The sequence below is a fragment of the Rhinolophus sinicus genome, linkage group LG06 (assembly GCF_036562045.2).
Source record: "Rhinolophus sinicus isolate RSC01 linkage group LG06, ASM3656204v1, whole genome shotgun sequence".
Taxonomy (NCBI): domain Eukaryota; kingdom Metazoa; phylum Chordata; class Mammalia; order Chiroptera; family Rhinolophidae; genus Rhinolophus; species Rhinolophus sinicus.
In genome coordinates, this window is record NC_133756.1 from 56,020,008 (window position 1) to 56,092,096 (window position 72,089).

A 72,089-nucleotide genomic window follows, 5' to 3' on the forward strand; every position below is an offset into this window, starting at 1 on the left:
CCCAGGTCATGACATAATATACAGTAGTTCTCATTTCTCCATGGATTCTGCGGTTTCAGTTATTTATGGTCAACTGCAATCTAAAATTATTAAATGGAAAATTCCAGAAATAAGCAATTTATAAGTTTTAAGCTGCGCTCCATTCTGAGTAGAGTGATAAAATCTCACGTCATTTCACTCTGTTCTGCCCAAAACATGAATCATGCCTTTGTTCAGTATAACTATGCCATCCTTATATGCTACCACTCATTAGTCACTTAGTAATCTTCTTGGTTATCAGATCGGTTATCAAATATTTTGAGGGAGAGAACATAGTTACATAACTTTTGTTACAGTATATTATTGTAATTGTCCTATTGTATTATTAGTCATTGTCAGTAATCTCTTAATGTGCCTAATTTATAAATGAAAGTTTAGCATAGGTTTGTATGTATAGGGAAAAACAGTATATACAGTGTTTGGTACTATTTGTGGTTTCAGGCATCCACTGCGGGTCTTGGAGCATATCCCTTGCAAATAAGGGGGGACGATCGTATTAGACTTCTGGAGCCCTTTAGAAAAAAGGGCTGCTTCTAGGTCATTTTACTGAACATTAAATTATGAAATGTATCTTATAATCAGAGGATAATGATATGTCAGATGTCTAGTTTTATATGAATTAAATATATGGAAGATAGGAGGTGTGAAATTAAATAAAAATTGATTCCAAGTCATGGGAGGATTTTTAGCTTTCAAAATTTTACAACCATTTTGGATAAAACTTGGATCTGTGACTCTTATTAATCCAAATGGCACTGCCTATCCTTAAATAGAATTGGTTTTGTGATTTTTTGTGAATCAGATTATCCATGTACCATCTATTATCGTTAATCTTGTCTTGAACTGAAATACTTGGACTACATGCTATTGTAATGAACTTGTGAAATTTATTGGCAACTTTCAGGCAACCCCAGAGTGAGATAAATAGGCATCGGGAAATATTTAGTGTTTCAAAAATTATACTCGTTTAATGCTTACCAACAACATTTCAAGTCTAGGACTCCAGATCCTGGTTTTCAGAATTCCCGTAATAGAGACACTAGTGACAATTGTGAGAACTACTTTGGCTGACTTGGGAGTGCGTATCAATCACCTTCCACTTCTTTCACTTCCAACAGGGGTGTGGTGAAATGCTGTTAATTTGTATTCATAGCCAGGACGTCTTCTAGAATGTTTTCTGGAGAGGAGAGGGAGCTGGAGAGGAGATGCTGTATAGTTCTGACATCACCTAGTGCTGGTCACAAACTCTTTGGGTATGAAAACATTGGGAGACTGTCTTAGAACGTTTTGGCTTGAAGTAACTGAAAATCTTGAGTCAAAAGCCTTACAGAACAAGGTAAGTTTCTTATGTTACATAACAAAAAGCCCTGTGATAGGATGGTTTCCAAGTTAGTGACATCATCAAGAACTTAGCTTCTCTCCACTCTTCTGCTTTACCATTCTTACAGCAAATCTACTGGCTTGTCCTCAGATGGTCAACTTGTGGTTATAAGATGGCAGCCACTGCCATAAGTATCGTACAAAAACACAGATCTATCAAATAAAAAAACCCAACTGTCTCTTTTTAAGAAGGAAATAATCTTTCTCAGAACCCCCCATCAGATTCCCTTCATTTGTTATTGGTCAGAATTGCATCAGGCTTAATGTATTACTAGTAAGAGGAACACAGTCATTGAGATTGGCTTAACTTCATCAGGACCCACCCTCTGGAAGCTGTGGGTAGTCCCAGCCCACCTGAAAGCACAGGGACATCACCAAGGTGGGGATACTGCATGGAACTGGGGTTCAGTTAGGAAGGAAAGTGAGCACCTGGCCCATCCGGGGAGGCAACCTAACCATGCCCATGTCAGGAATCTAGCCACATATGTGCAGCTGGTTTGAAGACCCTGGTAGGATGGAAGGAGATAGACAAGTCAATAAACTCAGGGAAGACTATTTTTTTCTCAGGGATGTTGCCATCTGGTCCTCTTTCTCCACAAAGGTGAGAGGAGCTCTGTTCTAGGAAACTGGATGGAAAACAGACAAAGACAAAACTAGTGGGTGTCCTTTCAGTATATGCTTGTAAAATTTGACATGTTTATCTGTGTAAGTATCTAAAAGTACAGGTCTAAAACGGAGTTAAAAATGTGGAGGGGGTAGAATTCTCAATGTCAAGCACTCAGGCCCTCTCTAGTTGCACTGTAGGCTTTCCCGGGAATCGTCTTCTAGATACTCTGACTCATTAGACAACTATGTGTGACAGCACTCATACCAATTCTTAATCGGGGAATGTGGTCCTTGCACCTATGAGGAGGCCAAGAGCTTTCACATCGTCATGAACTGTCAATAGGGGGAAGGACATGTTTGTCTTTCTGGGTCATACCTAGTCCTGCTGCCACTGACAACTGGAGGACTGTTATTTCCTGAAGTCTCTAGACTTGTTGTCCCGCCCCAAGCACACACCTGTCCACTGTGTGACTCAACCACCAAAGAGCAAGCTGACAGCCACCTGGCCTCCCACCCCAGTCTGCTCTTTGAGAGTCATTCACAGTCCCCTTTTACCTATTTTTGTTCCTTCTATCACCGGAGGTAGGGCTTCTAATCCTTGTGTTGAAGTTTTAAGTGTGGGTTTTTGTAAGATTTAGGTACAGACTAGTCATTTTGCAGAATCACAGGTTACTGAGATGAACGAGTGATCTCTCTATCCAAATTGCCAGTCCTTTCATGAGAAAAAGCAACATTTTCTCAACCAAGGGGCTATTGGCTGGGCTCAAGAGGGTAGAAAGCAAATTCCACCATGAAAGGGTAAAAACTTAAACATCTTTGCTGCATCCAAAGTCACCAGTGGGGGACATTATTGTTAATTGGGGGCCTTGTTGATGTCATTTGTTAAATGAATGTGTCTACCAGTAGCAAATGGCATGTCCACTGGTAGCACATGGCCTGTTGGGTTAAAATCCTGGTTGGGACAGGCTATCCTTTCTTCAAGTTTCCTAACAGGTCCTACCCTTTTACAAAAACGTCTTCCTACTCTTTCAGGGAGGCAGTACCATATAGAAGACAGGGGGTGTGAGCTAGAGCTCTTGCATTCAAATCCTGGTTCTGCCACTTACCTGCTGTGGGATCGTAGGAAAGTTGTTTCCTGTCTCTGTGCGTGTGTCCTCATCTGCAAAATGGTACAATAAGGGTGTCTACTTCGCATGCATGTTGTGATTATTCCCTATAAAGTAATTGGTGTATTGCAAGTGCTCAATAAATGTTAGCTATTATTAGTTTTTAAAGATTTATGCCCGTTAACCCAGAAATTCTGCTTCTAGGGATTTATGCTGAGAAAGTAATCATGGGTTTAATAAAGAAACATCCCTTCAACATTTTTTATAGTAGCAAAAACTGGATGCCATCAAGTACCCAAAAATAGGAAATTGGTGGAATAAATTATAATGTATCCATGAAATGAAACACTCTTCAATAATTAAATACCAATATATCTCTAGATATGACCTGGGGTGATGTTCATGCACTATGGTTAATAAGTGATAAAAACAAAAATATAAAATAATATGCATAGTAGATATAATGTTCTTGAAAAGGATAAACATATAAGTATGCAAGGAAAAGGGTATTCCAAGATGTTAATAGTAGTTAGAATTTTAGGCAATTTTTTTTATCTGTACTTTTAACTTTTCCATAATTGCAAGTAATCCATGTAAAAATTCAAAGCATCCCAAACTGTCTTGTATTGTTCACATCTGAATTTGGCTGACTAATCCGAACCTGGGTCCCTGCTCAGAGAACTAAAGCAACACTATTCTAAGAGTGGGTCCCTGCTCAAGGTCAGCTCGCCCTTGGGTGGGCTGCTGACTCACGAGGTGTGAGGGACTCTGCCTAACAAGGGGATAGTGAATGTCAGGCAGAGAAGCTCTTCTGGGATCTAGACAGAGTAGGGAATGAGGTGGGCAGCCTGGCCAGTGAGGAGAGTAAACCAGGACTTCAGATATGGGCCAGAAACTTGGCAAGAGAGGGAAATGATGGGATAAAAGGAAAGAAGGAGGCTCTCGGTGCTGCCTTTGGGTCCTGATGGCTTATTGGTTCTTAGATCAATGTTCATCCACAGAGGTCCTTAAAATCAACCCCAATTTCTGCGAGTGATTTTGAGCGAGTCTCTGTGTCTCGCAGAAGAAAACACGGAATCTCTAGTTCTCTTAGCACTGTTTTCCCAAATGAATCATGAATTTCTTTAGGACAGCCAGCATGCCTTCTGCATCATGCTTGTGCTGCTCAAGGCGGGCCATAGGTTGTTCACGTAATGCTTTATTCATTCATTTCTTCACTCAACAAATACATTATGTGCATGTAGGGTGTACTGAGAACGCTTGTAGGCATAGGGGCTACAACAGTGAACAAAACATACGAGAAAAACATCCCTGCTCCATGGATTGGTAAAATATAATAAATAAAATATATAATATGTTAGGTTATGACAAGTGCTAATGAGAAAAATAAATCAAGAAAGGGTAGAAGGAGGGTGGGCAGAAGGAGTTGCAATTGTAAATAGCACAGTCAGGGAAGGCCTCCCAAAGAAACATTTGAGCAGAATCCTAAAGGAGTGAGGGGGCATGCTATGAAGTTATTAGGGGAAGAGCATTCCAGGCAGAGAGAACAGCAAGTGCAAATGGTGTGTTTGAGAAAAGATCAATGACACCAGTGTGACAAGAGTAGAGTGAGAAAGTACCTAAAATATGACAAAAGAGGTGCAAGAAAGGCCAGAGGTTGTCCCTGGGAGGGACATGTTGAGGTGAAGCCTTAACCTCCAACCTAATTCTGGAAAGTGAGGCCTGAGCTTCTGCTTTGGGTCCTTTCTTTGGGTAGGAGAGGAGTGAGCAAGGGAAGGGAGGGGTCAGATCCCGGAGGGCACAGAAGGACTGCTTTTACTCTGAGTCATGTGGGGAAATGCAGGAGGCTCTGGAACAGAGACATAATGTGACTTGGGTTGTAACAGGTCACCCAGGTGCTTTGTGGAAAATGGACCATACGGAGACCAGGAAGAAGGCTTTGCAACAACCCAGGAGAGAGATGATGGTAGTGAGACAAGGGTGATTGTAGCAGCGGTGGGGAGAAGAGGCAAGGCCGTATTCCTGCTGTAATTTGAAGGTGCAACACCACAGCACACATGATATCTTGGGGAGCTATGACCCCCAAAAAGGCTCTGGCTTCACTTTCCAGTTTTAGGTTGAATGGAAGTCAAAGCTACTGCTCAACGTGCCCCTCCCAGGAACAACCATTGGCCTTTCTTTTGTAACATGACTCATGTGGGTTTTAGACAATAGGGCATTTCCTTGGGCCTCTGCCTGGATGAATCTTCTTTCTTAATCGTTTCCTCCTTTGTGACTATTCACCAACAATTGTCTGAAATAATTGAAAGAACCACACTGTCCCTTTTGAGATCTCCTTATCAAGTCTTTGGCAAATTTAGATGAAATAGCAAAATTCCCCCTTTAAAATCATTCCACACATTTCCTTTGAAGATGAAAAAGTTTCCCTGTAGCCTTGGAAGTGAGTGAGACAGGGAAGAAGGGATGGGAGGGAGACAGTAGGAATGAATGCTCAGGTCCAATGACTATAAAGCTATCTTTGGTTGAAAGTTGGGAAAAATCTTGGGAGAGTGATTGAGGTATGTTTCTATGCCATTTATCACAGCTGAGGAACATCAGAAGGCACCATATGGCCTCCAAGACTTAATAGGCTTCCAAATATAACTAATAAGTTACTAGGAAGAATCTTCGTTCCTTAATAAACATCTTACTGAGGGATGAATAGCATAATTTATGTGAAATCACAAACCAGCCCTCCTCTCCCACCGTCACCCTTCACCCACTGAACATTGTTAATCAAAGGGAGACCAAACAGCTTTGAAACACACACTGTCCCCATCTTTCTGGCTATTACCAAAACATTCTGAGTTTGAATTAATAAGATGTAGAAAACTGTGCTCAAAAGCATTCCAGGAATGGGGCTGTTGCATTTCTGAGTTAACCAGAACTGGAGCTAATGTCTATGAATGTGTGTGGTTTAATTGCTCAAGATCAAGTTCAAGGAGCTATACTCGAGGCTCATAGGCTCTGTTAGAATTATCACAATTTTTTCAGGTTGGGTCATTTTGGTCTACCTCATGTTGGAGTCAGACAAAGCATCAGAGGTCTGACGGCCCAAACTCTTCTTTCCCTGTGCTCACTAGTGTTTCCTATAGTCCATTGGTTTTGGGGACAAATGAGCTAGTTTTGAAATTTAACTTCACCATTTAGTAGTTGTGTGGCCTTTAACAAGAGGCGTAATAGCATTCAACCAATTTTTACTGAGCAGCTACTGTGTCCCGGTACCATGAGCATCAATGAGTATACAGTCCTTTGAGCCTTGGTTTCCTCATAGTTAGATGGTACCAACATCCCCTTAGTAGTGGGATTAGTGAGAGGATTAAGTGAGATGTTTGCTGAGCAGCCAGCCCATGGTAAGTACACAGTAAGTGATATTCATTATTGTACTTTAAAGAAAATATTCAGATTTTAAAAGGGAGTAAGGAACACCTTCTCAACCTACCACCCCTTGAACTGGCAGATAAGAAAAGCTTTGAGAAAATAATCAAAGTTGGCCCTTTGAAATGGGTGAAGTTGACCCTTCACTCTCTTTTGAAATGGTCTCACTGGTCCCTGCTTAGCTTTCCATGATGATTAATTTTATTTGTCAACCTGACTGGGCCATGGAGTGCCAGCTTTTGGTTAAACATTATTCTGGGTGTTTCAATGAGGGTGTTTTTGGGTGAGATTAACATTTAAATTGGTAAACTGAGTAAAGCAGCTTGCCCTCCCTAGTGTGGGTGGGCCTCATCCAATTAGTTGGACCCGAAGAAGAACAAAAAAGGTTGCTTCTTCCCCAAGTAAAAGAGAATGCATTCCTGCCTGGCTGCCTTCAGAATAGGACATTGGCTTTTATGCAGTCTTCAGACCTGAACTGAAATATCAGCTTTTCCTGTGTCTTGAGACTGCCAGCCTTCAGATGTGAACTATACCAGCCACTCTCCGGGGTCTGCAGCTTGCCGACTCACCCAGCAGATCTTGGGACTTGCCAGCCTCAGCCTTATAAGCACATGAGCCATTATTTTTATAATAAATCTCTTTATATATGTAATATACAATATATATCTTTCCAATAAGATATATATATATATATATATATATATATATATATATATATATATATACCAGGGATGCCAAAAAAATGTATACACATGACTTGTGTTCATCTTTGGTTATTGGTATATATTGAGTATCACAATTTTAATAGTTTTTTCCTTTCTTAAAATGTGTATACATTTTTTTGTCTCTCTTTCTCTCTCTCTCTCTATATATATCTATATATATATACTCATATGTATACATATATATATATATACATATACATACTCCCTAGTAACATATACACATATATACACACATACATATGCACATATATGTATGTATGTATCCTATTGGTCTTTTTCTCTGGGTAAACCTAATACATTTCCAATCTCAGAGTGTTTTCTACCATTCTGCAAAATCTACCTTGTACTCCAGCTGGGCTGAATCCATAAAACTCCTTGGCCAGCCACGCTTTTCTGTGTCCTTCTGACTTTGCACAAACTTTGCCTCTGCCCCAAAGTCCTTTTCCACCCCAGTCTTCAGGGCCAACTCCTGCTCTGTCATCAAAACTCAACTTTAGTATCAATTAACTCAGAATGCGATCTTTTTGAATTGGGCCTTCTCCCATAGCACCCAATGCTTACTTCATTCCAGCACCTATAACCTGTTATGTACCATGACTGTGAATTATCTGCCTTCAACAGTAGAATCTGCGCCCCTTGATGGCAACAGTGTGTCCTGTTGTTCATAGTACCTTGTACAATGTTACATAACAGAGAGCCAGTAAACACTTGTTGCACAAATAAAAGAATAAATGACTGAGCTAGTGAATGAAAGCATCTCTTTCTCCAAATGAGAATAAAACACAGAGGTTAAAAGAAAAGTCATTCTAGAATCATTGGACCAAATCTGTGAATTCATGAGGTCGCTGGCCACTGGCTTTAAAACCTATTGAATGAGGGTTTCAAGAAAAGCAACACAAGGTTTGGATTAAAGGTAGAATAGAGGATGATCTCTTTAGAAACCAAGAAAGCATGCATCATATGGGTATATTTCCATTAGCTTTTATGGAGAACAAATCCTGATAAAACCTCCATTTCAACTAAACCTAAGGGGCAACGGTAATTTAGGTCCTCATGGCTCAGATCTTCCAGGCAGGTCTGATCTGGTGTGATGGACTGTCCCTGACTCAGGGCTGTATTGAGCTTTGGAGTTTGGTTTATAGATTTCATTCCCCCATTCAAGTTAGGTGCCTCTTTAGGATTTTTAACTTTGAAAATTACAACCATGGCCAATTTTTATGAATGAAGGAGGTTCATAAGCCCTGACAAATGAATACAAAGCAACTTCAGATCCACCATGGAAAATGAGATTTCTTTCAGATTAGATGCTTACTACTGTAGCCAGCTCACCTTTAAAAGCCCTTTTACAATTCTAGATGAAAACTCCATCCTCCCAGAGAGTCAGCTTCAGCTAGAGAGGGTGGAAGGCAAAGCCCACACAAAGTCATACGAAGGGTATCTGTCAATCAAACCTCTCGCAGGCCACTGCTCTTTGTCATGAAATTCAAAGGGAGATTTTGGCAGATCCAGGTAATGTGTGACCCCTGCGCTGATATTCGAAGGATAGCTGCAGTGGATTCTCACCTTGGAAGCACCACAAATGGCATCAGGAACAACCATTTCCTCTTAGTTCCTAGGGTAGCTCAGGGGACATGAGAAGCCAAGAAGAGAGAGAAAACAGAAGCTGCAGAATTGAAATTCAGCAGCAGGTATACTTCCTGAGGTGCTGAAACTTCTAGGATGTGGAGAAGAGAATCCAGGAATTCTGGACACATCTGGCTGAACGAAGGAAGAGCCTGGAATAGAGAGAAGACTGGTCCCAGACATCTGAGTCCCCATATCACATCTGGACTGGAAACCCAGAGAAGTTTTCTTAGAGAAGGGAAATGTCTCCTTGCCATCTGCAGGTCAGTATTGGGAGCAGCAGTAGGAGGGAGTTAGTGTGTTATGGATAGCACGTGAGTGGAGTGTAAGGCGTGGAATGGAAGGAGGTATGTCTTGCACATAATGGAGATAAAGCACCTACTTCATTTGGTTGGAAAAGTTTCAGACTGCCCGGATCTGGATGTGAGTGACAAAGCTCTCCTGGCTGCTTCCACGAGTGGGATCCTTTTTGAAGCTGGTAAAACAGTGTTGCTATCACACTGTTATAAGTGTATTAAGTTGTGTATGGCGTGGTATAGACCCCAGAAACAATGGGGTGAATTTACTACCCCAACTAACTATATTTTGCCTTTAAATGTTCTTCCAATTTATTACCATTTTCAAGATAACATTGGTTTTAAAACATGTATTTTCATCGCTTGCTTTCCAGAAAGAGGATGACAATATCTTACTATTCTAGATTTAATAAATTTCTCCATGGCCAAGCACATGTCAGTGAGATCTGCATTCCCTTTGTTTTAGCCTCTTTAGCCATATCCACCTTCAACAAATGTGTTGATTACGCGTTGCACACTGTATACTAGCTCAGTATATCCCAGCTATGGATTGCCCAACACTTTATCAGAAAAGTAAATAGCACTGTGATTAAAAAACTCCAAGTAATTGGGATAAGCAGAGCTATCACTGTGCAGGGTCCCTTCGCTCACACAGCATTGCTTATACATCTTCAGGGACACCTCTGGGGTCTGCACACCCAGCTCTGCGCCTTTGGTTTCCTGGTGGCATCAGGACACAGGTCTCCTTGCGCTGCCCAGATGCCTTACCCGTGGGAACAAGAGCATTGTCTTCTTCCCCTTCTCTCCGATCACATCAAAATCCACATCCTGCAGGACCCCATGGAAACTGGGTCTCAGCTCAGAGGCAAAGGAAACAGTTCTACACACGCTGCACGCTGAACACCCGTCTGGATCCAAAGATGAGGGGAGAACCTCCTCAACTTGCCAAGACCTCCCTCCACCCTCTCCTCAGACCGGGGGGTCAGTCCCCACCCTTAGCCTGGCTTCAGGGTGACCAGACCTTGGCCTGTACTGGGAGAAGAGTTGCTTATTTTCCTGGGTGGGTTTTGAGAAGGTCCACCCTCACCTAAGGGAACAAACAGTACCCAGAGCTACCCTTCAGTAACGCTTGGAGGTGGTGTGACGTACAAAGTCCCCAAATCTTCCCTCTTTGGCTTTGCAATGTGTTATCTTATTATTTCCAGATGTTTTTTTTCTAATAATAGTTACTTGATCTAGTGTAAGAATGAGTCTGTGAGTGAGCAAACAGTGGATACAATCCAGAAGTGAGCAGGAAAACAAAATATTTGAGATTAAATTCATTTTTCCCCTGGATGATTCTCACAGTTGGTAGGCCATCTATGATGACATACAGATTGGAAAGGAACAAATAAAACTATCCTTATTTTCAGATTTCACAATGACCGATGTATAAAAATTCCAAGGAATTCAAAACAAACAAACAAGCAAATGAAACCCCAAGCAAACAAACAACCCCCCCCCCAGAACTAATAGTTTACATAGGTCACAGGATACAAAATTACCATCCAAAAAGCAATTGTATTTATAAAACCAATGACCATGTGGAAACCCAAATTAAAAGCACAGTACCATTTACTGTTCCCCCCCCAATAAAATATGTAGACATAATTCTAACAAAACATATGCAGGATTTATCTACTAAAAACTACAAAGTGATGATGAAAGAAATTAAAGAAGATGTAAGAATTATTGGCTGTATAACAGGCAAATGTTATAAATGTATACCTATAAAGTACATGTCTCCCAGTGAAATAGCTTTTCATCTATTTTGTTTTCTATTGGTGTTCAAGGTAATATTTTATTTGAAAAGTGAGTTACATTTGCAAATGTTTGAACCTCTGATGTGGCTGATGGCAGCCTGTGCAGGCGCTTTTCTATGTAGGCCAGTGCTGTGGTCAGATGTGTGTGTGTGTGTGTGTGTGTGTGTGTGTGTGTGTGTGTGTTTTAGGCAAGGCACCCTGACAGCAGTGCAGAGAGGGGATTAGAGGAGTGAGCCTGCATCCTTCTGCATCCTGGAAAACCAAGAGGGAGGCAGCTGAAAGTGAGGCTGGAGACAAAGATTTGGCACCGGAAGCTTAATAGGAGGTGAATGATGTTTTGGGTGTGGATGCGAGAGCCCAAGGAAACGCATTACATAAGAAGAGAAGGAGGTCAAACTTGCAGTGGAGAAACGATGCCCTGCCACCCTCAACCTCTCTTCCTCCAGGTGTAAGCATTAACTTCACAGCCAGACAGAAAACTCCTTGAGGGGTCCTTGAATCCCCCGCAGAGCTTAACATAAATCTTTGCATAGAGCAACTATGCTGTAAATGCTTCTTGGTCGACTGATTTGTTTATTCCAGAAGGCAAAAGAGTGTATTACAAGAATCCCACTTAAACTAATTTATCTAAATTCCCATATTATATCCAAACTTGTTTAAATGTCTCCATCTAAACAGAGATAGCAGCTGGCAACTTAAAAAAAAATCATCATCATTATTTTTTTTTAGATTGGAAAAGGTATACACACACTAACGACTTTTAAACGGCATCTTTTCTCATGAATAAAATAAAAACACAAAACAGTGAGAGAAAGAGAGAGATAGAGAGAAGGAGGAAGGGAGGGAGGGAAGGAGGGAAGAAGAGAAGGGAAGAAGGAAGGAAGAAAGGAAGAAGGAAGGAAAAGATAAAAGAAAGAAAGGAAAGGAAAGGCAGGCATACTTCGTACTTGACCAGGCCCCTCAGCAGACAGGTCATGTAGAGGAATGGAATGGCTGCTCTTCCACACACCTTTGCTTCTTTCCCCACTGCTAATAGTTAATAACCGGACTCTGAAAGTTCCTTTTCTTCAGTCTTCCTGCCTGCTCCACTCACATCCTGACTCCTTCCAGGTTTCCAAAGCAGAGTCTGGGTGAACCTCACCCAGTCAGCTCAAGAGAGAGTCCCACTTTTCATCTTCGAAGCTACTCCCGGAGGGGGCAAAATGTGGGTGGGGCAGGATCTGGAGGATCCTTTCATGGTGAGTATGCTTGTGCTTGAGTGTATTTCTTTTCCTGGATGGGGACAGAACCACAGAATCAGAGAAATCTCCTCTGTGGGAGAGTGACTCTGTCCTTCCCCTCCTAGAAGGGATTTCCCTGCCCATTCTCACCTTGCGTGTTGTCCTTGCAGGCTGGATGCTGGCCCACGTGGCTAGGCTGGGACACCTCCTCTGTTCCATTTCTATCTGTGCAAACTCTGTTCGAGATGGATGTTCAGTAAGCCTGGGATGGAGAAAGAAGTCACAGAAGGACAGCGCTGTAGGGCCGGGAGGGAGGGATGATGCTTTGGGGTGAGTGGGCCCCTCTGGGCCAATCCCAGGCACAGGCCTCGAGTCCACTGCTTCCCTAGTGGGAAGCGAAGACACCTAAGCTTCAGGGCCCCTTGCCTGCATTTCCAAAACCCCGTGCCTAATTTCATATTTGAAATTTCATAGCTTTTTCTTAAAGAAGGCTTCCCCAAATTATGCAGGCAGCACGGCCCCCCAAACCAGAGCTAGCGCTTGCCACCATTGATTTTGAGCCTCTTTTCTCCTGCGGCCACCTGCCAGGAGTGCGCTCCACACCGGCCTGCTAGTTCCCCAAATGACTACTTCCCTGACTCACTCTGCTCTAGCCCCTGGTCTCCTTGGTCCTTGAACAGACCAAGTGGTGGTCAGGGCATTAGAACCTCTGCGCTGTCTGTTCTCCCTGCCTGGGAGGCTCAGCTCCTTTGCGTTCACTCGGTGGTACCTTCTCCTTGAGCCTTTCCTGAGCTCCCTTTCTACGGTGGAACCCACCGCCCTCTCCCCCATGCACTCAGGCCTACTCTCCCTGCCCTGCTAATGTTCCACGTCATTTGTCATCTGCTAACACACTTCATTATCTAGTTATTTATTGTTTCTTTTCTGTCCCTGCTTCACTAGAATGTAAGTTCCATGAAGGGAGGGAAATTCAAAATCTATTTGGTTGACAGATGCATTCCTAGTACCTAGGACACAGTAGGCACTTGGCTAATATTTGGCTCATGAATACATGAAATTCCAGGGCCTGAGGCAAGGACCCTGCCTGCTATAGCTGGAGGACAGTTCTGGCCAATGAGCATCTAAATGAGAGAAAGGAAAGTTGTTTCTCAGAGGCACCTTGGCTTTGCAGGCGGGGCCAGGCCACCGGACCACAGTGCAGGCACATCCTGGCCCTGCCTGTCTGCCTCAGGAGGCATCACTGGGCTCCTGGACGGTGCTTCCACCTAGGAATTCTCCCCAAATGCCAAGGCTGGGATAGGCGATGGCTGGAGCCTGCTAGGGCTGGGGACTGTGGGACTTGTCATGTGTGATGTCCAGTCCTAGAAAAGTGTAGCCAATTACTAATGAGCAGAGATGTTTACTCAGACCTGGTATTAATTTCCTGCCTTTGCACATCTGGCAGTCACCCACTGGCCTGACCCGGGAGGCAGTGATGGAGCTCCCGGGTGTGAGGACCTCATGTCATTTTAACCCCACACGGACACAGCACTGAGTATATCTGTCCTGGCGCCGGGAAGAGGGTGTGTGTGTGTCTATGAGGTACAGGGTGTGGGTGACACAAGATGTCCGTGGGGTCCTTTCCGGGGGATCCACAGCCAGCTAGTCGGGACCCCTGCAGACAATGCTGATGACATCATGACAACCCTGGGCTTTATATAGTAGGTTTAGAGTTGCCAAAACTCCTTGTCATGGCCTCTTTCATTTTATGATCAGTCAAACTTGTAGGAAAGACAGACCAGGAAAAATCATCCCGTTTTCCACAGGAAGAATGTGAGGCTGACTGGTTAAGGGAGGCACAGGGTCACAGAGCCAGCACATGTCAAGACATTCATCGCTGTGCCCAGGCCTGTGTGCTCAGGGACATGACACCCCAGCTTTAACACCTGCAGCTTCAACTATTTCCTAGAAACCTCCAGCTCCCTGAGTGCACTAACTGAGCTCACGCGGTGTCTGGATTTGAACCCTCCTGTGCTGAGGCTGGTGTGAGGGAGCGAGTCACTCATTGGGCAGGACAGTGGCACTGGTCTTGTGTGGCCCACGCACACTGGCTTGCTGTTCTACAGTCACGATTGTGGATTGCAGTGATTCCAAAAAAAAAAAAAAAGAAAAAATTCTGAAACTAAAAAAACTGGTTTCTTATTGAAAAATGGACCTCAACTGAGAGTCAGCGAAAGTCAAAAAGGCAATCATCGTGTATTTTATGATGAAGAGAAGTGTGGCTCTCAAGGACAATAGCACACACTTGCTAGGTGTCAGATTTCATGTGAAATGCTTTATGCATGTTATCTCTTTTACGCCTCCCAGCTACTCTGACTGGGTAATATCGTTACTCCTGTTTAACACATAGGGACACTGAGGCCTGGAGAGAGGAATTCGTGGCTTAAAGCCTTACAGCTGGTAAGTGGTGGAGCCCACACTCAAATTTTCAGTGTGTGTGGCAAAGCCCATGTCCCCCTCCCTGCAACCCAATCTAGCAGCCTGTGTGGACTCCTACCCGTTTCTGAATTCATCTGCAGAATGAGAAATGTCTCAAAACGTACCCTATGTCCTCTCAATTCATCCCCTCTCTGTCTCTGTCTTCCTATTCCCTCTCCCCATTCTTCCTCCTCTTATCTCAGGGCCTTCTTCTTCTGCTTTCTCTTGCTTGGGCTGTCTTGGAAACTCAAGTTGTTCTTTATTGATCATGAGAACAATCCATCATTCAACAAATAGTTTGGGGTGATTATTTTGTGCCAGGCCCTATTCTACACATTGGGGAAATGACAGTGAACAAAACAGGTGTGAATCCCTGACTTCATATGTGATCATGCTATGGGGACACAAAAACAAACAACCAACCAAATAATAAATATTCATGGTAATATCAGGCAAGATAAGGCTATGAGGAAAACTAGGTGAGGCGAGATGGAATGGGGGGTATGGGCTCTGCTATTTGAGATGTGCAGTCAGGTGAGTCCTCCCTGAAGAAAAGGCATTTGGGCAGAAACCAGAGTCCAGTGAGGAGGGAGACACGGCACCATCAGGGAAGCACATCTCCAGTGATGGGAATGAACTTGGTGCCATTGCCAGATTTAGGGGAGAAAAAAAAAAAAAAGAAGAAAAGAAAAATTGGACACTCATTAAATTTAAATTTCAGATAAACAATGAATAATTTGGAACATATACTAAAAATATATTTGTTGTTTTTGTGACATTTAAATTTGACTGGGAATCCTGTATGACATATACCTGGCAACCCTAGGCTTGTATGTTTAAGGAGCATCAAGGAGACCATGTGGCCCAAGTGGAGACAGGAAGGAGAAGATGGAGGGAGATGAGAAGGGGGCACATTTGCAGAGGGGAAGGTGGTTGACATTTCAAACCCACAGAAGCCACCTAGCTTCTCATTCTTCCAGTAGAATTTCCTCCCGGCTTTCCAAGAAAGAAATGTGTGCTAAGTGCTATAAAAGAGGAGATAGGAGAGAATATATCACCGGGCAAATTAATATAGTCTGGGTCATAAAGATGTTTGTCTACAGCACCTCTTCTCCAAAGATGGTGAAGATCTAGGAAATCCTGGCATCAACTTGACCTTGGGTCATTTTCCCAGCAGAGTAGCTGGATCCTGAGCAAACTGACTAAAGAAGTGGCATTGGGGTGTGAAGAGGGAGCCCAAGGATTAAGACAGAAGGTGCTGGGGTCTCCCCATCTTCTCTCATGATGGGTCATGGTGGGGAGGTGGGGTTGGAGATTAGCAAGGTGTTTGGGTCAGGATTGCTGATGGCTGTGACCAGCCTGTGGAATCAAGCACTTGTCATTGACCAGGGCAGGTTATTTGGGTATCTGAGCTGAGAGGAAGCCTCGGTGACTGAGCTAAGTACTAAGGTTGCAGCAGAAAACACCCTTTGAAGCTAAAATGGAAATAACCCAAGGGGCCTCATCCTGGCTGACTTTGTGATCTAGAGAAAAGCAAGGTAATCTAGAATAGTCATTTCAGGGAAATTCCACTATAACTTCACAGGTCACCACCATAAGAATTGAATGAGGTAACAAATGTAAAGTATTGTGCTTGGTACATAGGACATTAAATGTTCAATGCCTCTGCTCCATTCTATACACTCCCTTCCCAAGTCCTGGGACCTGGATGAACCTTAAGAGCCTCAAAAAAATAAAAGATAAGAAACTGTGATGTTGGATCTTTGGCACCTTGAAGCTTAGTATTACAACTGGACTTCTTCCCTTTCCTGCAAACAGTGACCCGGTGAGATGAAAGTGCCAGGCGCAGAGCAGCTCCCAATATGCATTGCTAAAGGTATAGCTTGGAAATAAATGGCCTCATTTTTAAGGTTCTTCTGTAGAGTGCTTACATTCAAATCAACAGAAAAGGAAGTAGGGCCGCCTGAGTGGGGCTACAGATAATTAGGAGCAAGCTGCTCCCCGCCCTTCCCATCGTTCAGGGACATTGCTTCATCGCCCTCTGCAATGCAGGCCACGGAAGCAGCCAGCGCCAGTGCAGCAGATGCCTTATAAGGACATTCGCCAGGCCTGCCAGGTGTGTCATCCAGAAGTCCAAGAGCAGGCGGGTGACGGCCCCAGTGAGTCAAGGCCAGCGTGGATTAGATTAAGCAGCCTCAGAAAGCCACATGGGTGGCAAGTGAGAGTTTTCTCACTTCCCTCCCCCGGATATGTTTCCATATGTTTCAGATTACTATCTCATTTACCTTTGCAATTGGGAAAACAGAGAAAAGACTTTTTTATTTTTAGAAACGGTACTCAGAAGCTATTATTTCAGTGGTGAATGAAAGTCTCTCTTTACTTTTTTGGGGGGTGGGGGCAATGAAATGAAGGAAATGTAGGTCTATGGTGAGAGCACCTTGAGAATTAATACCTGGTGGCCCCTTCAAGACAAGGCAATATCCCAAGTGATGGAGAACTGGCCGCCACCCAAGGATAGCTGCCTGGAGACTCAGGCTTCTCCTTTTGTCTCCCGACAGAGGCGAGCCAGGAGTGAGCAGGGAGCCTTAGGGGAAAGTGATCTTTTGAAATATATTACAGTGAAGGAAGGGGCAGCAGGCCTGACCAGAGGTGGCATAGAGTGGTAGTTAAGAGTTTGGGGTTTGAAATCAAACAGATCTGGGTTTGAATCTTGTCTTTGCCACTTCAGCTTGCTGAACTTGAGCAAGTTAATCTTTGTAAGTCTAGTCTGCCCCATGTGCAAAGTATTTTGTTCATTTAACAAATCCCTAGATAACACTCCAATGATTTACTCACATTAACTCCTTGAATTTTCATAACCAGCCTATGAAGTAGACTCGAGTATTATTCCTATTTTACAGGTGAGGAAAATAACTTGCCCAAGGTTACACAACTGGTCATTGGCACAACTGAAATTTGACCCTAGATACTCGGGCTCCAGGGCCTGTGCCCTAAGTGATAAGCTATGCTGCCAAGTATTTATAATTGTGCCCACTTCAGCTGATGGGGTTCTGAAGGATTAAGTGGACCAGGTCATGGAAAAGCTCTGTGGGGACAAAGCCAGGAGTGCAGTTTCCAGGCTCTTGGCCTCACGTGGAAAGGTGCTTGGATGGGTAGTAAACCGCCATCAACTGTGATCAGATGGCCATCAGCTGTGGCTATTTGGCCGTCAGCTGTAACCAGTGAGCCATTGGCCAGTAATACAACTGCTGTGGCTACGCTAGCAGCAAATGGGGGCTAACAAGAAGATGGTGGCTGAGCTAGCAAGAGCGGATTGCGGTTAGCACGGCAGATTGCTGCTAGCAAGTGAGGTGGGTTGGCAGAGAAGCAGATGGTGGATTGTGGATCTTTGTGGATCGTGTGGCTCCTGCTTCCTGTGTCTCCAACCCAGCCACCAGCGAGAATATAGTGGTATGACTCCCCTATCTATGGCTCTGTGGGTGTTCCTTTTTGGCCTCACCATGTCCTGCGTTCTTATGTGTGGAGCGGGAGCTAAGACCCCGCATAACACCCTGCATGACAAGCTTCTACCATAGTGCATTGCACACAATGAATGTGACCTATTATTATCCATTATCTGTCTGAGGGGTGGGGGATTACCCTAGAAGCAGACCTTGAGAGGAAGATTCCAGTGCAAGGGATTTAGGAAGATATTGGTGTGAGAGTGGGGGAAGCAGGCCAGGGAACGGGAAGGAGCCGAGGTTGTGTGATTTCGGATGAGGTCTCGGGGAGAGACTTGTGAGTTTGTCCCCATTGAGTCAGGGAGCTGGACTTTGTGTCCCTAAATGCTATCAGTCCCTGGCTAAGGTGTTGCCCTGAGGAAATAGAAACTCCCAGTCACTTCTGGGTTCTGCACCTATGGGCAGGGCGGGTGTAGCTGGAAGGCAGTCTTCCAAAGAGTCTCCAGTATGAGGCTGCTAGAAGAAAACCGGAAGGCAGCTCCCCCACCACTGCAGCTGGTTGCTAGGCTGAACTCATATTCCTCATCTCCCTCCTCTACCACTCTTTCTCAATTCTCCTCACTCCTGAGGTGACACAGGCTTTTATCCCTGAAGGGTCTGAACCCCTGGTTACCATGCCCTTATTAGATTGTTATAATTGTCCATCTACAGCTCACACTGGGCACCAACATATGTCCCAATGGATCTACTGAGTTCCAAGCTGATTTCCCCCATCCCCATAATGCAGTAGCAATTCGACCTCTTCCAGATGATCAGAGTCAATTACTTGGCCAAGTTGGCTGTATACATTGTCCCCATTTCTGCCACCATGGTGACTCCATTCATAGGTCTGTTGTGCTAGTACTGGGGTGGCTGAGATTGGGTTGCTTCTATAGGTCAAGTCTTCCTATTCATTTGGTTGTTGAGTCTTTGGTTCTGTAGTAGATTCTTTGGTGGGCATTTATGGATGATATAACTATCCCTACACTTTGGGTCCTCTCGGTATGCTCTTGTCCCATATCATCTCATCCCCAGTCTTCTAATCTTCCACCTTCGAGACCCCTGACCAGGCAGCAAAACCACTTGCCAGGACTCACAGGATAGTCTGACCTAAAGCCATTGCTCTCTTCACAAACTGGATGACAGGTACACTGCCCGAAGCTCTGCCCACTGGGAGGGTTTTCTCCCACCCTCTTACTCTTTTCACAGTCCCCTGAGTGGAGTAATAATGTAGCACATTCTATCTTCTGCTCACATCAACAATCTCTCTGTGAATTGAGCCTGGATTTTCTTTTTCTCGTGTGCCAACTGGTCATAGGAAACCCCTGGTCAATGGTGTGAACTTAAGAGAGAGGTCCCAATGCAACAGAATTAGATGATAGATGGGTCTGGTCAACTTGATCAATTAGCTTACTCACACCTTCTGTACCTGCTCAGGTCCAGTCCTGGATGTGCCACGATCACTGTAAGATGGATTATTGCTGGGCCTCCCTAACCTTATGACTCGGTGGGAATCACACCACTCAGTCTATGAGAGGTAGCTCTGGATGTATCAATATTTGATGGCTTCTGGCAAGATGTCTCTTCTCAGGTTCAGTAGCCTGCCAAGAGCTGCTTTTCAAAAGGTGTATAGTTCCTTGCTGCAGATAGCATGTCCTTGCTCTAAAACTTAGGGATCCACAGTGCAACTCTCCTAATGCAATTTGCTAGAGAAAACATGTGGTGCTGTTATTTGTCACTGACACCCCCAGCACATGGAGGTATGGAGTCCAGCTCTCAGCTGGACATCTAGATTTGAGAGCCATCAGCCTGCAGCTGAACACTGAAATCTTGGAAATGGATTTGCTTTTCCTTTAGGATGATCCACTTTTCCACTGGGCAAGATACACTCAGCCGCCTTCCCAGAGCCCTTATACTCGGGTTCGAATCACACTTTGGGAAAATAATTATTTGCTGTTTTGCACCAACAGTTGTGTCCTCAACTATTTTATAAATGAGCGGGCCAGAGGCCATGATATTACTTCTCTTGGAGTCCCCAAGTGCCCAGGGCTGGGCTGCATCCATGGGAGGCCCTCAGTGAAGCGAATCAGGAAATGCAGCACGCTGGGGCCCCCAAGACTCCTCCGCACAAATAGGGAAACCGAAACCCACAGAGGTTCAGCAGCACATCCAGTCACACAGCCCATTGATGGCAGAGGCAGGACTGTTGCTCAAGAAAGTGAAAAGCCGCAGAACAGTGACTGGTCAAGAGCATGGCCTTTGCCAGGCCTCCTTCACTTACCAGCCACGTGGGCTTGAGCAAATTACCACACCCCCGTTTCCTCTTCTATAAAACAGAGGTGGCTAGGGAAGCACAGCTCAGGGCCGGCGTGAGCACCAAGTGGGCAGATCCATGGAGAGTTTCTGGTACAAGGCCTGGCGTGGAATAATTGCTCACTGAACATCAGGAAGCAGAAAACATATAACTTCCAGAGAAAACCATATAAACTCAGTGAAGCATCTGGTATGAACAAGTTTTTTAAACTGACATTTTCAGTTTAACTCTACCCAGAATGCAATCCAGAGTTGAGGCTTTTGGCTCCCTATGAACAAGACTGTTCCTTCTGGAGAGAGAGGTTTTGAACGCTGTCTTGGCTGCACTGCAACCGAAACATTCACTGTCAGTGCAGTGATCTCCAGCCAGGCCCAGCAGCCATGAGGGGAAATGTCCAGTTGTGCAGCCAGAGGCAGAATGGAGAAGTGGTCTCCAGCACGCTGTGCAGGAAGTGGAGTGAGGTTCACAAGAGCAAAGCTGTCCCTTGTTCACAAATGCCATCCTCCCATGGTATCACTTGGTGCAGGGAGAGGAGGCGATAGGCTGCCTCGCTCACCGGAGCCCCTTCCACTCTTTGGACCCAGGCTGTGTTCTCTTGGTTACGCTTTTCTGTTGAGATCTTCATCTGTTTATGCCACTTCTGCGTGTTCTTGCCCTCATTCCCCCCACCCACCATGACAGGCTTCTCTTATTTCCAGAACTTCTGCAACTGGCACATCCTTTCCCCCTTCCATCAGTGTTGCTGCATTCCACCCACAGGATTTGGGTGCCTATCTGCCTGCTTATTTGTATGTGATTCCATTAATATAGAGTTTAAAAACTAGCAAATTGAACCATGTTTGTTAAGGGATGTGTACTTGAGCGGCATACTATAAAGGGCAGCTGTGTTATTTAAGGCATTGTTCTAAACACTTTACGCATATTAGCTCATGTTTAATCTTTTAAACAAACTTATCAGCTTGCATCCACTCATTATTCTTCTATCACAGGTGAAGAAACAGCACAGAGAGATCAAGTTGTCTACCCAAGGATACACAGCTAGTGAGTAGAGGAACCAAGATATAAAGGAACACCTCTGGCTCCAAAATCCATGTATCCATGTTCTTACCACTGCAAGATGTTGCCTTGTAAAGTTAAAAAAAAAAAAAAAAAATCATGGGAATGAATTGTTCCAGAAGTCAGAATAGTAATTATGGTATCTTTAGGGAGAAGCAAGGGATTGAAATCAGAAAGGAATGAGGAGGAGATCCTGGGGTGCTGGCAGTGGTCCCCCTCATGACCTGGGTGGTGGTGGGTATGTAGGAGTTTATGTTATAATTACTTGTTGAACTGTGTGTGTCTCTTATGCAACATATTTTTTGAGGTGTGGGGGGAGGAGTGCAGTAAGCCTTGCAGTTGTGGCTTGTACTTTTCTTGGGTAAAAAGTGAGTGGCTACACTATAGGGTTTGACTTCTTAGCCTGTTCCATTCCCTAAAGCAGTGGAGTCCCCTGTTTCAAGTTGGGGACCTTGCAGCACCACAGAGGCTTCTGAGGGAAGTCACTTCCTGGAACCAAAGGAGCCAGAGTGCCTGACGGGCTCGTGTTGTTGAAATAAGTGCTGTGCTGGACTCACTGATCTCTGGGTAGCGATAGGGGTTTCTTCTAAACATCTTGTCAGGAAGCTGAGAAGCAACCTGGCAAGTCTTCCATAAAAGTCTACTCGGAAGACCAGGGTAAGGCACAGCCCAGGGCAGCAAGGGCCAAAGTCACGCCAGGTCTGGAGGGAAAGGGCAGGGCCTGCAGTTCTTCATGCTCTTATCTTTTCTGGCCTGTGACTTGCCAGTGCCTTGGCCCTCATGCCCATGCCATCTGAGACCCCCACAGGCGCAGCACCCCTTAGACTTCTGCTTCCATCAGAGCTGTCACCTACTCTTCACTGGCTGGTGACATGGAGCCATTGTCCACTGCTGCCCAGAATGAGGCTCTAACTCTTTCATGGGGTTTTGAAGTAGTGAGCCACGGGACTCCACAGTCCACCCCGAATCCTGTCTGAAGTACGTGGGACCCTGCCACATTACTGTATTCTCACAGCCCGTTGCTGCTCAAAGGGGGCTGCCACAGTATCATTTCTCCTGGGAGGAACGGCTCGTGCCTTTGAGGTAGTCTGTGTCTGCACTTTGTCAGGATTCTAGCACTGGTATGCTGATGATGACACCAGAATTCCCTTCTGTCCCCTGTCCCCTAACGAGCCTTTAAAGTCCAGCTTGCTTCCCGGCTCCCCCTCATGGTTTTCATCCCTGTGAACTCAGCAGGGTCAGCAGAGTCTCCTCTCCTCCCCCTCTGCTCCCCCCTCCCCCCCAGCTGGACCTCTTCCAGTGCGCTCACTCCCAGAGATGTGTCTCCTAAACCCTCTCTCCCGACTGCCTAATGCTCCTCCCCCTCTTCCTGTTGTTACTCAGTAAATGCTAATATTTACGGAGGGCTTAGGACATGGCACACACGATGTCAAAGTCTTCTATACATTATCTTATTTAATCCCCATTCAAACACAGCTCCTGGCACATGGAGGGGTTCCAAAAATATTTCTGGACTAGTTCCATCCCTACAACAATCTTTTGTGGGAGGTACTGTTCAATCTCTGTTCCATAGATGAGGAAATTAAGGCTCAGAGATGTTAAATAACCAGCCCAAGGTCACAAAAATGAGTGTCCGAGCTGGGATTACAAAGGCAGGTCTGTTTCTAGGACTTATGTACTCACCCCATTGTTACACCATAGTTTATTAATTCATTCAACAAGTGTTAATCCAGTATCTACTATGTGCCGGGAACTATTCTAGGTACAGGGGATGCAGCAGAGAGCAAAGCAGACAAAACTTCTGCCTTATAGAGCTTATATTTTAATGAGGAGACAGACATTAAACATGATAAATAAGGAACATTTATAGTATGATTAATAGTGGTAAGAGACAATGGAAAAAGAAAGAAGAGGAGGGAAGAGTGGGGGTGTCATTTTAGATGGGGTGAGCAGGAAGGTGTCACAGGGAAGGGGAAAGTTGGGCAAAGACCTAAAGGAGGTAAGGGAGACAGCTCCTCAGAAATTCAAGGGGAAAGTACCAGATGCACCCCTCCCTCCCCCAGCCCTGTCCCTCCCCAGGCAGGAAGCTACCTGGTGAGTTCTAGGAACAGTCAGGAGCCCAGTGTGGTTAGAGCAGCCACTGAGGGAGCGAGCAGTGGGAGCTCAGAGAGTAGCACGGCTCGGTCACATGGGGCTGTAGGTCAGTGTACAGCGTGGCATGAACTGCGAGTGCCAAGGAAAAGGGTGAAATTGTGGGGGAAGGCAGGCCATGTTCTGATGTGACTTTTATCACGATTACTCTGGCTATTGATTGAGACTTGAGGAAAAGCAGGGCAAATGCAGCAGCAAGCAGACCAGCAAGGAGGCTATGGCAATAATCCAGATAAGATATTACGATGGTTCGGATTAGGGTGGTGGCATATACTGTAGGTGGCAGGAGACGGTGGAAGAGGATGGTGCCAACAGGATTCCAGACCCCCGTACCCAGTTGCCTGTTGGATATTGGCAAGTTCCCTGGCACCTCAGACCCACTGTGTCTGAAACTAAACTCATTCTCTTCCCTCAAGAAATCTTCATCCCTCCTGTACTTTTATTTATCTCTGTTAACACCACTTCCATCTACACAGCTGCCCAAGCCAGAGACCTGGGCATCGTCCTTAATTCCTCCCTCTGCCCACCGCCCTCATCCACGCGGCCATCCTGTCCCCTCCAGTCTGCTCTCTCCTTCCTCATCCCCGCTTCTTCTGCCTGTATTCTGTCCTGCATGCCTCTTGTCCGGACTCTGCCGTTTCCCTCCTCCAGCCTGGCCTCAGCAAACTCCGCGCAGCACTCGATGGATCTGTATGAGCAGTAGGCCACCTCTGTTCAAAACTCTTCTGAGAGTCTCTGCTGCCTGTCAAACAAAGTTCACATTCTCTGGCCCATAGCTATCTAAACGAAATACCAGTGAGCCACATATATAGTTTGGAATTTTCTAGTAGCCACATTTTTTAAAGTAAAAAGAAATGAATGAAATTAATTATAAATATGTGATTAAGCCAATATATCCAAAATATTATCATTTTAACATGTAATCAACATAAAAATATTAATGAGATCTTTTATATTTTTTACTAAGTTTTCGAAATCCGGTGTGTAGTTTAACTTATAGCACATCTGAATTTGGACCAGCCACACCTCCAGCTCTCAGCAGCAACGTGTGGGAACCAAACTGGACAGTGCAGCTCTAGCCTTTGAGCCAAAGCCCCCTCCCATGGTCTTTTCAGCTTCCTCTCCAGTCTCATGCGTGTTCCCATTCCACCTTCCCCCAGTACTGCTTCCCTGTGCTCCAGCAGCTTATAGCACCCCAAACACACCATTTTGTTTCGTGACTTGCTGCCCTTGATAAATTCAGCAGCATGCTGGTGCAGGCTTGAACTGACTGTCAAGAGCCAACTGTGCACAGCTGTTCCCCACTCGGTGACGTCATATTAGCAGCTTGACATCAGTCCTGGTGGGGGTATTTACACCACAGAGATTGGCAAACACTAGAAATCAGGACTTCGGGGGAGGGGGTCACCATTTGTTAAACATTTACCAGCATATCACTGCACATAATGCTCCCCACCACCATGATGCTCTCCTCCCACCCCTACTTCATCTGATAAGCTCTTCATCCAGTTCGTTGTCTGTATACATTTGCACCCCTACCAGACTTCAAGTTTGGACAACAGAGCCTCGTTTTCTGTACCAATTCATGGCACATGGCACTCCCTATCAAAATTATCATTGTATATAAGAGGTCACAAAGAGAAGAAGTTCAAAATAGAAGTTTACAAATTAAACCTATCTGGGTTTGAATCCTGGCTCCTCTACTTAGTACTAGTGATGTGGCCTCAGGCAAAGAACTTAACTATAAGGAACATTGGTTTCCATACCTGGAAAGAGGTTTTAAAACACAGTCACCACAAGACGGTGATGACTAAATCATATAAATTGTTTAGTCCAGTACCTGGCACATACCAGACACTCAAAAATGTTTAGATATTATTATTAAGTGCTTCAGTATTTATCACGTGTATAAAGTAGTTGCTAAAAACCTTTTTGTTAAAATAAATGTTGAATGAGATTTCAGAGATTCCTCAAGTCCGATTCACAGAGTGTGTGAGTCAGAATTCCAGCTGGAGACAGATGGCACATATACTCAAAGGGCTGACTCAGGAATGTTTATTAAAGGACTATTTACAGAGGTCTAGGCAGGCTTCAGAGAAGTCCAGGGTTGCCAATAGTCTGTTACCATCATTAGGTCTGAAAGTACACTGGGGGAGCACTTCCCTGAACCCAGTCAGAACTGTAGCTATGGGAGCTCCTGCACTGGCATCTGCCACCTTCCATAAAGGAGTCGAGCAGCTGTCAAACCATCGGGCAGGGTGTGAGATGCTCAGCCTTGCTTGAGATACTTCTCCTTGCCTCCAGAAGAGCTGGAGGATCTTCTGCCAGTGCCTCCCATTGGCTGAACCCAGCTGCAAGTCCAAGGGCAAGGAACCATCTGGCTCACTGCACAAGGTAAGCCTCTTGTGCAATGAGCCAGATGGAGAAGGTGGAAGTTGGGCTGGAGGCCCAAAGGGAGACTCCAGAGCAGTCTTCAAGTGGGGTTCAACCCCTTTCATCTTAACGGTGTTCAGCCTTCTTTATAGGAGATGATAATCATTGAGACTGGGCAGTATTTCTCCAGTTTTGGCCTTGAAGGATATAATCATTTAACAAGCATCTGTATGGGCTAAGTTTGGTCACTTTATCTACAAGTTTGTTTTCTCAAAGATAAAAACACTGATTCCATTCTATAACCCTCCATTTTGTTGGCATCTGACCATATTTCGAGTCAGGAAGTCTTTTCCAATGTCCAACTTAAAATACACCCATCACAACAGAAATATATTTTATCTTAAAACAGTTCTCCATAGAGCAGGAAAAGAATTAGGTTAATACATGGTCTGACAGTTGCGTTCATGAACTCATCCTAGAAAAAGTGCTACGTACCTTATTGCTGAATATCACTACGGTCACCTTCGAAGTACTCCCTTTGGGAAGCTATGTACCAACACCAGTACTTAGTCCACACTTCAAAGCAATTTTGGAACTCTTTTTCTGGAATAGCCATCAGAGCTGACGTTATATTACCCTTGATGTCCTAAATGTCATCAAAATGACGTCCTTTTAATATTTCCTTTATCTTTGGATAAAGAAAGAAGAAGCCATTGTGGGCCAGATCAGGTGAGTAGGGAGGGTGTTCCAATACAGTTATTTGTTTCCTGGCTAAAAACTCCCTCACAGACAGTGCCGTGTGAGCTGGTACATTGTCGTGATGCAAGAGCCATGAATTGTTGGCGAAAAGTTCAAGTCATTTTCCTCTACTTTTTCATGCAGCCTTTTCAGGACTTTCAAATAGTAAATTTGGTTAACTATTTGTCCAGTTGGTACAAATTCATAATGAATAATCCCTCTGATATCAAAAAAAGTTAGCAACATCATTTTGACTCTTGATTAGGACTGATGGAACTTTTTTGGTCATGGAGAATTGACTGCCTTCCATTGTGCACTTTGACACTTTGTTTCAGGATTGTATTGGTACACCCATGTTTCATCACCAGTGATAACATGGCCCAAAACATTGTCTCGCCTCTCCAAAAGGTCTTGGCAAGCTACGACTCTCCTTTGCTGTTGTTTATAGGTGAGGTCTGTCTGGACCATTTTCCTGCATAACTTTCTCATGCCAAGATTTTCAGTCAAGATTTTCTTAAGTGTTTCTCTATCGATGTTTACTTGGTCTGCTATGCTTCTCACAGTCAGCCAACGATTTTGTTGCACAATGTGATGAATTTTTGCAATGTTTTCGTCAGTTCTTCTCATTATTGGCCACCCTGACCTCTCCTCATCAGTGACACATTCTCTCCCCTCAGAAAAACGTTTAACCCATTTGTACACTGCCGTTTTCTTCATGGCCTTATCCCTATAAACTTGAACTAACATGTCCCTGATTTCACTTCCACTCTTGCCAAATTTAACAAGAAATTTAATGTTTGTTTGTTGCTCTAATTCAAGCTCAGATATTCTCACGATGGCACACAAAACACGCAACAACAATAATGAACGCCACTCAGCAAGACACGGCCACATGTCGACACAAACACAGCTGTGAGACACTGATACACCTTACTGAGCTATTTGTACAGCGCTACCAAAGTAAGTGCATGGTGGCAACTTTACTAACTTAATTGTCAGACCTATGTAACCTAATTAAATCACCACTATAGTATTTTTACTTTTATAATTGATCATCAATGTTCTTTTCATTTTTCTCCTATGAGGTCCTCTTATCCAATCTTCTAATCAGTCTATAGAAATGGCCTTTCAAATATCCTACTGAGGTCAGGAGAACGGTTAAAATGCTGGTTTGATTATCTTTGGTATTGGTACGGGCTGGGAAAAAGATTTATGATTTTCTTGGAAAGGGCTGGAAGGAACTGTAATCACTACTTGGCTTTATTCTGGAACCTCTTTAGTTTCTCCACGAATCCCTTATGCTGGGCAGGATGGTTATGGCCAGGAGATCAATTTCACTTTCCTATCTGCTCTAAAATGTAGTGTTCTGAGTCTTCCCTTTCCTGCTAACAATTTCTAAAAGTCCTGGCAGAAGCCCATTCTATAGTAAAGAGGTAGGGGAGGAGGCAGGCAGCAAGGATCCAGATTCAACCAACATTTTAATTTCTTCAGTAGAATGTAAACCCCATGAGGACAGGGACCACAGCTACCTGCTCAGGCCCCTGTGTCCCCAGTGCCTAACCTGGTGCCTGGCATATAGCAAGTGCCCAATATTTTTGTAGAATGAATAAATGAATGGATACATACCACGTGCCAGACACTTTCATGTACAAGGTACTGGAGATCTTGTTCTTCACATGAGAAAATCAGAGCAATATTCTTTATAATGTCAGTAATGGGCAAGGCCTCAACCCCGGGTCTTCCGGCTTTTGCAGTCTAAGGTACTCCCTGCTTTCCATCTAAGATGATGTGGCCCATCATCAAGTTACCTTGCTTTACCTTTGCTATTTCCTCACCCAAGTCCAACTGTTCAGTAATAAGCCATCTCTCGACAGTTAATTAACCCTCAATTAACCCGTATGTGTTGCTTTCTTTCTAATGTTGACCTTGCCCCAGGTATCTTTCCCTTCTGATCTTAAGATCTGCAACCTTGTGTGTGTGTGTGGGGGGGAGGGGCAGAGGCAGAGGGGGTGTTCTGAGTGCATCCCAGAGGCTTCTCTTTGAGTAAACTACTATTTATATATTAGAAATCCTGGCTGCCCCAGAGTACCACCTTCCAATAGTGGTCTCCATGACCCAGTGGTTTGGCCACTCCTGGGACATCCCTGGTCTGGGTGGATGACTGTTTAGTTTCTGGCTACCCCAGGGTACCCACATCAAGCTGTAAACTGATTCCAAACTGAGTTTCCCCTTCCTCCTTATAACCTACCACCAAGGGCTCCTGGACACCCCTGGCTTACCTCCAATGAATGGTAAAAACAGCATCTTGTTTGGATTGCCCTCCACGCACACCTCCAAGATCCAGTGCTTCACTGACCAGGCTGTCTGCCCACTGGCTGCCAAAACTGACCAGCTCTGGGACCTTTGCTAACTTTACTTGCCCTGGCTCCATTCTTTCTGACAGAGGCAGCTGTGGAGCTAGCAAAACCCTGAATGAAAGGCATGCTTTTGTCTTACGCAGGCCCTCCTCATTCATTTATAGGTGTAATTTTTATAATGTCTGGACTCTTCTGTGTTGACCTTGGGACAGTGTCATGTTTAAGAAGCACATGGCAATAGTCAAAATATAATTTAAAAGGAATTTCATTCTTTGCTTATCCCTTATGCAAGTTATCATAGAAAATAGACATAAGTAGGTAATCTTAAACATTTACTAAAATTTCTTTTCTGTCTCCTTTGCTCATAGATGATTTATTGGGTCTGTCTTCAGATTCCTGAAGAAAACTGTTCTAATCTTTGCCTCCCTTACTGTCCTTTCTCCTCCACCTCCATTCTCCTTTTTCCTCAGGGTTTTATTTCATAGTTTAACTTAGCTTCTCTTAGCAACAAGGAATCTTTCCTCTTTGGAGAGGGGGCGAAGGCAGTGGTTCTGCAGTTAAGGAGTTCTCTTTAGAGTGCTGGGAGTGAGGGAGTAGTGAATACTCACACAGAAATAAGCTTTGACCCATCACTTAGACATTTTTCAGAATAAGCATAACCTCATTATTTAATTGTTAATCACTGACCACTAGACATACATTTCAAATTTATCTCTGTGATGTTTAAAGTGTCGTATCAACAATTATCATCCCAGTTCTGTACTGAGCCTGCTAGCTGGTAAAGAAAAACTGCGTGCTTGAGACTGGCTCAGGAACAGGGCTGTGATGAGTTCTAGTTAGTCAGCTTTAGCTGGTGGAGGCAGGGAAGGCTGCAACTGCATCATGGCGCTACCTTGTGTGTAAGAGTCTGTTCATCACTGATAGATTGATTGATTGATTGTTGATTGATTGATTGATTCATTCATTCTTTCAACAACCAACCAAGATTTTCTGTGTAGCTATTATTAGTCCAGTTCTCTGCTAGATACAGAAGAGACAGAGATGAATAAGCCTCAGCCCTCATCTTCAAGGAGCTCATCTCCAATTGGGGGAGATAATCATGTGCTCTCATCAGCCATAACACAATTTGGTGGTGTTATAGCAGACATAGAAGCAGGGGACCATCGGGAAATTGGGACAGAACAACTAACTCTGACATGGAATAAGGATGGATCAGTCTAGGAAGGACACTCCTGGGGGTGATATTGGAGCTGAGTCAATAAAGAAAAATAGAAGTGTTTCAGATGAAGAACGGAGTACAGGCATTTCAGGAGGAAGGCACAGAACGGTAATGCCATAGTAGCATGAAAGGAGATGCTATGTTTGGGGAAGAATGAAAAAGTCAGAATAGCTGGAGGGCATCTGGCACAGGAGAAGATACTGAGAAGTAAACGGCAGCAAAATGTGAAGGACGTTGGAAAAGTTCTTAAATGTACTGGAATAAAAGAGAAAAAAATTTAAATTACTTGCACTCGCATTTATTAAGTGTTATAGAAAATAAGACATAATTGAAATTTCCTCTCTGCCCATCCAAAACCACCTCATCAAGGAAATTGCTGCTAATAGTTTAGTAAATGTCCTTTCTTTTTCCTAAATTTATGCAGGCATTTTTATATATAAATATTTAAATTGCATTCTAAAAAGAAAAACTAAAATATACTGTATTTATTGATCTGCAATTTTTTCCCATTTAATAATACACTACAGAGATTTTTACAGGTCAATTTATACAAAACTTTTGTTATTTTTAACAGGCAATGAGGAACCAGTAAAGGACTCTAAGATTGGGAGTGAATGGATCAGATCTGTTTTATGTGGAGGCTGGATGAGAGCGTAGAGGCCAGGGAGCCCACTCAGGGAGGGCAAGGATGAGAAATCCACTGCAAAGGCCACAAGAATGATATCTAAGAGAGGTTTCTGAGGTAAAATAAGCAGGATGCAGTGAGCAGTGATAGATGGGCTGTGAGAATGACTTGGTGAAGGTTTGTTTGTTGTATGTAATAGAAGCTACTCAAAGTAGCTTTAGAAGAAACATTGGAAGGGAGGATTCAAAGGCAGGAGCTACAACCAGGCCTGAGGATGCTTGGAACACAGCACCAGAAAGCTCTCAAGAGTCGAAATCACTGTCTACTCTTTTCAGAGCCTTGGTCTCTCATTCCAACTTCCTTCCGAAAGTCTACCTCATTGTCCGATGTGTGTCTGTTCTCTGTATACGTGTACCGCTACCACCTGCACTAGGTGGCTCTACAGAGCAGGTTCTAACATAGGTCAGTGCGTGTGTGTGTGTGTGTGTGTGTGTGTGTGTTTCAAAATGCCCCGGGCAATGTCAACACAGTAAAGGCGAAGATGCTCCAGTTGGACTTGCATTGTATCTCTGAGGTACTATTTTCAAATTCACAGGAGAGTATGTGATTGGCCAGTCAGGTCAGGTGTTCTCTGCTCCAGTCCAATCCACTGTGGCCATGGTGGAGAGCCACACAGATTAAACATGGTGGTCACTCAGACTTGGGGACAAGAAAGGGGAGGGAGGAGGAATGGCTGATGACAACGTCAAGATTTAGTGGTTTCTTGGCACAGGCAAATCATGTCTTGTTTACTTCTTGCTCCTTCCCCTGGGGGCAAAGCCCTGGCCTGAGTGAAAAATGATTACTTCTTGTCACTGGCCAGGTGGTTCTCCCCCTGAAAGGACAATAGGAGTGACTTTGTTCCTTGGCTTCAGTCACCAGGCCTGCTGGGTTGCCCTCCCCCTAGGGGAGCCAGCGCTGCTTGCAGAGCCATTTCAGTAAGTCCTGATGGCAAAAAGCACATCTCCTAGGAAATGGAAGTAGAAGTAAACAGCTGCGAAATGATATTTCATTGGAATCAGCTTCTTGTTTGTCATCAGAATGAGTAATTGTGAGTAAATTATAGCTCATATTTCCATTCAGATTTGGGGGAGGAAAAGAGGCAGAAAAGAGCTGACCAGGCCACTAGTGTCTTCCCGCATGTGTTTACCTGCGTTGTCAGGCTGCTCCTCCTACTCAAGACTGTCGGCCTAAATGGAGAATTCCTCATGCCCGGCTTTCACGCAGGGAAGGGAAAGGGGAAGCTATAGACATTTGCAGGGACTCAGCCCAACCACAAGACAGTTCTGTTTCTTACTCCTCCAACTCTAAGTCAGAATTCTCCGGGGGCGTCGGTCTTAATATAACTACCAACCTCAAGAACAGCCCTGTGGTGGGTTTGAAGCCAGCCGCCTCTTTATTTTTCCTGTTCTGCAAGGGCTTATCTTCCCGTTTAATATCCTGCTCTGTCCTTTCAACAGTGTTTCTAAACTTCGCCCACTTGGCCACTCGGTAATTTATGGATTTTATTTTTTTTTTCAGTTTTCTGTTTACTTCTCTGGAAAAGTTAACGGAGTTAAATTGTTATGCCAAGAGAGAGCACTTAACTTGAGACTCAGAAGCCCTTAAGACAAGTTCCAGACCTGCCAATTACCATTTTTGTAACCTCAATCAAATGACTTCCCTTTTCTCCCCCTTTCTCCCATGGCTGTGTTTATACTTCTGTCATTATATGTGTGGCATCCCTGTGTCCCCTAGGAAATTGTGGACTTCTTAAGACTAAGCTTTTATCTTCTTGGATAACAACCACAGGGCCCAGCACAGTACCTGACACAGAGCAGATGTCAAAAACTATTAAAATGCAACCTCTCAAGGTCCATGAAATTGGGATAATTATATCACATTGTAAGCGTTAAATAAGGCAATTTATGTGATTTATAAAGAATAATAATGCATATGTCTAAAAGTTATAATAACATCATTATAAAAAGTTGTCAAGCTCTTTAAAAATATGGTTCTATTAAATTATTCTTCATATTTGAAAAGTTTAGGGTAAATAATTTGTGGGGAAAAGCTAAGATTTGTCATTTGCAATGATTTTATTAATCATAAAACTTATTCTGTTTCCAACATAAGCCTCTGTTCTTGCCTGTGGTGTTTTTTCATTCAACTACCATAGTTACATGGTTTAATGGTTGATATAACTGGTATAAAGAATGATAGACCTCAACCATGGTTTCTCAAACTCCACAATATTGACTTTTTGGGCCAAATAGTCTTTGCTGGGAGTGGGGGGCTGTCCTGTGCACTGTGAGATATTTAGCAGCATCTCTATCCCTCTCTACCCACTAGATGCCGGTATCATCCTTCCCCCAAGTTGGAACAACCCAACATGTCTGCAGATATTGTCAAATGTCCCCGGGAAGGGGGGTAGGGAACAAAATCACCCCTTTCCCTTCCCTGTTGAGCATCTAAAGTTTTGACCCACATTTTTTTTCTCTTGCATCTTCTATTACTAACTTTCTCAATATTTTAAACATGTGAGCTCAGTTCGTTCAAGCCCTGCAAAAAATACCACTCTGAGTCTTACTCAAAGCATTTTTTGCTGACTTGGGTTTGAAGACATGCATGTCCTTTAACACACCTGATTCGTTGGAGAGAGTGTCTTAGCTTGTCAGAGAAATCCCTTCTTTCTCTCTCATTCTGCTTTCATACTCCGGGTTGATACAGCCTTAATGTCGATCCTTTACGCCAAGATTTGCAGATCAATCCTACAGTTCCAACACCTTTCCCTCTAAGAAGCAAGTAGGCTTCTTACTCTTAGGGCCTGTGATGGCCTGCCTTCTCAGAGTCCCCCAAGTAGACCCGCAATCCAGGCCTCTCTGCGAGCCTCACTGCACTGGACAGAGCCCAGGTTTATCGCATATGTACATTTGGGCATAGTGTCTTCATATTAACACAAAGATCAGGTGTCCCTAAGTGAACTACATCTCTCTTCCTTTTTACACGTGTACCTGTTCTTCTCATCTCCCTTTCATCCTATGCATTTAATGACTTCATGGACTTATCCTAATTCACAGGAAACGACTTAATTTTTTCATCCCTTTGATGGCTAGAGCCAGTGTCACTGTCCTCTCACTGCAGACAAGATGCCTAGTACTTTGCTCCCCATCTCCTGTCCACCCTCCTTTGAAGAGCACAGAAGCCTATGGTTTCGTCTGACATTCCTTTTCCCCGCTGTGCAAAAGCCGTATTAATAGTTTCCATTTGTTGACTTATGAACTTGGTAAGTGTGAATTGACCAAGAACAAATGCTGCCCACTCCTCTGAACACCTGCGGTACTGGCAGTCACTTAACAAACACATTCTTCCTGACAGAAAGGATGCTGTTTCATCAAGTGAAAGGAACCCCATATACCATGTACACACCTTCCATTGCTGCTTTAGAAACCACGTTCTTGTGGTCAAGGGACTTGCTGTCATCTGATTGCATATGCCCACGTTGTATGCTCAGTCTCTGGCATTAGATAACAATAGTCTTATAGTTGCTTTGAGCAACAGAGTTCGCTAACTCAAAATTCTTGTCTTTACAAAGTGGCATAACCAGCTACTTTTTAAGTTAATATTGTGAAGATGAGTTGATATCTTAGAAGACAGGAGAGTAACTAATTAGGAACTTATCTGAAGAGGAAATTTGGAAAGGGTGTTTAATGTGTTAACGTGCTTTCAAGTAATTCTCTTCACACTGAAAGCCACCATCACCACTCCCACTCTGAGCTCCTACTTAGTGCTTAATGTACATTCTGTCATTTTAATATCACAACAATCCTGGTGAGCTTTGATTGGAGACAAGCATTACTATCTCTGTCTTAGAGATGAGGAAACTGAAACTCAGAGACGTTGTGTGAACTTGACCAAGGATACACAGTTGTTAAGCAGCAAATTTAGACTCCAATCCAAAGCCCAACAAAGTAAGATGCTGGATATCACCATCCAGAACAGAAATTTCTCCAAAACTCTGACTCATCCCAACAGCTATCACACTAAGAAGTCTTAAAAAACATCCCACAGTGTAGTGTGAAAAAACAGAAAACTGGGAATTGGAAGATCTGAATCTTAGTCCTTATTTTTACTTCTTTCTAGTGGAAGGATCATGGACAATTGCCATACCATGTCTCAGTATCAGTTTTCTTATCTAAAATAGATTAAGGACTGTTGCTAGGAATGATGTGTTCACTGTCATGCTTTACAAAAATGTAGTATGACCATAAGCTTTTCCCAGGAGTCTCATCACCAATTCATGGGAAGAACCTGGCTTCACTTCTCAAGTCAAGTTAGACAACCATTGCGGAGGCTGTCCAAAGGTGATGGTGTTCTCTTTCCCATAACATCAGCGATGACACAGGGAGGTTGAGCATGGCAGGCCACGGGGGTCCACCCCTCTAATAGGCGGACCACATTTGGAACACAACACAGACAGGGCCTCTTCTGAGTAACCACAGGACAACACAGGCTCAAGCGCAGGCACCCATGGGGTTGGCCAGAGCCCACAGATTTTGGAAAACTGTGGTTAGGTCCAGACTCTCTCAGGAGGGAAAAGTCCCAGCTCCCAAGTTAGTAGCTTCCCCAAAAGTACACCGAAATGAGTCATGTGAGGATGGAGACACCACCAGAGACAGCCGTCCATGTAAGGATCTGCAAACAATTAAAGCTGGAGATGGGAGAACTCTAAGAACCTGAGCAGCTGATGTTCCCATCTTGGTGAATCAGTATTTCAGACATGCGGCGGGGCGTGAGCGTGTGTGTGTGTGTGTGTGTGTGTGTGTGTGGTCACACTCATGTGCAATGAAAGAAAACCTTTGTGTATCCTTCTGCTTCCTCTTAGTTGGTTTGCCAGCTGCTGCTCAATGTCACCCTTGTAGATTGGACACTTATACAATATTATTATTATTATTATTAGAGGTAGAGCCTGGTTCCTTTTAATATTGCAAAATTGCCCTTTCAAATGTTTGAGCTAATTCAATTTTCCCTCATGCAAACAGAATATCAGAGGGTCTGTTTTCTTCACCAGTGCCAACACTTGGTAAGAGTGTTATTATTTCCACTTTTATTTTTAGACTAATATTTACATGTGACGAAAATTACATTCAAATAGTACACAACACTATTAAAAATCTCCTTCTCCTCCTCCCTACCCTGTTCCACTCCCTGTGGTAATAAAATTTAGCCAGTTCTGAGTTTGGTCCTTCTGGTGGTTGCCACAAAATACTAAATAATATGCTTATACCTCAATTTCCTGATTTATCAACTTTATACAGTATTTATTGATTCCTGCACATGAGCATTTGTGCTGACATATCCTCTTACATTCTCTGTTTCTTCTCAACATCATAATTTTAGACTGTGTTCCACTTGATTCCTCACTATGTACATGAGGAAATTGTCCCTCTACTCTTTCCCCCTCTGCCCTTTCTCCTTATTTCCTTCGCCCCTTTCTTCTGCCATAACTGCGCCATTTCTTTGTATATTTATTGGGTTTGCAATAGTTGTATTCGATTCTGAAACTGAAGTTAAGCCTTTCATACTTTGTCTAAAACTTTATTCTAAAACTTTAAAACCAAAAGGCAGTTTTTATAATTCTGTAAATATATAAAAATTATTTACTAAAGAATTAAGTAAGGAAGAAAAATAATATGCTCAACAGATAATGATCAAAAGTCAAAACCAAATAAATCATCTCTTCTTACCCTCATCAGTTTCTCACAGATATGCCTTAATTTAGGTTGCTTCTTGTTTGGATTAGGATTTTACCTCTGATTTTTTTTTCTCTGGGTTTTCCACTTACTGTTCTTTTTTTAAACATATGTCCTCGTTACCATATCATTAAAATAATCCAGTTTCTTAAACATATCCAAGTTTGAATGGCTTCATTTTGTTTCATTGTCTTCTACAGATATACCATAGTTGCTGCCATGTTTTTTTTTTTTTTTAAATTACATCCTTAAGTTATTTCTAATATTTCTTGGATCCCATGACTTCCTCTTTCATCTTATTGGAGTGCACACACAAGTAGTCTTTCAGTGCTATGAACTGAATCTTTGTGTACCCCCAAGTTCATATGTTGAAATCCTAATGTCCAATATGATGGTATTGGGAAGTGGGCCTTTAGTAGGTGCTTAGGTCATGAGGGTGGATCCCTCATGAATGGGATTAGTGCCCTTATAAAAGGCCCCAGAAAGATTGCTTGGCCTTCCACCATGCGAGGACGGTGGCGGTCTGCAATGCAGAAGAAGGCCTTTACGAGCACCTGATCATGCTGACACCCTGATCTTGGACTTCCCAGACTCCAACACTGTGAAGAATAAATTTCTGTTGTTTGTAAGTTACCCATCTGTGGGTATTTTGTTATAGCAGCCAGAATAGACTAGGACAGTAGATAAACTATCTTAGTTTTGTCTATAAACAAAATTAATTCTGAAAACTAAAAATCAGTTGTCAGTTCTATAATATTATAATTGTACAGTTGACCTTCTGAACCCATGGATTCCACATCCTCGTACTGAACTAACTGCAGATCAAAAATATTTGGAAAAAAATATTAGATTGTTGCTGATGTGTACTATGTAGTTAGGCTGATGATGGTTACATCTCTACTGAACATGCATAAACTCTTTTTTCTTTATTATTCCCTAAACTATGAAGTATAACAATTATCAGTATTTACATAATATTTACATTGTATTGGGTATTATAAGTAATCTAGAGATGATTTAAAGTATATGGGATGATATGTGCAGGTTATATGCAAATACTATGCCATTTTATATAAGGCAAATGAGCATCTATGGATTTGGGTATCTGTGGGAGGCCCTGGAACCAATCCCTTGAGGATACCAAGGGACGACTGTATAAATATTATTAACTGAAGAATTGAGTAGTTTGGTTCTGAAAACCTCTTTATTTGCCCTCATGCTTGGCAAATAGTTTGGGTGGGTTGATAATTCCAGATGGAAAATCGCTTGGCATTACAAAGGCATTGTTGCACTAGGTTACTCTTCTGGCATCCAAAATTATTGACAGGAAGGCCAAGGTCATGTTAATTCTTATTCTTTTATGGTGTCTATCTTTACTCCCTGGAAGCATCGAGGATCTTCTCTTTACAATTCATGTTCTGAATTTTACCGCAAAGTATATGGATCCTTTTAAAAGTTCTGTATGCTCCATCCTCAGTGGCTCCTTGCAATTTGAAAACTATTGTCTTTCTTTTGATAATTTCTCCCCCTCATGCTCTCTGTTCTTTCTGGAATTTCTGCCAAGTAGATGTTGACCTTCCTGAATTGATCCTACATGTCTTTTAACTTTTCCCTCACATTATCCATCTCTCTCTTTCTGCTCTACATTCTAGGATATTTCCTCAATTTTGTCTTCCAGCCTTTCGACTGAAATGTTTAATATTGAAGAACTCTAGCCATCCTTGCTTATCCATTCACGTTTAAGAGTATATGTCAATAGGTAGACATATGGACTCACACTGCTCACTTTAGGTTAAGGGGTAGAAATCAGGCTGATGAGGTGCTCCCCACACCCCTGAATGTCCCCTCCTCAGGGCCAAAGCAAGGAAAACCTCACTCTGGAGTGCCAACGCTTACTCAAGGAACCCTAGACTCCTCCAGGCTGACTGATGAATTTCCCTGAAGAGCCAGCTCATTTCCACAGGTAACAAGTACATGGCCAGTTGCTCTGCATCCATGTCAGGGAAATGGTGGGAGTGAGGGGGGGCAACCAGCTCAGCGGCTCCACGGACTGCCCTGCAAATAAGGCAGTCCTGAGAGCCAACGTGCTTTCCAGTCCTACTTTCCCTTTCTGTCAACCAGAGCTCGGTGCCCTCTCTGGGGTCCCCAGGAAGATGGCTGCCCTTTCAGGAACCTGGCTGTGTCTCCATTGCAGCATTCTCCCATACCTCAGATACTGCTGCTTCTTCTGGTTTATTTGGCAGTTCAATCCCATTTGCTTTCTTTCTTCTAGAGCATTATCGAAAACCACAGATGTCCCTACCTGCCGACTCTGCACCACTGTGGATTTATTTACCTTTGCACATCCTTACTGACATTTTAATAGGCCTCTGAGTGGGAGGAAAGGAAACATGTGGGCCCACTTCACTCCCTGAACTAGAAACCCAAAATGGTATGGCTTAACATTTTAAACGTTGGGAGGCAAAAAAATTATATCTCATGTTTTACCTGCCTTTCTATAACTTACAGTGAGACTGAGTACTTTTCATATTTGGTTGGTCATTTAAATTTCTGTGGACAGCCCATTTATACAATGAATTGTTCCAGACATCACTCAAGCCCAGCAGATGTTTTACTTCAGCTTCTGGCACAGACCATTTTAGGTTGCGAAGACACGCTGCTTGCGAGCTCTTAATCCCTGTGAAGAGTAACTCATCCTTCTTTGTGAATTATTAACCTACAAAAATAGAGCTGTTCGTTCAGAGCTTTATGTTCTCTTTTCTCCAACTTTTCCTCCTGCTCCTCCTTCCTGCCTTTGTTGAGAAATAAAGGGCAGAGCGGAAAGGATGCACCACACCTTGCAATTCTCTCCTTACGTCAGGTTTCCATTTGGCCACCTTCCTGAATTCTGACTCTCACGTGTTTCTCTATCCTTAGAGTTATCCCATGTGGGACTTGTGGTTGGAGCCACCGCTGCTTGCCCATAAAAGTTCTCTGGTACGCGTCAGACTGGCACCCCTGGCCCATATCCCACTCCCAAGCAGGACATAACAGTGAGATGAAAAGCTCTGTGAGTGGCACTATTCCTGCAGCCGGTGGTCACAGTACCAGGTACCAATGCCTCCTGTGCCCAGCGCCCTCGACCTCGGTTTATATAAACTGAACTCTCTCTACCCCCTGCAGCTCTGAATCATGCTGCTGGCAGCTTATTTCAGTAACACAAACACTCTTTGAACAAAGCTCTTTATTTGGGGAAATGTATCAAACCCTTTCTGAAAACTAAACCTTGAAAAAAAGTCATGGTAATGCTGAGGAAATTTGAAGTCCTGTAGGTGCCTTGTAGGAGTTTTAAGTAAGACAAGGAACGTTGCTATACGCATGTAGCACCTAGGAAAATCTGGGGAATTCAGAGCCCTAGTTCTCCCTCTCTGCCTGCCTGGGGCCACGGGGATTTGAGTCTATTTTTGTCAGCAAGCCTGTGTAGCAAGAGCTTGAGAACGACTCTTCTCCCACTCACCTCATGGGTGCACACACTTCTGAACTCAGGAGGTAGAAAGATGAGCCAGAGGGAGTGGCAATTAATGACAGATGAGGGGAGCCTTCTCTCAGGACTTGGGAGGTCACAATTTTATCTTTTCAGTCATGGGAAGAAATGCTACCTAGGGAGACTCAAAGAATGGGACTCAAATAGGAAAATCTGCATGAAACCATAGATCCCTAAAAGGGATCCTCTTTTGCAACCCCCAAAGGCAAAGGACTCTGCACACAGTAGGTATTTGTGTCAATCTGCTGGGGCTGCAATAACAGAATCCACAGGCTGGGAAGCTTAAACAACAGCCATGTATTTTCTCACAGTTCTGGAAGCTTGAAATCCAAGATTAAGGAGCCAGCAGAGTTAGTTTTTAGAGAGGGCTCTCTTCCTGGTGTCCTCACTCAGCCTTTCCTCCGTTTGCCTTTGGAGAGAGAATCTCTGGAGTCTCTTCCTCTTCTCATAAGGATCCTGGTCCTATCTGATTAGGGCCCCACCTTTATGACCTCATTTAACTTTAATTACTTCCTTAAAGGACCTGTCTCCAAATACAGTCACATTGAGGGTTAGGGCTTCAACATATGTAGGGGAGGAGGGGGAGACACAATTCGGTTCATAACAGTATTTGATAAACACCTATAGTTAATCAGTTAATGTATAGTTAATCAGTTAATGTTCTATCTGACTTCTTTCCCAGATAACTGGAAGCCCTGATTTTCCCTGCAGAGGCTGTAAGAAGAAAGACACCCTCCTTTTTGTTCATAGCCTCCTTATTTTTCTTCAAGGTGAATGTCATTGCCAATATGATTGCACTACCAAGGTCATCCAGGGTGTAGTTTTTACATCATCTCTGCGGGATGCCAGAGAGTTGTTCCTCTAGCTCTCAACAAACATCTACATATCTGTCACCAGCCACCTCCCCCATTTCCACCCCACCCTCACATTGAGGCCTGGCCCCTCTTTCTCTGTCTCTGTCACTATCTCTCTCTAGCCCAGGGGATGCTCACAGCCTGAGATGTATATTTACTATTAGGAGGATACAGGAGGCCCTGCTTCAGTTTCTCGCCTTAACTGTGAGCTCTAATTCAGCTTTCCCAGAACTCTGCTCCAGAGGGTGGAGAGTGGGGCAGGCAGAGAACTAGAGTAGGTATTATGCACGGCCCACAAAACTTAGCAGATTGTTTCCCATTTGCTATCATTCTCTCTCTCTCTCTCTCTCTCTCTCTCTCTCTCTCTCTCTCTCTCACACACACAAAGAAGAGGCATCATTAGCAAGAACATGGACATTTCTTTAAGGAAGACCACAAGTTTATTGTTCCAAAAGTCTGCAGGTTCTACCTAATAAAGAGTCATATGAACATAAGAAAGCTCTGCTTTCAGGCTATAAATGTGTTTGCTCACTGCCCAAAAGCCTAACGGAATGACTGACTGTGCTCTATGAACAGACCAGAATTGGACAGCATGATCCTCTCTGAGCACATGTCACCCACAGTTACTTCTCAAGATGCTTCTTGCCTTTCACTAGCAGTCCCAGGTCTTACGAGGTCTGACAATTAAGTTCGTGAACTTGTTGCACCGAAGCTGCTTATTTTTTTGATATCAGAAGGATTATTCATTATGAATTTGTACCAACTGGACAAACAGGTAACCAAGTTTACTATTTGGAAGTGCTGAAAAGGCTGTATGAAAAAGTTAGACGACTTGAACTTTCCGCCAACAATTCATGGCTCTTGCATCACGACAATGCACCAGCTCACACGGCGCTGTTTGTGAGGGAGTTTTTAGCCAGGAAACAAATAACTGTATTGCAACACCCTCCCCACTCACCTGATCTGGCCCCCAAAGACTTCTTTCTTTACCCGAAGATGCAGGAAATATTGAAAGGAAGACATTTTGATGACATTCACGACACCAAGGATAATACGACGACAGCTCTGATGGCCATTCCAGAAAAAGAGTTCCAGAATTGCTTTGAAGGGTGGACTAACTGCTGGCATTGGTGCATAGCTTCCCAAGGGGAGTACTTTGAAGGTGACCATAGAGATATCCAGCAGTGAGGTATGTGGCACTTTTTCTAGGATGAGTTCGCGAACTTAATGGTCCGACGTCGTATGTGTTGTGTTCAGACCTGTGCTGGTGTTCTCCTGACTCCCTAGGACATCACAGCTCAACATCTTTCTGGTTTCACTGTCCAGGGGACCTACCTACCATATTCACTTCCTCCCTAAATCCTTTGATTCTCAAAAATAGACCTAACCCATTTACAGCTTGCAATCTTTTCACATTTTCACGTCATCACTTAATTCTCACAAGTACTCTGTGAGGTGTTAGAGACTCAGTCATTCATTCAGTCAACAAGCACTAATGGTGATCTCAGCACCCTGCCAGGCACTGGGGAGACAGAGGTGACCAAGGCATACTACCCACTCTTAATAGCTCAGAGACCCCTGAAGGAACTAGACAACACACAGCCATCACCATTCAGTATGATAAGTGCCGTGAGAGGAGGGCACCTTGAGGTAACCCATTCTGGCTCAGGTGGGCTAGGGAGGGTTCCTGAGGAAGCAAATGGATTGCAGTCCTAATGGAAAAGTAGGGGCTGGGCACGCAAGGAACAAGGCCAACGGAATGTCAGCAAGGGAGCAGGACATTCAAGGTACAAAAGAGAAAGTCTGGCCCGTTGGTGGCACTCTAGTAGTAGAGTGTCATTTGAGGTAGAGCGTAAAGTGTGTGTGTGGGGAAGGTGGGCAGGAAAGGAGTCCAGATAGGAACTTGGGGGCCAGATCACAGGTGAGTATTTTAGGACATGTTAAGGAGTTTGGAGTTTTACAACAAGGGAAGTAAATAGGTAATCACTAGGGATTTTAAGAGAGGCACATGATGAGCTTTGCAGCTTAGAAAAAGTAATTGTGCAGCAGGGCTACGCGGGAACTGGAGGGTGAGACAGGAGGATACTGAAGTGGTCCACGGGAGAGCCAATGAGATTTCAATTCAGAGCAGTGGCAGTGGGATGGGGAGCAAGAATGGATTCAAGAGATATTTAAGAGGACTCTACAGGACTTGTGACTGATGGAATGTGGGAGGCATGGGAGAGGCTAGGGCTAACATCTAGCTTTCTTTTTGGGTGGATGTCAGTGTCATTCACCAAAGTGCGACTAGGAAGAGGAATAGGTTGGAAAGAAAGGTGAGCAGATTGGTCCTGCTGAGCTCTAGGGGCCTGCAGCTCCCAAATAGAGATGTTTGAGGACATTTAAATTCAGGGCTTAGGAACTCAGGGGAGGGCCCTGGCTCAGCCATTTGGATTTGAGAGACATTGGCATATGAGCAGTAGTTACTGCAGTAGGAGTGTGTGAGGTCACCCAGAGGGAGGATGCAAAAACTTGATGTCATTTGACAGATGAGGAAACTGAGGCTGGCCCAAGCTCTCACCACAGATACATTGGCAGGCAGAGCTGGGCCTGGAGCCTAGTGTTCTGACTCCAAGCCTAGTGCCCTTATTACCGTTCCAAAGCCTCTGCAGACACTGCTGGAAAGGAGCTCACGCTGTGCTTGGGGCCAGCAGGTTTTACCTCTGTGGTTCTCCTGCTTTATTTATAGGAAGCAGCCCCAGGTGGAAGAAGCTTTTTATATTGCTCTTGGGACTCTGGGAGGGTAGTCTAAGTACCCATCTTGAAGATACCCTTGCATAGGAGAAGGCAGAAAATGCACATATTTGCCACCAAGTTCACACTCTCATTTGATCCTTACAGCTCTCATTTGATCCGGACTGCTTTGCCTCCTTCCCTAGACTGCCCACATCAGGTCCTTTGCTTCATCTCCCCTCTCCATCAAATTGTGCCTATCCTTAGGTCCTATCCTATCTCCACTTTAGAATCTAGGTTCTCTGCTATACCATATGATAAGGCAATCGCTGCTAAGATGGGTACTAATAGGTTAATGAGAAATCCTTTCCATGGTACCCACTCTGTTTAACCAGAATTCCTGGAGATATGTAAACAGCATTGCTAGAAGCAAGAATTTCAAGTGACTTGGCAGATTATTGAAGAAAAGATAGGAGTGTGAGCAGGAAAGGAAGCAGAGCGAGAATTGGGAGCTAGATCACCATGGGTATATTTCACATCACATGAAGGTATTTGGATTTGAGTTCATTTAACGTGGTGAGGCAGGGTCTGCTGTTCCAGAAGTCCAGAAGCTCCTTTTTGTTACGACAGTCTATTTCACCACCTGGCAAAACAATATATCTGCCCTTGACTGCACACATACACACACACACACACACACAGACACACACATACACACACCATGAGCATCTCTCACCTCCTGGTCTGACATACAACAGGAGTAGAGACAGGGTAGTTTTCAAATCCAGGCCGCAAGTTCCAAGCCTTCCTTTCTCAAGTGCTCTGAGTGATCTCATTGATAGACCCAGTGCTTGGCCAGCCGAGAAACCCGCTCGGAACAGTGTTTACTAAGGGGTGAATTGAGAAGAAATCCTCTGGGAGAAGGAGTTTTTCTTTCTTGGCAAAATATAATTTGCTCTTTTCAAGTTAATGAAAAAAGGAGAAAAAAACAAAACAAAACCCTGAAAGGTCTTTTAAAAAAAGTACAGACTTGGACAGACTAAGAAACACTTACAAAACAGTCTGTCCTGCTGTCCCATTGCAGCCTTGCAAAGCTCAAGCCACAGTGACCCCAGGGTCATGGAAAGAAGATGCCAGCTGGGGTTGGGGTTTGGGGAGGAACACTGGTGCCAGGCAAATGATGGATGTGTAGAGCTGCGCTTATCTAAAGAGTGTAAGATTCTCCAGCTGGCCTCAGGGCGTGCTGCCTGCCCGCCTGTCTGGGCCGCAGCCTCTCTGCTGTGACTCCTGGGAGGAGTGCTGAGCTGAGCTGCAGGTGGTGGGGCCAACCCAGCCTGCCTCCCAGCGGCAGACAGGAAGTGCCAGAATACTGGGAATCAAGGGCAGTGGAGTTGATGAAATCACATGCTCTGTAGCTGAAATGGAGCTGTAAGCATATCCAGTTGCCCTCCCACCCATTGACATCCGAATTTCCTCCACAACATTCCCATCAAGTGACCGTTAAGCCAGATATTGAACAGCCCCATGACAGAACATTCTTTTCCGTCAAAGAAGGCCATTTTATCTCTGAACAGTTCTGACTGGAAGGGCAGTCTTGCTAACACTGAGTCTAAACGTCTCCCTAAGTTCAGCTACCTGGTGTGAGATGATTCTCTACAGCACACGTGAAATATGTATCTGCCTGTTCCAAGTGGCAGGTGTTTGACTGTGTGAACACCTGGGTCTGCCATGATGCACGTTAGACTGGCCACACTGTACCTGGCGCCACTTTGAACTGCATGTCACAGAGCAGGGAGGGGGTCTGCTTTGTTCATGTCTGAAGCCTCAGCACCTGATCTGGGATGGACACAGGAGATACTTGGTAAATATTTCTTAAGAAATGAATAAATGAACGAGACTAAACTTTTGGCATTTATCTCATCAGAAAACATAAACGACATTCATGTGGAAACTTTGGATTTATAAATTTTAAATGTGATTTTAAAGGACATCCAAGACTCCTTTCGGCAAAGTCATTCTGATCACACCCTTATCCCAGTGTGTTCAGCCAAGGGTAATTACCAAATTTTGTGTTGTGCTTTTGAGATGGGTCTCTACTTGAAGAATTATGTTATCTCCTTTATCGTATGTCAAATTCCTCCAGAAAGTTTCCTAGAACGTTGTTTGATTTAGTGTATAATCCTCCAAACAGCAGGAAAATGCTGGGCAGATGTTGAGTAGTCAAAATGTTTCATACTTATTTTATATTATTAGGCACCCACAAATATTTGTCGAATGAATGATGGTAGAAGGAGAGGTTTTATTTTTTACATATATTTTAATTGTATGAATTTTGTTGTTGATTTGTAAAAGTATAAAATTCAGATTACTCAAACTTTACTCCTTGCAAACATAAACATTCATATATGCACACGCACAGTCCTTTCCATGTCTTAATTTTGACAAATTCCTGGAGTGTTTTGACCTTACCCAAGCTTACCTTTTAAAAATCAATAGTTTTCACTATTTCATTTAAAACTAGCCTAAAGCTTTTTTGACCCCTTATCATGGACCCTGAAGAAAAATATTAGTAGTAACTAATAAGAATGATAATATCCATACCATAAGCCCTAAAACAAGTACTAAAATAATAAAATAATTATAGATAATAATCAAGAGAGGAGACAAAGTGGATTAATAAAAAAATACTGAATCAATCCCCCAAAAAGCAGAAACAGAGGAACAATAGAACAAAGAACAGAGGAACAAATGAAAAACAGACCAGATGTTAGATTTAAATTCAACCTTATTAATAATCACATTGAATGTACATGCTCTAAATACCCCAGTTAAAAGACATAGATTGCCATATTTGATATAGCAAAGCAAGACCCAACCCTATACTGCCTATAAAAAAAACCCCTTTAAATAAAAAGACAAATAAGTAAAAACTAAAAGAATACAAACACTAATAAAAACAAAACACCAAAGTGGCTATATTAATACCAGAAAAAATAGATTTCAGAGCAACAAATATTATCAAGGATAAGGAGCATCATTATTAATAACGATAAAAGCATGAAATTACGATGAAGACATAGGAATTATAAATGTTTATGGCTCTAACAATCAAGCTTCAAAATACATGCAGCAAGCATGGAAAAAACTGCAAGCAGAAACTGACAGATCCATAATTATGGTCAGATATTTCAACACCTTTCTCTCAATAATTGATAAAAGTAGAAAGAAAATTAGTAAAGATATGGAAGACTTGGATGACACTATCAACCACCGGACCTTATTGACATTTGTGAACATTGCACCCCAGAACAGTAGAATACACATTCTTTCAAGTGCATGTGGAACATTTTCAAAGATAGATCATATTCTGAACTATAAAATAAGCCTTAATAAATTTAGAAGTATTCAGATCACCATACAAATATATTCTCTGACCAAAATGGGATTAAGTTATATATCAATAATAAAAAAATATGGAAAATCCCCAAATATTTGGAAACTAACTTACTTATAAATAACTTGGATGTCAAAAATAAACCAAAAGGGAGATTAGAGAGTATTTTGAATTGAATGAAAATAAAAATACAATGTATCAAAATTTATGGGATACAGCTCAAGCAGTACATAGAAGGAAATTTATAACACTAAATGCTGATATTAGAAAAGGAGAAAGATCTCAAATCACCAACTTCAGCTTTGACTTTAAGAAACTAGAAAAAAAGGAAATTGAAAAACAGTATAAGCAGAAGAAATAAAGATCATATCAAAAATCATAAAAAAGAGGGTGAGAGGAGAAGGTGTTTGATGTAAGTAACTTTGGAAATGAGTGGTCTGTAAGACTTAATGCAAAAGGAATGGTATATAAGCATTGTGCTCTAGTTGGTAAAGTTGTTTCCCAAGTACAGCCTAACATTCTGATATGGCTATACACGTATACTGGAATTAAACAATTAAGTAAATGGATGGTGGATGGTGGAATCCCAGTTTTTCACTGTTGGGGTGGAAGGTTACAGATAAGCAAAGGGAAGAGGCTAAAACGATCCGTGTGGTAAGGGTTAGAATTGGAAACATCAGTATGAATTCATGTTTTACTCACTATAGATACAGATAGTTCAATATAAAAATATTTATAGATACGTATATATACAAGGGTTAGTATACACACATATATTTCCTTGCTTTGCCAGATAAGAGCACCTAGAAACATTGACACCCCAGTAGAAATAAGGAAACCCAGCACTCAGATCTTGGTTTTTAATGTCATTCTCCAATAAAAGAAACCAGGGCTCTTTGGGAAAATTGTTAATTATAGAACTTAGAGGGAAATAAATAAGATGATCTTAGAGTATTTTGTAGTGACAGAAAGTAAGGGGGTGTTTTAAAAAAAACCCACAACGATGAGAGTACGTTAAAAGGACACACGAGACAACTGAAAATGCTCCCAGTGGCCAAAGAGAAAACAATTTGGATTATAAACCAAAGTATAAAATAAACAGCCACGAGCCAATACTGATATAAATTACTGAATAAATAAATGGGGAAGAAGAGAAAGATCTCTGAGGCAAAAGAATTCCATAAGATTTATGTAGCTATTCTCTCAAGGAGGTGGAGCGTAAGTCCCAAATCCTTAAGTGTGGACTCCCCATAGTGCCTTTCTTCCAAAGAGTATAGTATTGAAAGAAATATGGCGAATATAAGCCAGCTGACCAGGGTTCACATCAACAGTGATAAGTCATGCTAATAATATATACACTTGATATGATGTGATAAAAATGGCACTTAACCTCTGCTGTCTTCTTTCCAAAACTTCCTAACCCAATATAATCATGAGAAAGTATTAAACAAATCGAAATCCAAATTGAGAGACAATACAAAACACCTGACCAGTACTCTTCAAAATAGTCACAGTCATTGAAAACAAGAAAAGCCTAAGAGACTGTCATAGCTAAGAGAAAGAAGATTAAGGAGCCATGACAACTGAATATAATGTGGTATCCTGGACAGGATGCTGGAACAGAAAAAAGACAGGTAAAAACTAAAGAAATTTGAATAAAGTATAGACTAGTTAATAATTTTTAAAAATGGGGGAAAAGAAAAATGTAGAAGAAAACACTGAAACCAAAATCTGGTTCAATGAGATCAATAAAATTGAAAAAACTCTAACCAGACTGATAAAGGATAAAAAGAGAGAATACACAATATGCCAACAAAGTCAACAACTTATATGAAATAGACAAATGTTTTAAAAGATACACCCTATTACAGCTCACTGAATAAAATATAGATAACTATTAGGTTGGTGCAAAAGTAACTGCGGTTTTTGCAATTATTTTTAACCTTTTAAACCGCAATAACTTTTGCACCAAATGAATACTATATGTATCAAAGATTGAATTTATGTTTTAAAATCTTTCCATAAAGAAAACTTCAGATGGGTTCACTGGAAATTCTACCAAATATTTAAGGAAGAAATAATACCATTTCTACAAAAACTCTTCCAGAAAATTGAAGAAGAGGGAACTCTTCCCAATACATTCTGTTAGGCCACCACTACTTTGCTACAAAAACTAAACAAACATTATAAGAAAAGAAACCTACAGATTAATGATCCTCATAAACATAGATGCAAAAATCCTTAATTAAAGAATTAAGAATATATAATAGCCAACAATATATAAAAAAGAACAATCCCCTATGACCAAACTGAGTTTGCCCCAGGAATAAAGTACGGTTTAATATTTGAATAATAATCAATGTAATTCTTCATATTAACAGACTCAAAAAAACTAACAATAGGATCGACTCAACTGATGTAGAAAAAGCATTTGATAAAATTTATCAACCGTTCCCTTTTTTAGAAAATGACAGACTGATTATAAAATCAATGTGAAGGACCCTGAACTAATACAGATTAGTTCTCTAGGGCTGTCATAGCAAATACCACAGACTGTGTGCCGTAAACAACAGAAATGTATTTTTCCACTGTTCTGGAGGCTAGAAGTCCAAGATCGATGTGTCAGCATAGTCATTTCTTCTGAGGTCTCTGTCCATGGCTTGTAGATGTCCGTCTTCTCCCTGTTCTTCACATGGTCTTCCCTCTGTGTTTGTCTGTATCCTAATCTCTTATAAGGACACCAGTCATATTGGAGTAAGGCCCATCCATATGACCTCATTTTACTTTAATTACCTCTTTAAAGGCCATATCTCCAGATACCGTAACATTTGCGATCCTAGAGTTGAGGACTTCAACATCTGAATTTTGTAGAGGGCATAACCCCCTAAACACTCAGCTCATAACAGACCCAGATAAACTAAAATAACTCAACTCTAAAAAAGAAAAGCAGAGTTGGAGAATTTATACTACCTGGCTCTAAGACTTACTGCAAAGCTACAGCATCCAAAATAGTGTGGTATTGGTGTAAAGATAGACAAATTGATCAATGGAGCAGAATAGAAAATTCAGAAATAGACTCAAATGCATATGGTCTATTGATCTTCAACAAAAGTGTAACAAAGACAATTCAGTGGAGAAGAGTTCTTTTTGCAAATGGTGCTAGAACCAACTGGGTATCCATTGGCCAAAAAAAAAAAAAAAAAAAAAAATGAGCTGCAATACATAACTTTTACCACTTTTACAAAAATTTACTTTAAATGGATCATAAACCTAACTGTAAAACGTAAAACTATAAAACTTCTGGAACAAAAGATAGGAGAGAGCTTTGTTTGGGAAGAGGTTTCTTAGCTGTGAGACCAAAAGTGTGATCAATAAAAAGAAAAAATAGATCAATTGAACTTCATCAAAATTTAGAATTCTTCAAAAGACAAAATTAAGAGCTCTTCGAAAGACACTGTTTAGAAAATGGAAAGATAAGCTATAGACTGGGAGAAAATATTTTCCAATCATATAACTAAGGACCTGTATCTAGACTACATAAGGAATTTTCAAAACTCAATTACGGGAAAACACAATTTTTAAAAAGCAGCAAAAGATTTTAACAGGAACTTCATTAAAGACAATACACAGATGGCAAGCATATGAAAAGATGTTCAGCATCATTAGTTACCAGGGAAATGCAAATTAAAACCACAATGAGATATCACTATAAACCTACTGGCAGACTCAAAATTAAAAAGACTGATCATACCAAGTGTTGGCAAGGATTTAGAGAAACTGGAACTCTCATATCCTATTGGTGGAATGTAAAATGGTACAACCATTTCGAAAAACAGTTTGGAAGTTTCTTATAAAGTTAAACATAAATCAACCATATTCTCCAGCTATTCCTCTTCTAGGTATTTACCCAAGATAAATGAAAGCATATCATCATAAGAGACTTACACACAAACATACACAGCATCTCTATTTGTAATAGCTCAAATCTAGTAATAATCCAAATGTTCATCATCAGGTAAATGGATAAATATATTGTGATGTGAGATATCCAAACAATGATACACTACTCCACAATAAAAAGGAATAAACTATTGACAAAAGCAACACCATGGATGTATCTCAAAATCCTTATAAAAAGAAAGTAAAAGAAACTAGGGAAAAAAAGAGAAAAAAAAAGAGCTAGGAAAAGAAGCTAGACAGAAAAGAGCTAAAATTTGTATGAAACTCTTAAAAATGCAACTAATCTATAGTAACTGAAAGCAAATAGGTGGTTGCCTATGAACAGAGGACAGAGGGGCAGGGTAGGAGGGAGGGTATGACAAAGGGGCATGAGGAAAGTTGGGGGGGTATGTTAATTAAGTCACTTATCTTGACTTTGGTGATAGTTTCACAGGCAAATTGTACATTTAAGCATGCGTAGCTTATTGTATGTCAATTATACAAATTATATAAAGCTTTAAAAAAATATACAGACTCCCAAGGCTCAGAATCAGAATGTTCAGTGGTGAGATGCAGGAATCTAACATGTAACCTGCCTGGATTTGAAACCACTGAGATTGGATATAACAGGAAAGAAGCAAAAAAAAAAAAAAAAAAAAAATCAAAAAAAAAAAAATCAAAGGGAATGGTTTGGGATGGAATATAGTGAGATGTGATAGTATGGGCCCTGAAGTTATTGCTAAAAACTTTTAAGATGACTTGAAATAGAAATACATATGATTTCTGAGAATGGAAGTGACACGATCAAAACAAATGGTTAATGTAGAATGGTCTCTACATTTCAAATATTCTGCCACATACTCAGACAAGATTAAAGTTTGTATCCTGTCATGATTTTTAAAGGGACTTTAGGAGGTGACTGGCTGAGTCACTTTCTGTCCTGGGTTACCCTGGATGCCCCTATAGCTTTCAATACATCCTTTTTCCTGCCAAAGCTGTTTTGGAGTGGCATTATGTTATGAGACACCTCAAGATAACTGATTTTGATAGTTACACAACAACAAACACACTTATTTTACCTGTTATTTTCCACACACCTTCTTTTTTAAAGGAATTTTAAGGAATTTAGCAGATATTGCCAATGGTGAATCCACATCCATCACTTTTGCTTTTCCTTAAAGTAACAGTGATCCTGACTTTTCTGGTCGAAGAGGAAATCACTAACCAAGGAGGGACTGAGCTGATTTTCAGTAAGGGGGGATGGAAGAAGGCATCTTTTCTCATTTCCAGGTAGTAACGCAAAGATTTAAGCTCAGAAACAAAACCCATCCTAAAGGTAAAACGTCTTCTGCTGTCCGGTCTCCATTTGGAAATTCTTTTTTTATCTCCTCTAAATTCTTCAGACCTTAACTTGATCCTGTTTCTGAGGAGATCAGGAAAGAGTTGTTACTGGTCTCTTTCATATACATACAAGCTATCATTAAGGTGCTGCTGGTCAACACCTAGGCTACACCAACACTACTTCCCTCATCTTCACCACCTGTCATCTTTGCAGCTCTACCCAGATTGTTATCTATTTGTTTTCCATTCCTTGCTGCCCACACCTTGCTCATTGAGCAACTCAGTGCTCAATGGCTGCACTGAGTTGGATGTAGATAAATCGCCTCTTCCTGCCTCCCAACGGTTTTTAGTTTCCTCTCTTCCCTCCCTTTTATTCTCTCTGCACTTCTAAAGTTCAGGCCCCCGTTAATTCTTACCTGCATTTTGTAACTAATACTTCTGCTCTCTCCTATCTTTCTGCGTCCTACACATAACCGCCGACAGATTCGCTCCTTGACCAGTTGATTTTTCTAAGGCCTAGCCATTATCACATCACTCCCTTGCTCAAAATGAGTATATAGAATAAAGTACAGACTCTGTAGTATTGCATTGTGGGGACAGAGCCCCAGATAGCAGTTTCCAGGCTCTCGGCCTCATGTGAAAAGGTGCTGGCTCGGGTAGTAGATGGCCATCAGCTGTGACTGGTTGGCCATCAGCTGTAACCAGTTAGCCATTAGCCACTGATATAACTGCTATGAATGCGTTGGTTGGTTGGTGGGTTGGCAGGGAGAAAAGTGGCGGATTGTAGATCATGTGGATCCTACTTCCTGTGTCTCGCTTGGCTGCCAGCAAGACTGGGGTGCAGGAAGATCCCTTGTTGGGGTACTGGAGGATGTTTGTTTCTTGTGTCTCCAACATAGCCGCCGGCAAGAATGTAGTGGTGTGACTCCCCTATCTATGGGTCCATGGGTGTTCCTTTTTGGCTTCACCATGTCCTGCATTCTTATGTGGGGAGCGGGAGCTGAGACCCCACATGACACCCCACGTGACAGCATTCATTCCACATCCTCTATTATCTGGCCTATTTGATCTCCCATGAAACCACCTCTGTGCTTCCTTTGGTTGAGTCAAGCATGCTGGTTGCCTGACATGAGGCCGTGAACCTGTGCACGCTTTCTACCTTCCACACACCATCTTTTTCAACCTGTCAAAGTTCTGCTTTTCTTCCAAAGCCTAACCAGATATGCCTTCCTTTGCAATTCTCCCCTGTGAATTATTCTGTGCTTCCCGGTCACAGGGTTTATACTTCTATTTATAGTTTATAAAAGTTTTTAAGGTCTGATTGTAGTCTTTCCATATAGATGTGTCCTCCTAGAAAGCAAGCTCTGTGGACAAAGCCAGGCCCTATCCTTCCCAGTAAACTCCAGTAAGTCCCTAATGAAATGCAGGCGTGCAGTATGTGATCTGTGAGTAGTAGTTGAATGGAGTTTGGAAAAAAACACACGTGCCTTCAGGCAAGCTGTGAGCTCACAACAGTTTCCTCTGGTCATGAGACTACTGTTTCAGGCGATCCATGAGGTCAAATAACTCAGCAAAAATTTGAAGGCCAAAAGACTGGAAGTAAGAGCTTCAGAAGCAGATTCTATTAACACTAATCTCAAATGCATGTGTCTGGAGCTCCATTGCTGGTGAGGTGAGGTTTTCCACAGCACATGCCAAGGGGCTGCAGCCTGATACTGTGCCTGGGAGAGGCAGATGACCCACAAGACGCCCCCATGCTCTCTGGCATGTGGTGCCTCAGTGAGGGCCCTTGCAAGATCTGCAGAGTGTTGAGCGGGCATACAAAGTGGTGCCTCTCTTACCTAAGACATTCATCTGCCTGAGTTTCCCAGGTAATCAGAACTTGCCCGTTTAGGCACCCAAACTTTTCAAATTAAAATCTATTTTGTGATAAGCAGTTTCCAAAAGGAAGAAAACAATCCCACCTTCTTAAGCTGTCATGAATGTGATTTGACCACTTCTTGATCGCTCTGGTCTGACATGCTGTTTTTCCCACAGCGTTGCCCACCTTATCACTTGCCATTGTATCTTCAAATAATAATCATTACAACGATCATCATACTTAACATTTATGAGCACTTCCTATGTACCCAGCACACTGAGAGGCACTCTATATACCAAGTTTCCCCGAAAATAAGACCTAGCTGGACCATCAGTTTTAATGTGTCTTTTGGAGCAAAAATTAATATAAGACCGGGTCTTATATAATATTATATAAGACCCGGTCTTATATTACATTATAATATTATATTATACTATATAAGACCCGGTATTATATTATATTATATTACATCATAAGACATTGTCTTATATTACCGTGTTTCCCCGAAAATAAGACCTAGCCGGACCATCAGCTCTAATGCATCTTTTGGAGCAAAAATTAATATAAGACCAGGTCTTATTTTATTATAAGACCTGGTCTTATATAATGTAATATAATACAAGATTTCATAATACAAGGTACATAATTTCATTTTGGCTTCACAATATCTGTAAGAGGTAAATGTTATTTTCCAAGTTTTTAGGTGTGAAAACTGAGGAGCAAGGAGGTTCAGTAACTGGTCCCATGGCTAGTCAAATAATGAAAGTAGGCCATAACCTGGCGGTCAGCTCCAGAGCCCACACTGGCAAATCCACTACCCCTCTGCCCCTGTAGGCACAACTGACCTGAAATAAGGTGACGGACTTGTCCTGGGACTTTCCTGGTTTTATCCCTGAAAACCCTCAGTCTAGGAAATGCCAGGGTGGTTGGTCACCCTAGGTTAAGAGCACGAAAGCACTCACTAGAACACTTGACTTTTGTAGACCAGAAGTTCCATTCCCAGTGGTTCATCTCTAGCCATTGAGGATGGGGAAGGAACCCATTAACCAAGCAAGTCAAACCAGCAGGACCAGACAGTGACACAGGGGCTTTCTAAGACAGTTAATAATACCCCCGCGCCTCTTGAAAGCATATCTGTTCAACATCAATGGGGGTGAGATACTTCTATGAATTAAAATCGTATCCTTCTTTCTCTATGTGCGAAACAAGAGTATGGTTACATACACTTATTCTGGGCAGTTTTCTAAGCCAGACTATTTTGTGTGGCATGTTAAAGAGCTTATCATTAAGATAATAAAAGATAAAGAGACCCCGTCACTCCCTAGGGAGCAGCATTTTAGGAGCCATGGATTATTCGGTTTCGTGGTCATGACAGATACATGGCTCCAGGCTCAGGGTATGGTCACAGGTGGGGGTTGGAGCATCCCGAGCCTCTGCCTGCAGTCGTGCCCCATGGCTTGCATGGAGGTGTCACAAAAAGGATCGTTTCAGTGAGAAGACCCAGAGCAGTGAAGTTCACTGCAAAGAACTGCTTACTTCCATAGGAACCGTTGTAAGCGAAAACCTGAGTTAACTAACATTGCATTTCTACTTTACTCCAGTGGTGTTTTCGTGCTCTTTCAAAACCAGTATCCTAGGCAGTGTCCATACTGTCCCACAGCCCCTTCCCCGCCGCCTACCTGGCCTTCTGGCTGAGAAAAGAGGATGGGCTTTGTGACTGCCTTTTCCTCAAAGGCCCTTTGCACACTATTCTGTGCCTGGGAAAGCTGAGGTCAGTGGCAGTCTGGCCCCAGAATGGCTGCGTTGCTGTACTGGGAGGGTGTTGCCTCTGCAGGAACTTAAGTGTTCCTTTGAGAGTTCAAGAGTAACTTCCAGGCAAAACAAAGTGGAGTGGCTTTCTGCCTTGCTTCTTGCTTCTGCATAAACCAGGACATTATTTGGCAGGAAGACTCAATATTTTAGGCAAAGAGAAGAGGCAGAGGAACCCTGATTTGCCTCATGGCACTGCTGTCTCTCCTGGAGGCCTCAGCTTATCTTGAATTTGATAAGCAGCAGCCTGTAACAGGGGCTGGATGAGAGCTATTCAGTGGGTGGGGGTACGGGGTGGGGTGGGGTTTGTGTGTGTGTGTGTGTGGGGGAGCGGGGCGGGGCTCCCTTAAGGTACCCCGGAGGGATTCCCCAGCTCTAAGTGGGCAGTGGGCCTTTGATAGGGTAGCTGCATTACTTTTCAATGAATGAAATGATTCCTTTAGCGATTAGAAACCAAATAGAGGTTGCCAGAAAAGATGACGAATTTGCTTTTCTTTAACTATACAAAAAATATTGTTCCATGGAAAATTATAAAGACTTTTTAAAGGATAGTGAGGTTCACGTTTTTGATTGTTACATTTTTCATCTTCTTATTAAATTTAACTTAATTAAGCTATTTAAAAATTGTTTATTAAAATCAAAAGATCAAGTTATTTTTTTCCCTTAAAATGAAATCTGATCTGCTTCTTTCATGAGAAGTTCATAACATTTTCAAGGAGGGGGAAGTGTTCACCTCTCCTTGGTGCTCCAGTGTTGCTTTGGCTCAGTCTCCATAAATACTATTATTTAGTTTGTCTTTTTTCCAACTTTCACCTTCCTGGCTCATTCATGGGCTTTTGAATCTCCCAGGGACTTTCTGCAAATTGCCACTGGCACAGTATTGAAAGCCTGGACAAACACCTTTGTACTCGGTGGGACTCTAGACGAACTAGGCTCTGAAACCCAATTTCTCACAGCAGGAGCCTATTTTCTCCCAAGGGTGTTACCTGGCTACCCCAGCTTCTATTCTGTTCAATGACCTTAATGCCCAAATAGAAAAACCTGCTCAGAACATCTAATTTCTGGAAATACAGGAAGAAGATGCTGACTAAAGGGGATAGACTCAGAAATGTTCAGCCATTTTCAAAGTAATAAGATTTGATTTCAATCTAATGAGATCAAAAGAAACTATAATTTCCCTCCTCCCTTCACCACTTCTTCTCTTCCCTTATCTTCCCCTCCTTTCTCTTTGTTTATTTTTCTTTCTACTTATATAGTATATCTACTATGAACTCAGAATAAGTCCCTGCCCTCAAGGAGTTCACTATCTAGGAAAGCACATATCGTTAATAATTACTATTGTTTTAATAAACAGTAAAATGCTAACTGCTAATATCTATGTAGCTCTCACTATGTGCCAGGTATCATGCTAAGTCCTTTTCCTGCATCAGCTCATTTAATTCTTGCAGCACCCCTATGTGGAAGGAAGTGTTACCCAGTTTGAGTTTCAGAGAAATCAAATGACCTATCTCAAATCTCACAGCTGTTACCTGACAGCGCTTTTTGAACAAATGAAAAGTCACAGTGCAACATGACGAATGCTACCATAGTAGTGTGTACAAATTCAGAGAAGCTGACAGGCAGAGAGAAAAAGGATGTCTCCCTACATGAATTTGGAAAGATCTTTGAAGAGGTAGCATTGAAGAATGAGAATGAAGGGACTTTATCTGACGGATAAGAATCTAATCGCCAGGTTAGCTTAACTCATAACTTTGAAAATGAGAAAGAAGAAATAAAAAATGTCATTGTCATCTAAGAATATCACAATAACGGAAGTTACTTGAGTTTTCGTTAGGCTATATATCAACACAGATGCTGCACCTTTTTTTTTTTTTTTTGTCAAAACAAATGCACTTCATAATTTCAGATGTTGCTTCATTTCCTTCTTTATTTTAAGTAATCCTGCCTGTACTTGTTAAAAGGATATGAGCATTTTCTCTTAGCTTCCTGCCTGCCCTTCCCCCAGTTTCCAGATCACATGTTTGTTAACGACATGGTTATTTTCTAGAACGAAGTGCTTGAGCACACTTTATTTCTTAAGAAATGTTCTAGAACAGGTCAGGGAAAACCCCTTCACTTTCTAGGAACATTGGCAGCTTCAACATCTTTGCCTTTCATTTCAGTTCCGGCTTTGACTTATGAGGTGTGATCAAACAATATGGTGAATGTTTAAATAAATAAAAATTGTATTATAGTAAAAGACACACTGCCATTAATCCCCCTCAAAGTACTCCCCCTCACTTCAAACACACTTATGCTTATCCCATCTTTCTTGCCACTTTCTGAAGCAGTTCTGGAAGTCCTCTTTCATGAGTGTCTTTAGTTACACTGTCATGGCTGCCTCAATGTCCTGAGTTATCTTGACTTTGGGGAAGAGCCAGAAGTCACACGGTGCCAGATCCGGTGAATAAGGTAGATCAGGACACACCGTAATGTCTTTATTTCACAGAAATTGCCATATAACAGAAACGATGTGTGACACGGAGGATTGTCATGATGGAGGATAATTTTTTTTTTTATATTTATTTTTTAAATTTATTGGGGTGACAATTGTTAGTAAAATTACATAGATTTCAGGTGTACAATTCTGTATTACATCATCTATAAATCCCATTGTGTGTTCACCACCCAGAGTCAGTTCTCCTTCCATCACCATATATTTGATCCCCCTTACCCTCATCTCCCACCCCCCACCCCCCTTACCCTCTGGTAACCACTAAACTATTGTCTGTGTCTATGAGTTTCTGTTTCTCATTTGTTTGTCTTGTTCTTTTGTTGTTTTTGGTTTATATACCACATATCAGTGAAATCACATGGTTCTCTGCTTTTTCTGTCTTATTTCGCTCAGCATTACACTCTCAAGATCCATCCATGTTGTCACAAATGTTCCTATATCATCTTTTCTTACTGCCGAATAGTATTCCATTGTGTATATATACCACAACTTCTTTATCCATTCATCTATCAAAGGACATTTTGGTTGTTTCCATGTCTTGGCCACCATAAACAAAGCTGCAATGAACATTGGAGCACACGTGTCTTTATCTCTAAATGTTTTCAGATTTTTTGGGTAGATACCCAGGAGAGGGATTGCTGGGTCATATGGCAATTCTATTCGTAATTTTTTGAGGAACCTCCACAGTGACTTCCATAACGGTTGCACCAGTCTGCATTCCCACCAACAGTGTATGAGGGTTCCTTTTTCTCCACAGCCTCTCCAACACTTGTTACTATTTGTCTTGTTGATGATAGCCATTCTGACTGGGGTGAGGTAATATCTCATTGTGGTTTTGATTTGCATTTCTCTGATGATTAGTGATGTTGAGCATTTTTTCATATGTCTATTTGCCATTTGTATGTCCTCTTTGGAGAAATGTCTCTTCAGGTCCTCTGCCCATTTTTGAATTGGGTTGTTTATTTTTTTGTTGTTGATTTGCATGAGTTCCTTGTATATTCTGGATATTAGCCCCTTATCGGAGGCACTGTTTACAAAAATCTTGTCCCATTCAGTTGGTGGCCTCTTTATTTTGTTGATGGTTTCTTTTGCTGTGCAGAAGCTTTTAAGTTTCATATAGTCCCATTCGTTTATTGTAGCTTTTACTTCCATTGCCTTTGGAGTCAAATTCATAAAATGCTCTTTGAACCCAAGGTCCATAAGTTTAGTACCTATGTTTTCTTCTATGCAGTTTATTGTGTCAGGTCTTATGCTTAATTCTTTGATCCATTTTGAATTAATTTTGGTACATGGTGACAAACAGCAGTCCAGTTTCATTCTTTTGCACGTGGTTATCCAATTCTCCCAGCACCATTTATTGAAGAGGCTGTCTTTCCTCCATTGTATGTTTTTAGCGTCTTTGTCAAAAATTATCTGTCCATATTTATGTGGTTTTATTTCTGGGTTCTCAATTCTATTCCGTTGGTCTATGTGTCTGTTTTTCTGCCAACACCATGCTGTTTTGATTATTGTAGCCCTGTAGTACAAGATGATGGAGGATAATTTACCTCACACTTTAAAACACACCTTCTCTCAACTGAATGAAGCTCACACCGACTGCACCAAACAAGTTGAAATTTGTCATACACCATTACTAAGGTTCAATGCACTGCTTCCAGTATTGAAGATCCCTGCCTTTCCTTTGGATGGCACTTGGCAGCAGCATTCACTGTATTCACAACAGAAAGGCTCCGTGTCACACATCACTTCTGGTACAGCAATTTCTGTCAAATAAAAACATTATAGTGTATCCTCATTTACCTCATTCACTGGATCTGGCACCATTTGACTTCTGGCTCTTCCCCAAAGTCAAAATGACTCAGGACACGAGGCAGCCACGACAGCGCAACTAAAGACACTCACGAAAGAGGACTTCTAGAACTGCTTCAGACAGTAACAAGAACAGTGGTATAAGTGTGTTTGAAGTGAGAGTAAGTGTTTTGAGAGGGATTAATGGCAATGTGTTTTTTACTGTAATAAATTTCTTTTAATTTAGACATTCACCTAGTTTTTGATCACACCTCATATATCAAGTCATATATTTTCAAGTCAGATAGCATGGAAACCTGATATTTTTCCTGCTCAGCACTCATGCCCTCCTTTTAGATAATAACAACTCAGTTTTACTTGGTGAACCACTTCTCTCCCAATCCCAATCCAAGTGCTTAAAGTGGTTACTTGCCCCAGTCCCAGCCAATCAAAATCAGAATCATACTACATGACCTGGGCCAATGAGCATCAGCCTTGGAACTTTCACTTAATCTTCTTGGGAAAGAGGAAAACTCTTCTCACTTTGGTAACAAAGGTGGTCAGATATGAACTACCAGTGTCCATCTTTGCCACCACCTAAGAAGAGCCTACTTGAGAATGAAGCTAACACAGTGTCATTGTTTCTGCTTAGACAGATTAATGCCGTTAATGGCTTTCTCCCTATGCAAACGTGAGGCTACTAGTGTCACTGCAACTGGACACTACCAGAGGAACTCCTGATGGGATACACAGTGTCTACTGATGCCATCTTCATTCAAGAGGTCACTGCTGTCCCTCACCCCTACAGTGATTTCCCACATCCTGATTGATAGCCCATAACCTCTCTAACTATTTAAAAATCTCCCTTTGATTTAGTGTCAGATTTCTGCCAAGACCTGCCAATCCCTTCTTTACATCCCAGGAGGTACATCTGAGCAGTCGGTCTGGAACTCTCTCAGAGCCACTATCAAGTCCTGCATTAGCTGTGTGACACTCTCTAATGGCCAGAGAGCTTAGACTCAGTATGCTGTCCATTATGTGTGGTGGCCCAGCAATCTCCAAGAGCTGATTAAACAGCATCGTGGCTAACCTTATCATCTTCTGAGATGATGCCCTGATTTACTCTGGTTCATCTACAGCTCACTGAAAGTGATGATTGCTGGTGGCTCACTGTGATGTTTCTGGGTCACATTCTGTTCAGCTGGACCATCTGAGATATTAACATACCTTGAAAGGACACTTTTCTGGTCCATTTCAGATGCTCTGGTCTTCCTGGGCCACTTAAGGAAATGTCATAGCTGCATAGTAGTTTATGAACTCCAAGACTAGATTCCTGTTACTACACCACTCTTCCTGCTAGGAGCAAACCACAAGAGCAAAGGCCATTCAGATTTCCTAGCAATGCTTTATTTGTGCTCAAATTGCAAAACAGTCACTGTTGAACCAGAGTTTCAGGCAGGTCTCAACTCATCTTGGTTTGTGTTTCCCAAGGTTACTCAGATGTATTTCCCCATGGAAACAGTGTCACAGAGTATATAAAGACTCATTTCAAGCCATAAGTGCTTGCAGTAACCATAGTACCAAAAACACTATTTCAATAACTCCCAATCACTATATATGACATTGCTTCTATAGGAAAATGAATTTTAAGCCCCAATGCAGGGTTATGGGGAATACATTTCCCAGTTCCCACATTCATCCTAGCAGCATGAATTAGCACTTTTGATGAAGCATTCATTTGTTCGTACAAATATTTATTGAATATCTATTTTGTATCAGTCACTGGTCTAAGTGCTAGAGATATAGCAATGAACAAAATTCACTCCTCGTATATTCTAAAATGGGGACAGAGGTCAGCAATACCATACCGGCCAGCCTAATGGAGGAAGGGCCACCCAACTCTTTCTTCCAAAATGACTAGTATGCCTCAAAGGTAAGTTTCCATTTATACCCTTAAGTACAGAAATGTGGACTCTCAAAATGTCAGTTTTCTACGTTAAGCAACGTTTAGTTCTAGTTTTCACTTTGTATCCCTTTTTTACACATTTGGCTGTTCATTTTCAAATGGACTAGAAGCAAATCATCAAGATAAGAAACATCCTTCCTTCTCCCACGTGGTAGATAAGATCCGGGAAGGCCCTTAGAGCCTCAGTGGAGCTGGACTAGCCTGAGGGCTTCAGGTTACTTGGGAATTTTGAAAGGACTTGATGCTGATGCTCCTCACACCAGTGGAACCACCAGACCCGTGGATTTCTAGCCAATCCTGAAGGTAAGAAAGAAGCTAAATTCTTCTGCTTCCCAACTGCTCTGGGAGAACCTCCTGGGTCTTTTCACTGGGACTCTGTTTATGTCTCTAACATAACTTCCTCAGTAACTGAACATCCTGCTACAAAACTAACTGCTGAATGGAGTCTATGTGTTTATCATCTCTTTACTCCTCATTTATTTACTCAGAATGCCCAAAGTATTCCTAAATCTAAAAAAAAAAAAATTTGATAACTTTCAAATGCCCATTACTCGTTATAAAATGGTCCTATAGGTTTATTCCTGCCAACTATGTTTAATGATTTATGGGATTGGTTTGGAACACAAAACAAAACCTTTTTCCTCATAGAGAGCACAACACACTCCAAGAAGAATAAATCTCCATGACATTTTATAGCCTCTCTTTTTCCTTCTTAATACATTTATTTATATGAATTAAAACTTGCATTAACTTTTTTTTTCTTTTTGGTGAGGATGCAAAATGTTCCCAATAATAACCAATGACTTATCAATGGCATCATTAGATTGTGAGCCTCTGTAGGACAGGGAATGTCTTCAGTCCTGTTGAGTATATACTGTTAAATTAATAGATAAAACAAAATCTAACATTTATGCAGATATTGCTTAAAAACTGGCCAGTCTTTCACTGGCCCAGGGTGTCACATTTTTTTATTTACCAAGCGCCAGAGAAAGCAAAGCAACCTTCTAAGGACACAAACAAAATGTTTCTGGAATATGTCTGTTTAAGATTATGGGAGGGGAAATTATACTTGTTTTATTTGGCAAACATAAATTCGACCTGAACACATGTAGAAGATAAAAAAATTCTTTCTCCATAACTTTTATTCCCGTAGAGAGTGACCTCTCAAAGGTCACTAGAATGAATTCAGAGACTCGATGGTGGTAAACAGCACTCCTTTGTCTTCCCCGGAACTAGCACAGCTGTGTTCCAAACCTCAGTGCCAGAGACTTGAGGCCATGTGCCAGCCCGTCACACTGGAGTCCGGTCCAGCTTCATCCCTGTGGCTATTGGTACCAAACATCGAGAGGGCAGGTGGAGGAGGCTGGACCTCCTCTCCTTCATTTACACCCTCTTGTGAAGGTAGAAGGTAGAGGTGGAAACAGAAGAGCAAGACATAAGCAAGAGTTGTCCTGTCCCCTTTAGGAATCTGAACATGGAGAACATTGGGCAGGAGAGAGCAGCTCCATGGTCTTTATCTCCAGGAGCCCTCCTGCTGTGTCTTCAGATGTTTCTGGACTGGAGGGCTTAAAGTCAACCAATTTGACTCCAGGCTCTGTCCCCTTCTAGCGGCGTGGTTATGAACAAGCAACTCTTCTCATTCATATAATTGGGAATAATATAAATTCTACCACTTAGGACTAAAGACTGAATGAGTTAACATTTATACAGCATAGCAGGGCACCATATCTGGCACACCAAAAACAGGCCAAAATGGTAGCTCGTATTCCATAGGACAGTACTTGGGTTTAATTTATGTGAAACTACAAAATCTACACTTTCTTCCCCACCTGGAGAGAATGCTTTTCCATTTAAGCCCCAAAGATCCAGACACTGAACAGTTGACTGGTAGTGCCCTGTACTCAGCATGATGACCAGTAGGAGAATTCTAGCCTCTGTGTGAGGTGCTCTGCTAGACCCTGAAAACAAGTGTGGTTTGTACTTTCTGTTCAAGAATGAAAGGCATCACTGCTTCACTCCCTGAAAGCCCAGTGCAAAAATCATGGAGGATGCCTTGTGGAGTTTCCTCCTGTGCAAGCTGACATCACAACCCCAAACAAATAAAATGTTAGGCAATACTTTTCTTAAGTACTATCTATGTACAGAACACTGTGTTTTGGTTACAAAGCCTCTAAGGGAGGAAAACAATGCACTAAAACGCTCAGGGCTGGACTTCAGGATGGAGGCAATGGGGTGGTTGACTCAGCAAGGAGCTGGGTGTCAGGGTCTTGGGCCCATCCCTTCCACTTAGTAACTGGGATCTCAGGCAGAACAGTCAATGTCTCTGGCCTGTGTGACCAGATGTACAACGCAGGGGGTGGGCTAAATCATCCCAGCGGAAACTTTCAGTCTGTGGCTCCAGTTAAGATGGAGAAAGGAGACATGAAAAGATGTGAGATAAATAACAGACCAGCTTCTCACTGCCCCCTAATTCCTGAGAAGACTAGACTAGAGCAAAGGGATCACTGATCAAGGGACAAGTTTAAGAGCCCACTTTTCCCTGTCACGCTTGTTTAATGTTTTAAAACCTTGAACTAACCACTTTCCTCAGCTTATTGGAAGGCACCGGTAATGGGAATATTCGTTCACTGGGACAGAAACCTGAGCTGCTGAACGTGGAAACTCTCGGGAGCCTTAATAACAAAATGGGTCACTCATCAGTTTATTGTGATAAAGGTGTTAGGAAACCCTGAATTAGCTGAGTTACAAAGGAGGCTTTCCCTCCCAGGTGGTAACAAAATGATCTCATGGAAATCCAGGCCGTATTGTTTTTCACCTGTGAATAAAACCCTGCCCTTGCATCAATCACTTTTATAAAAGGAATCAATGTCAACATAACCAGACCAGCCTTGAAGGAACGCAAGACAGCCTGCTGTGCTGAGAAACAGGCTGAACTGAGGGTGTGCCTCTCCCAGGCCTGCTGCCCAGTGGTCCGCCCTAAAGATAAACCAGCCCAAACTGGCTGGTTGAGGCCTTTTTCTTCCACAAGCCAGCTTGGGTGGGGGAGGAAAATGTGAAGCCCACTGGACTTTTCCACAGAGACTTCAGTTTAGGGGAGGCCAGCCAATCTGCCTATTTCAGCTCCTTTCAATTCTGAGATTCTGGGAACCTCTGAGGTTCAGCCCACCCACCTTTCCCAGGCCCGGGACACCTCATTCCAGTTCCCACCTCTGTTGGCAGGGCTTTGCCATTTCCAAAAACATGGCAAAATGAATCATAAATATGGTTCACAGTACTCTCTTGGGATCCCTGTGATAGGGAACAGCTGGAAATGGGATGCTTCTCATCCCCCTACTGGTGTCAGCAGGCCAGGAGTGTAGCTTCTCAGAAACAGACTGGGTGACTGCTCTTGTAGACACTGTAAGCTGAGAAAGCCCATTGTCACCTGGAACAAACACCTACAAGCGCGGCTTTCACTATTAGGAACAAACAGTAACTTTCAAATCATACACACACCCTGAGAAAACATGCAAAGATGGATTCCAAACTTGCCGAGAGTTCTCACGCCTTTGTGTCATCATCTTGTCCTCTCCACCTAGAACACCTGCTTTTACTGGCTAATTTGTGCTTGTCCTTCAAGACTCACTGGAGATCAGAAGGTCTCTCCCTGAGCTCCTGGCCTGTCTCCCATGGCACAAACACACCGTGACCTTGTTACCACTGTGTGCCAGTGTCTGCATTTAGGGCAGCTTCTGAGTGGGGCCCAAGTGCCTGGCTTATTGGGGGGCAAAGAAAGAGCTCAACAAAAGATTCAGACAAATGATTAATCATCAAGTGCCACCCTTCAAAGGGCTCCTACTCCAGGAGCTGCTTGAGATATTTTATCTCATTTTCCTCCATAAGATGGCAATGTCCATACTTTGGGGTATACATTAATCATTTTGTTGGGTCTTGTCAATGGTAACATCTTCCTTCCAATGAATTCATGGGTGGGGAAAGAGAACAAATGGGCCCTGGCTCCCAAGGACACACGAGCCTGGAACCTCTATGGGAATAGGCACATTTTTCAAGCATTGGCATTCCTCGATGTAGAGAGAGACAACTGATCCTTCTGAAAGATTAGATTATTATTCCCATTTGATTCATGAGAAACTGAGGCAGCAAAGTTCCAGGGCCAAGAGTCACCACTCTGCAGACTTGCTACGAGAAGGCCAGTTTTTCATTCATTAACTCAGCACTTATTAGGCCAGGCCTCCTCTGTGCCAGGCACTTTGTTAGGCATGTGTGGGAACAGAGTTCCAGAGAGCAGTTTCCAGGCTCTCGGCCTTACATGGAAAGGTGCTGGCTTGGGTAGTAGATGGCCATTAGCTGTAGTCAGATGACCATCTGCTGTGACTAGTTGGCCATCAGCTGCTACCAGTTAGCCATTAGCCACTGATATAACTGCCATGCCTATGCTGGTTGGTGGGTTGGTTGGCAGAGAAGCGGATGGCAGGTTGTGCATCGTGTGAAGCCTGCTTCCTGTGTCTCCAACCCAGCCGCCAGCGAGAATATAGTGGTATGACTCCCCTATCTATGGCTCTGTTGGTGTTCCTTTTTGGCCTCACTATATCCTGCGTTCTTGTGCGGGGAGCGGGAGCTGAGACCCCTCATGACAACATGCATGGTGTTGAACAAAACAGAATTGGTCTCTGTCATCCTGAAGTGGGTGTGGGAGGACTGACATTAGATAAGTATATAATTAGAGGCTGTAGTTAATGCTATAAAGGAAAAGTACAGGACAGCATGAGAGATTATACAAGGGGGAAGGGCCTGAATAGCTGGCATTCATTAAGAACTTACTGTGTGTCAGGGACCCTGCAATGCTCAGACTTGGCTCATTGGACCACAGCCCTCAAGAACAAACTCAGGGTAGACATGAGATTCTCCCTAAGGAGGTTCTATGGCTTTTCTGTAGCCCCAGTTTCCTCATCTGTGAAAAGTAGAGATAATAGCAACCTTACATCTGAACAGCAAAATCAAGGTTCAAGCACTTTTTCTTTTTAAAAATAGTGGGTGAAATTAGTACTGAATAAAAAGCTTTTACAGAAATGAGCAGTTATTTCTTTGAGTTCAGATTTATATTCAACAAACAGAACTAATTTCCTCAACCATCCCGACTCCAGGTTTTTTTAATATTATAATTTTTCCCATTTTTAAATAGACTGTAGCAGTGCTAAAAGGTAAAACCATGTGGACTAAGATGCATGCTTTCCTCAGCGTAGGATGGTCACCTCTCCTGCCCTCCCCATGCCGTCCCTGAGGCCTGAGAGATGGAGCTGCCCATCTGAGACCAGCCGAGGGAGCCATGGTCTCATGTTTATTGTGTGTTTCTCCACCACAGTCCACCTCACAAGGAGACAGCGTCGGAACTACAAACAGAATGGGATAGAAACTGGGGGTCCTCTGGAGCTGAGGAAGATGCAGAGGGAGGTCTCCACTCCCGCTTCTTGTCCACCTTTCACCCTTACTGAGGACACCTCCAGGTCCCCAACGGCAGCCCTGGTTTTGAAGCACGTCCCTCCAGGTGAGTCACGGAAGGAGGGAGGACTGCCTTGTCATCATGCCCGTGTCACAAAGATGTGGCGTAGAATGAGGTCCTGATGACAGGACAGAGAATGGCAGACCTCTGTGGGCTGCCTCCTGGGAGGCTCAGTGCCCCGAGGGCCAGGGCTCGCTGGTGCCAGGGTTCAGCTCAGGGGTGGCAAGCTGCAGGGTGCCAGGAGGGCTGTCGGAGGGTTGCTGCGTGACAATAAGTGGAGTTTGGTTCAAGCCCTGCCTCTCCCCCAAGGTCTGACTTTTCTCCAGCACAGACTCCTTCCTGCCTGGGGCAGCTGGGAATGCAGCAATAGACTCTGTCCCCACGAGGGAAGAAAAAGTAGATGCAGCAGGTATCCCTGTGGTCCAGGTACAAGAGACTGGAAGGGCTTCCTCTGGAGAAGCTGCTGCACAGGAGAGGGGAGCATGAAGCTGACGGGGGCAAAGCATGGGTGGTGTGGCTCACAAGACCCTTCCATATCTGAAGCCACATTTGTGTGCATCACCTTCAGACACCTAGGGCACCTGAGGCTCAGAGGGTTGTCTGCCTGTCACCACACAGCTAGGTGGTGACGGATTCAGCCAACGGGGCATGCTTGCTGTTACACTGCTGCCTCCCCATGGCCCAGGGCCTCTTAGTATACAGAAGATAAATGATTCCCTGGCAGTGCCCTATAGTCACATGCCTGGCTGCGCTTCCTCCCCTCTAAAACAGGAGAAACTAGTTCACCCAAACCCTAAGTTGTGAATGATTGACAAGCCCACCTCCTAGCATATTTGTGATTTAAAGGAACAGTGAGTTAATATAAAAGAATAGTTTCCATGTAGAACAGTAGACCAGAGATCCATGGAAGAGGTGTTTGAGGGCTGTGGGTATAGGTCCTTCCTGCTTCTCTACCAGACAGCAAGCCCCTCCCGCGAGGCAGGCCATGTGTGCTTAACCCTGTGTCTGTGGTACTCAGCACAGCGCCTGGTGCATGGCAGGTATTCCAGGAGGTATTTGATGATGGATGGATGGATGAATGGATGGATGGATGCATGGGTTCCCCCCATATCTCCCGGTGAATGAACCATTCATTCACTTATTCAGGCTATATTCACTAAGAACCAAGCCTGCACCAGGCAATGAACTAGGTACTTATTGATGTGAACTAAACAGATACAGCCCTGGCCTCACAGAGCTTAGAGTCTAATAGGGAAGATGGTCATTAAACAAACAGTGACTAAATAATCATTTAGTTACGCTTAAGGCTATGTGCACTGTTAAGGCTAATGGTCACATTTGTCGGTTCCAACCATCGAGGCATCCAGCTGCTAATCTATAATCTAATTTTGCGATCTGGCCATTATACTTACAAAATTCTAGTTTTTCAAATCCACTTTGGTGTTGTTCAATTATAACTGTTATGTTATAATGCTTTTTCAATTAAAAAGATTTATATTTAAGATCCACAAAGGAAGACACATGTATTAAAGCTCTAGGGAATCAGGTTTAAATTCTACCAGGCAAAGAAAGTTTTACCAGCCCATCCAAAGACTGGTATTTTATTTTATTTATTTAGTTTTTTGAGGCGGGATAATTTTATTTATTTATTTATTTATTTATTTATTTATTTATTTATTTATTTATTTTTATTAGTTTCAAGTGTACAAAACAATGTAATAGACATTTATCATTTATATCCCTCACACAGTGATAACCCCCCATCTACTAACCCTCTGACATCGAGTACAGCCATTACATTTCCACTGTCTCTATTCCTAATGCTGTACTCCACTTCTTGTAACCATATACATATACTATATATATATATAGTAGTTGACATTCATTATTATTCAGCTTCAGGTGTACAGTGCAGTGATCAGGCATCTACATCTTCCCTGAGGTGGTCTTCCTAATGGGACAAATGTCCATCGGATACCCTACAAAATCTTTACAACATTATTGATTACATTCCCCAAATTGACTTTCGTATCCCGTGGCAATCTTGTGGTTACCGATTGTGCTTTCTAATCCCCTCACCTTCCCCCTTATCCACCGCCCCCATCCAGCAACCCTCAGTTTTCCTTTATGTCTTTGAGACTGTTTCTGATTAGTTCATTCATTTATTTTTTTCTTTAGATTCCACATAGAGAACATTATGCTAAGTAAAATAAGTCAGAGAGAGAAAGATAAATACCATAAGATTGGTATTTTAAAGTTCAGAATAGCTTCTACAGTGATATTCAATTCTATAAATATTGCATGCATAAAAACATGAGGAAAACAAAAATATTAACACTAGCTATTTATTAAATGGTGTGATTATGGGAGATCTTATTACTATTTCCAGTTTTTAATAATTTTTATTTAATGGATGATTATCACTTTGTAATAAAAATCACATATCATAGTTTATCTGATTTTTCTTTTGGAATTATTGCTCAGTGTGCAGTGTCTGAAAATTAGTGGATGCTTACTATTTTTCTTTTATTTCCCCACTCTACAGTATGTATTTGTTGAATGAAGGAGTAAATGAATGAATTTTGAATCCCAAGTATATAAGACAAACACATTGAAATTTTTGACTTAAAAGTATTCAAGTTGGATTTCCCAAACAATGATCAAAGTCTTGATCTTCGGGCTCTCTCAGAAAAGATTTATCAAAAGTTTATTTTTATTGTCTTATTTAGTTCTTGGCCATTTTGTTAGTAAATATGGGTTTTGAATACGGCAAATGGATGGAATTAAAGAATAAATATTTAAACATTCTGAAATTTAATACTTCTCTAAATTCTATTATTTAAAAATGATCTCTCTCTTATCAAGAGTAACATCCTGAGGGCTTCTCGAGAAATCTCTATTATTAACAATGAACATTTGGATCCCATCAGAATATTTGCTTTTCATTCGTAAATACATCTCCTTTGGTGTCTTTCTGTGATCTGTTTGGTTATTATGACTCCTAAGTTAGAAAAGATTATCTAAAATGTATTCAGTTAGAATTTCACACTTGGAAGGGTCGTCAGTAGTCTTTTTTGGTGCAGTATTCCTCCTAAAGCCATAATTCCTTCTATAATTTTGGTCAGTAGTCTGCTTGAATACCTCCTATGCTGGGGAGCTCACTGCCTCCCATGGAAGCCCAGTTTGTTTTTAAAGGCTGCTTATCTTTAAGTTATATCTATTACAGATGAAAGTTTCATGTTGTTTGCATGCACACCCCTAATCTCCAGCACAGAACTCAGCACATCAGAAATGTTCAATAAATGTTCATTGCATGAACAAGTGGAGATTTGTATTCATTCATTCATTCAGCATATTTTTTGAACATCTACTATGTCTCCGTGAGTCCTACTCTTCTGATTACTGCTTTGACTCTACTGTCCATTAGGGTAACTACACCTTCCTTGTCCTTGGCAATTAAGTACCACCACTTGGGCCCTGGCACCGCAGGATCCAATTACTCCCATTGCATCTAAGGATTACAGTTTAGTGGTAGCAGTTACTATGGAGATTACTGACCTACAGAGAAGAGTGAGCACAGACAGAGTTCTGTAAGGATTCTAGGGCTCCCCTCAGAAACTTATTCCTCATAGTCATAGTGAAAAATGTGTCCTCTGGACCTTCCTAGGATGAGAAGGCAGGTCTTGCACGATAAATCCACTCTAACATTCCCATCTCCCTAAGCTTTTGGATACCTTATTCTACAGTACACCAAGACAGTTCTGGAATTTCCACTTCATTTGGTGTTATTTGAAGCACTGGGAGTATAGCTGTGGACAAGAAATACCTGGTTCCTGGCCGGGGGCATTTTCGTTCTAGCTGAAATAAATCATCTCCCCATATTTTCCTCTCCTATTTAAATCTGAGACATAAGTCAGGGGGCAGACAGGGAGCAGTACCATTAGGAGAGGTTGAGGAATATGTAGAGGTGTCTTGACTAGTCCTAGAAATTACTCAGGAACCTTAGAGGAAGACTAGACTTCATATTGGGCTGGGCTGATGGGTATTCTAAGTCAGTATTGTGTGACTATTAAAGAAATATAAACTTATTTTATCCCTAGAGCTGGTGAAGCAGGATATTCAATAAGATAGAGATAAGATGGAGAGGTTTTAGT

General features: G+C 42.5%; 3 long non-coding RNA genes across 5 annotated transcripts in view; 2 read left to right on the forward strand and 1 right to left on the reverse strand.

Moving 5' to 3' along the window:
* Nucleotides 1-1,911: 1,911 nt before the first annotated feature.
* LOC141572136 (uncharacterized) lies at nucleotides 1,912-56,177 on the reverse strand. 2 transcript variants are annotated; one of them, XR_012497312.1, is made up of 3 exons: nucleotides 56,058-56,177; nucleotides 3,132-3,184; nucleotides 1,912-2,045 (listed from the first exon to the last, which is right to left on the reverse strand). It is a non-coding gene; the product is annotated as an uncharacterized LOC141572136 (long non-coding RNA). The 2 variants fall into 2 exon arrangements; XR_012497313.1 differs by lacking the exons at nucleotides 1,912-2,045; nucleotides 3,132-3,184 and adding exons at nucleotides 11,912-12,266; nucleotides 12,365-12,450 and having other exon boundaries at nucleotides 56,058-56,160.
* On the forward strand, nucleotides 31,802-47,249 carry LOC109458589 (uncharacterized). Of its 2 annotated transcripts, none has more exons than XR_012497311.1 (4): nucleotides 31,802-32,073; nucleotides 38,608-38,717; nucleotides 39,027-39,730; nucleotides 40,960-47,249. It is a non-coding gene; the product is annotated as an uncharacterized LOC109458589 (long non-coding RNA). The 2 variants fall into 2 exon arrangements; XR_002139248.2 differs by having other exon boundaries at nucleotides 39,671-39,730.
* Nucleotides 56,178-61,608: 5,431 nt separating the features above from the next.
* The window catches only part of LOC109458661 (uncharacterized), a 19,375-nt gene continuing 8,894 nt past the window's right edge, over nucleotides 61,609-72,089 (forward strand). Inside the window, exons 1-3 of the long non-coding RNA XR_002139279.2 lie at nucleotides 61,609-62,402; nucleotides 62,543-62,738; nucleotides 67,798-67,980. This is a non-coding gene — a long non-coding RNA (uncharacterized LOC109458661). The remainder of the gene's footprint in view (nucleotides 62,403-62,542; nucleotides 62,739-67,797; nucleotides 67,981-72,089) is intronic.